Below are 72,089 nucleotides of genomic sequence, written 5' to 3' on the forward strand. Positions count from 1 at the left end.
CATTATCCTATGGAGGGGGCCACTTTTATATTTACCACTACCTTTTTTCCGCTAAGTGTGCAGTTCGAATCGCTCAGTGGAACCAGTGCCCTTATGTGGGAGCTCTCTACCCAGACCTACACAGCCGTGTATTTTTAGGCTGCAGGAGCATTTCTTGCGCAGTCTGTAGGTCAGTGGCTCACTCCACCATAACCTTTCCACAAATAAATTCCGATGCACCCCAATACTCTGATACACCCCGGCAAAATCCACCAGCTACATCCCAAGATCAGCGACTTCAGCAAACTCGCGTCCAGCCCAACCAGAAACAGAAAACAGTCAGTTATACATCGCTTTCACACCTGCAAATTTTGTGGCGGTGCTCAAAGCACGCATCGTTTGCCCTGTGTATAAATAAAAAATTTAAAATTTAATTATGCATTTAGCAGACGCTTTTATCCATAGCGACTTACAGTGCATTCAGGCTATCAATTTTTACCTATCATGTATTCCCAGGGAATCGAACCCCCAACCTTGCGCTTGATAGCGCAATAAAAATTACCTATCAACTCCTGTGAATATTTATCGCATGACTATCAAACTAGCTCACCATCCTGACAAAGAATTTACAAATTATCTTCTGTCTGGCCTCAGACACGGTTTTAACCCCGGCGTCATATGCGAGCTTTCCCAAAACATGGTCTGGCACAATCTCCAATCTGCCCACGCAGAGCCTGACATACACTCCTGAACAAAATCTTAAGACCATGGGATGCATCGCAAGTTTTACATATTTTGCACTAGTGGATCATAACCGGGTTGTAAGTGCTGCTTCAAAATGCCAAAAGAAAAAACAGGATCAAGAGACAAAAAATAGAGAGTAGGCAATTTATTGAAAACTGCATTTAAAGTCAAACAGGCTGTTCATCAGCTGATCAAAAGTTTAAGACCATAGCCCAAAAATAAACACACAACAGAACTAAAAGTGTCAAAAAAGGACTCAGTAGTGAGTAGCCCCACCGTTCTTGTTGATCACTTCAAACACTCTTTTCGGCATGCTTGATGCAACTGTTTCCAGGAGGCTGGTGGGAACGTTGCTCCATGTGGTGAAGATGGCTTCACGAAGGGCATCCACGGTCTGGAACTGACGTCCATTTTTGTAAACTTCCCTTGCCATCCATCCCCAAATGTTCTCAATGGGATTTAGATCAGGGGAACACACAGGATGGTCCAAAAGAGCAACGTTATTCTCCTGGAAGAAGTCCTTCGTCAGGCGGGCGTTGTGAATTGCAGCGTTGTCCTGTTGAAAGATCCAGTCATTACCACACAGACGGGGGCCCTCGGTCAAGAGGGATGCCCGCTGCAATAGATCCACATAGCCAGTCGCCGTTTGACGCCCCTGCACCTGAAGCTCCATTTTCCCATTGAAGGAAAAAGCACCCCAGATCATGATGGAGCCTCCTCCACTGTGCCGCGTAGAAAACATCTCAGGTGGGATCTCCTTGTCATGCCAATAACGTTGGAAGCCATCAGGACCATCCAGGTTAAATTTTTTCTCGTCAGAGAATAAAACTTTCTTCCACCCTTCAATGTCCCATGTTTGGTGCTCCCTTGCAAATTCCAAACGGGCAAGTTTGTGTCGTGGGAGGAGACGTGGCCTTTGAAGACGTTTTTTGTTCTTGAAGCCCTTCTCTAGCAGATGACGTCTTATGGTTATTGGGCTGCAGTCAGCATCAGTAAGGGCCTTAATTTGGGTCGAGGATCGACCTGTGTCTTCACGGACAACCCGTCAGATCCTTCACCTGCGGCTCAGTGCAGGTGAAATCTTTTTGGGTCTACCACTTGACTTTTTTGTCAAGTGGTAACTCTCAGGACTTTTTAAGAAATGTAAAATGACTGTCTTACTGCATCCAACCTCGGCTGCGATGGCGCATTGTGTGAGACCTTGCTTGTGCAGCTCAACAATCTTGCCACGTTCAAAGAGAGAAAGCCTTTTTGCCTTCAGGAGATCTTGACAGTATGACTGCTTGAAAAACAATGACATGAAAGCCGTATTTTTGTGCAGATTTGACCTTTTTATGGCTATGGTCTTAAACTTTTGATCAGCTGATGAACAGCCTGTTTGACTTTAACCCTCTGGAGTCTAAGGATATGTTGGGGGCCTGGAGAAGTTTTGTCATGCCCTGACATTTGTGCTTTTTCAGTTTCTTATCAATATCTGAATGGGTAAAGTCTAATCTCACTATAAACAGCACAAACTGGGCTATAATAATATGTAAAATGCATGTATGTACATGATTGTGTTTTTGAGAAAAAAAATATTATGCGTGGTTAGTGAAAAACTAAAAATGTTAAAACACTTGAAAAAGGCAAAAAAACACATACAGAACATTGGTTCCCGGTATTTTTGAGAACTGGAGCTTGTAGCCTAGAATTTTTCTTTCTAAATTATGTGAAAATCATCTTGTTTACTCACTTACAGAAAACAATATATTGATTTACATTTTCTAAGACACTTTTTGTTGGTAAAAGTCATATGCGAGTAGGCGTCAACTACCATGAATATCATTGTGATTTACACCTGAGAAGACAAAGGGCCGCATAATGAGCGGCATAATGAGCCTCTCAGTCATCTGTGCCACTGAGAGGAAGGAGTTACAAGAAAGAATGTGAGGACAAAATAAATCTATATAATTTTATGTTTGTAGTTTATTTAGAATATATTTAATTATCCCACAACATACTTTAATATCCACTTGGGGGAGCAGTTAAACAATTTATAAGGAACAATCAAAGCTGACTTTCAAACAAATTTTTTGGCATCAATACTCCAGTCACACAATCCTTCAGAAATCCTTTTAACAATCTTATTTTCTACAAAAAACATTTATTGTTGTTATTATTATCATTATTATTATTATTATTAATGTTGAAAAGAGCTGATAATATTTTTTATGTTTTTTAGGGGGAATAAATCGAAAGAACAGTATTGTTTTTACATTTGTTAGCCTACAGTTATTTATTTGTTGCATTTATATTATTTACATCAAGCTTTTGAATGGTATAGTATTGTATATTGTTATTGAAACTTCATAATGTTTCACTTGATTATACATTTAGTCAGGAATTATAGTTTGGAAAAAGTCTTTGGAAAAAGTCTAACTAGTAAAATGTTTACACGTTATGTGAAAACTAGTACAAGTATATAAATAAATAAAAAGAGACTTACTCATGTTTATGATCTCTGCTGAATAAAGTGCTTCGTTGTTTTTTTTCTGACGAAATCCATTTCTCAAATCCTCAATCACATCACATCTTTTTGGGGTGAATTTTCTTCTGCTTTTCTTCTGTTATGGGCGTATTCAAGCCGCGCGCTTCAGTTTGAATCTGAATAGCGCGTTCAGCGCGGGGGTGTGGTCACATTAGATATAATGAAGGGAGACATGAAAAACAGACATCGCGTTGTTTTCATATGGATTACTTTATCACAGAGTATCTGTTTTTGTTTAGTTTAAAAGTAGACATGTCAGGCTTTCCATAGATATCTCTCTCATGTCTCTTTGTTGAGTATTCACGGAGTTACAGTTCATTTGCGCACCTTGTTTGTTATCTTTATTTTATAAGTGCACAAAGTTTTGTTGTTATTATGTCTGTATCCAAAAAAAAGTAGACCCTTTACAGATTCGATTGATGTATTGCTCTTATCTGTACGATTAAAACTGAAAGTGTAATTTAAGTTCTTTTCGGGGTTATCAGGAGAAAATGACTCAAAACGCGTATCCGCGTTAATCGACTTCAAAGGGTTAAATGCAGTTTTCCACAAATTGCCTACTCTCAATTTTTTGTCTCTTGCTTCTGTTTCTTCTTTTGGCATTTTGAAGCAGCACTTACAACCCGGTTATGATCCACTAGTGCGAAATGTGTAAAATTTGCAAGCATCCCCTGTTCTTAAGATTTTGTTCAGGAGTGTAGTAGTTAACCTTATCAAAAAAGAAGTTGAGTCAGGCTTCATGATCGGGCCCTTCAATAACCCCCCCTCAAAACGGAGTGGCTACTAGAAAATGTTCAGGTAAGAAAAGCTTAATAGTGGATCTGTCATCACCACATAAATCCACAGTCCCAAGCATCAATAGTTTGATACCTCTTGACGAATTTTCGCTCAAATACCAAGAAATAGATCAGGCAGTCGAACTGATTAAAATCGCGGGCTGAGGAGCCTGGCTTGCAAAAATAGACATCACTTCTGCCTTCAAAGTGATGCATATCCATCCAGACTTTTGGCACCTGTTCGGGATCCGATGGCTTGAGAAATACTATTTCGCCGTCTGGTTAACTTTTCGATATGCTATCCGAAGCCGTTTGCTGGATCCTTTCCAACAATTATGCAATTCCACATATTATCCATCTCCAAGATGACTTTCTGGTCATTTCACCTCCTAAGTCAATCCCAGCCACCCATATTCTCAAAGTCCAAAAAGTTTTTTCCGAGCTCAGGATTCCCATCGCTCAGAAAAAAACCATGGGTCCCGCCACATCCATCGAGTTCCTCGTTATCAACCTAGACTCGGCTAAATTTCAGCTCTCCCTGCTAAAGGAGAAGATCGATAGAATAATCCTTGTCTCCTCCACCCTCCTCGACAGCCCAAGCTGTTCTAAACGTGAACTCCTTTCTCTGCTCGGGCACTTAAATTTCGCAATGCGCATTATTCCACATGGACGGCCTTTCATCACGCATCTCTTAACACTCGCATCTTCAGTTCACTCGGTCGTGGACCTCATCCCCTTATCCCATGCATGCCGCGATGAACTTAATTTATGGATCCTGTTCCTTAGACAATGGAACGGGGTTCTTTTTTTTTTTTTTTTTTTTACAACAATCTAGTTTTGTCTCCCATCAACTTACAGCTATTTACAGATGCAGCTTCCTCAATTGGTTTCGGAAGTTTCTACCAAGGTCGTTGGTTCGCGTCCACATGATCCCCCAGATGCAGGACTTGACCCAGTCCTCAGCTCTTTTCGAGCTCTACCCCCTCGTAGTAGCAGCCTTCCTGTGGGGGGATGAATGGGCATCTACAGTGGGAAAAATAAGTATTTAGTCACCCACCAATTGTGCAAGTTTCCCATTTAAAAAGATGAGAGAGGCCTGTAATTTTCATCATAGGTACACTTCAACTATGAGAGAAAAAATCCAGGAAATCACATTGTAGGATTTTTTTATGAATTTATTTGCAAATTAAGGTGGAAAATAAGTATTTGGTCAATAACGAAAGTTTATCTCAATACTTTGTTGGCGATGACAGAGGTCAAACATTTTCTATGAGTCTTCACAAGGTTTTCATACACTGTTGCTGGTATTTTGGCCCATTCCTCCATGCAGATCTCCTCTAGAGCAGTGATGTTTTTGGGCAACACAGACTTTCAACTCCCTCCAAAGATTTTCTATGGGGTTGAGATCTGGAGACTGGCTAGGCCACTCCAGGACCTTGAAATGCTTCTTACGAAGCCACTTCTTCGTTACCCAGGCGGTGTGTTTGGGATCATTGTCATGCTAAAAGACCCAGCCATGTTTCATCTTCATGGCCCTTGCTGATGGAAGGTTTCCACTCAAAATCTCATGATACTTGGCCCCATTCATTCTTTCCTTTACACGGATCAGTCGTCCAGGTCCCTTTGCAGAAAAACAGCCCCAAAGCATGATGTTTCCACCCTCATGCTTCACAGTAGGTATGGTGTTCTTTGGATGCAACTCAGCATTCTTTCTCCTCCAAATACGACAAGTTGAGTTTTTACCAAAAAGTTATATTTTGGTTTCATCTGACCATATGACATTGTCCCAATCCTCTTCTGGATCATCCAGATGCTCTCTATCAAACTTCAGACATGTACTGGCTTAAGCAGGGGGACACGTCTGGCACTGCAGGATTTGAGTCCCTGGCGGCATAGTGTTTTACTGATGGTAGCCTTTGTCACTTAGGTCCCAGCTCTCTGCGGGTCATTCACTAGGTCCCCCTGTGTGGTTCTGAGATTTTTGCTCACTGTTCTTGTGGTCATTTTGACCCCACAGGGTGAGATCTTGTGTGGAGCCCCAGATCGAGGGAGATTATCATTGGTCTTGTATGTCTTCCATTTCCTAATAATTCCTCCCACAAATGATTTCTTCACACCAAGCTGCTTACCTATTGTAGATTCAGTCTTCCCAGCCTGGTGCAGGTCTACAATTGTTTCTGGTGTCCTTTGACAGCTCTTTGGTCTCGGCCATAGTGGAATTTGGAGTGTGACTGTTTGAGGTTGTGGACATATACTGATAACAAGTCTTTTATCTTGTCTTTTATACTGATAACAAGTGGAGGACAGAACTTGTTACAGGTCTGTGAGAGCCCGAAATCTGGCTTATTTGTAAGTGACCAAATACTTATTTTCCAGCATAATTTGCACATAAATTCATTAAAAATCCTACAATGTGATTTTCTGGATTTGTTTTTTTACATTTGGTCTCTCATTGTTGAAGTGTACCTATGATGAAAATTACAGGCCTCTCTCATCTTTTTAAATGGGAGAACTTGCACAATTGGTGGCTGACTAAATACTTATTTTCCCCACTGTATATATATATATATATGTCACACCCAGGGGCTGGCTATGCTTTAACTAAGCCACACCCCTTCTCAACTTCCACCTCGAGGAGGTCCCCAAACCCGACCCAATGGCCAAACAACACGAGAACAAGTAAGTGATAAAACAATCTTTATTTAAATATTTAAAAATAGCTTGGGGAATAGGGAAAGGGCAATTAAAACTAAACTCTGACTCGGCCCTCCAGATGGGCTATGGCCGGGAAGAGGTCAGGGAGCAAGGGGGCCACGGGGATCCGGGGCGTAGGACTCGGGCCCCGGCCTGAGTCTTAGGTATCCGTAGCGCCCTCCTTCTTCCTCCTCTTCGCTGAATACAGCTCACGGTAAGTACTGGTTCACACAGTTCGTTCTCGAGGTGCTCACTCTCTTTCTCTTCCTCCACAGGCAACGGGCTCTTTCTCTTTCTCCACAGGCAACGGCTGGGACACACAGGCACAGTTAATTCAGCTTGGTTTTGCTCTCACCTCTTCGCTGATTACAGCTCACAGTAAGTACTGGTTCACACAGTTCGTTCCTTGGGTGCTCACTCGCTTTCTCTTTCTCCACAGGCAACGGCTGGGACACACAGGCACAGTTAGTTCAGCTTGGTTCTGCTCTCACCTCTTCGCTGATTACAGCTCACAGTAAGTACTGGTTCACACAGTTCGTTCCTTGGGTGCTCACTCGCTTTCTCTTTCTCCACAGGCAGCGGCGTAAGTACAGGTTTCCTCAGTCTCTCCTCGTGTTACCCACTCTCTCTCCTTTTCTCTCCACAGGTATCAACTTGGGCACAATAGCACAGTTAGTTTGCTTTGAATGGCTCTCACCTCTGGGCTGGACACAGCGTACTGTAAGTACAGGGTTCGCTCTATTCCTCCTCGTGTTATTCACTCTCTCTCTCCTTTTCTCTCCACAGGTATCAACTTGGGCACAATAGCACAGTTAGTTTGCTTTGAATGGCTCTCACCTCTGGGCTGGACACAGCGTACTGTAAGTACAGGGTTCGCTCTATTCCTCCTCGTGTTATTCACTCTCTCTCTCCTTTTCTCTCCACAGGTATCAACTTGGGCACAATAGCACAGTTAGTTTGCTTTGAATGGCTCTCACCTCTGGGCTGGACACAGCGTACTGTAAGTACAGGGTTCGCTCTATTCCTCCTCGTGTTATTCACCTCTCTCTCCTTTTCTCTCCACAGGTATCAACTTGGGCACAATAGCACAGTTAGTTTGCTTTAAATGGCTCTCACCTCTGGGCTGGACACAGCGTACTGTAAGTACAGGGTTCGCTCTATTCCTCCTCGTGTTATTCCCTCTCTCTCCTTTTCTCTCCACAGATATCAACTTGGGCACAATAGCACCGTTAGTTTGCTTTGAATGGCTCTCACCTCTGGGCTGAACACAGCGCACTGTAAGTACCGGTTTCCTCTGTTTCTCCTTGTGTTACTCACTCTCTTTCCTTTCCTCTCCACAGGTATCAACTTGGACACAAAACACAGTTACTCTGCTTTGGATGGCTTTCACCTCTGGGCTGGACACAGCGTACCGTGCTATCTCCGGAGATCTGAAGCACGCTCACAACATATACTGTACTGAACTAGGCTAGGACCAGCAATCTCCTTGTCCTCCCACGCCGAAGTGCGTGAAGGCGGGGGTTTATCTGACAGGACACACGGCAATACACAGCAGCCCACAGCAATATACAGCACCACGTCAAAATTATAGGTTTTCACAGCACGAAGACTCACCCACCACACTCAGTGTACGGAAAGGACACCCGTCTTCCTTCACTTCGCTTGGTTCGGATCTGGCGATGGAATATGCGGCCTAGCTAGTGATGTCGTCGTTGTGACTACTTCAATAAGTATTCCCTCGGCTCTCCCACCACACTATATTAGGGGTAGGGCCGGCCTCCTCCTCCTGGAGAGATCTACACAACGCCAGGTCAATATACAGGGCACTTTCGACTGGCTCTTAGTACTCACATCAATGCCACTTCCAATCCCCTTTTTCACGTCGTCTCAGTTCGCCGTATAATCTGTTCACTTCTCAACCTTTAAGGTTCGCGATGTCTTCACAATCATACAATTCCAGCCTGAGGGAGAGAGAGAGTTAGACAGCTACCAGCAGCGTACCAAGACGGGCACAACCCAGTGCTTCACACACACCAAAAAGAGCTTCCCAGACTGGGAAATAACTTGGCCTTAAGTACTGCCTTGTCCAGCGTATCCTCCAATCACCAACCGCTGTCCCTAACTAGGCACAGGTGCATCGAATTCCCTGATTTTCCTTCTTACGGCGCCACCGGAAGTTCCGGTGTCCTGTTTTTCCGGTCCGGGCGGAAACGCTTCCGGGCGGAACCAAACTTCCCGAATTTTGGTTCCGCCCCTAAAGATCGTCACCTTGTGACATCCTCCCCCGCCAATCCGTTCTAGTCCCTAGAACGTCCTCGGGCTGTCCACTCCCCATAGCGGGCAGGGGGTCGGCCTCGGTTCTCTCGCTGGGATCGTCTCACTGGTGAATCGGGCTCAGCTTGTTCAGGGGCTGCTTCTGGTTCTCTCGGGGCGATCGGGGGTGGTGCCACCACGGGTCTCCCTGGTACCACAGCCCAACCTTCAATCCAGGGGGCCGCTGGTACAGGTTCCGTGGGGACTTCTTCCACGGCTTCAGGGTAGTTAGGGCATGGGCGAATCATGTTCCGGTGCACCACACGGTCGGGGCCTGACTTCCCTTCTGGCCGGATGGTATAGACCGGCTGCCCCGGCCTCTGCTGCCGGCAGACTACATAAGGGGTGGCCTCCCAACGGTCACTCAGTTTCCCCTTCCCCTGCCGCCGATTATCTCTCACCAACACCCTCTCTCCTGGCAGTAGAGGGGCTTCTCTAGCAGTCCGATCATACAACCGCTTACTTTTCTCTCCTGCCGTCTGTATCCTTTTCGACACCTGCTCGTAGGCGAAATGCAAGCGCTGGTGATGGCGCCCCACCCACTCCGTTACACTTGCTTCCTCTTGGTCGGCTATCACTCCTAGGACCAGGTCAGCAGGCATTCGTATGTGTCTGCCAAACATCAGGTAAGTGGGAGCGTAACCCGTAGTACTATGTATACTGTTGTTATAGGCCTGTAGGAGGTTTGGCAAGGCACTCACCCAATCGTCCTGCCGTTGTTGGTCCAAGGTCCCCAGCAGCCCCAATAGGGTCTGATTGAATCTCTCACAGCCGCCGTTCCCCTGAGGATGATACGAAGTGGTGTGAGTTTTCGTGCAACCGTACAACTGGCATAGTTCTCTAATTACCCTGGACTCAAAGTTGGCTCCTTGATCGGAGTGCAGAAACTCCGGGCATCCGAACGTCTGGAAGACGGCCCGCCATAAAACTGTAGCGGTGGTGGTTGCAGTCTGGTCGAGGGTGGGGATAGCCCAAGCGTACTTTGTGAACAAATCCGTTATTACCAAGATGTTCTGGTAGCGATCTCGTGGTCGGCCCAGTGTCAAGAAGTCCATAGCCATGATATGAAGGGGGGCCTTCGCATGGATGGGTACCATTGGCGCTCGGACCTCCCGTCTGGACTTAAACAATATGCATCTCGGGCAAGCTTGAATTAGGGCGTGCACCGATGCCTCTAGCCCGGGCCAAAAGAAGAATCTCCTAAGCAGGGACACGGTCCTCTCCTGTCCCTGATGCCCCAACTGGTTGTGGTACGCCGAAACTAAAGCCGTTACCTCATCTGCGGGTACCACGATCTGGCGTACTTCTTCGCCCAACTTCGGGTCACTGACCCTTCTGCACAAAACGCCATCTCTCAGCTCCAGCCTGTCCCATTGCCCCAGCAGCCTCCTCCCAGTATCCGTCTGGGCTAACCTCTCCGCTGGCGTCAGCCGTCGGCCCTGTTCCAGCCATTCTCTTACCAGCCGCACATCTTGATCCCTGGCCTGTCTCTCCCTCCACCGACGGGGATCCCATCCCCAGTTCTCAGGCACGGCCTCTTGTCTGCTGCCTGGTGCCTCTACTGCTCCTACCATATAGCCCTCCTCCGGGCTGGCCCCTCCGGGGCTTTCCGCTTCGGGCAGCCTTGAGAGGACGTCCGCGTTCGTGTGTTCACGCCCTGGTCGGTACTGTAGTTGATAGTCAAAGTTGGCCAGTTGGGCCACCCACCGCTGCTCCACGGCTCCCAGCTTCGCCGTCTGTAAGTGTACTAATGGGTTATTGTCTGTAATGATCGTCACCTTGGCACCCCAGAGGTAGTCTTTAAATTTCTCACTTAGGGCCCACTTCAACGCCAGCAGCTCCAATTTGAAAGAACTATAGTTCGCATCGTTCCTCTCGGCTGGGTGGAGGCTCCGGCTGGCGTACGCGATGACCCTCTCAACTCCGTCCTGCCGTTGAGCCAACACCGCTCCCAGCCCGAGATTGCTGGCATCTGTATACAAAAGGAATGGTTTTGTGAAATCTGCGTATGCCAAGATAGGGGCCTGTAGCAGCTCCTGCTTCAATGTCTGGAACGCCGACTCACAATTTGCATCCCAGTCTACGTTGGGCGACCCCCGGCCCCGGTTACGACCTGTGCCAACCAGCAACTGATTAAGGGGTTTAGCAATTTTTGAAAAGTCCTTTATGAAACGCCTATAGTATCCCACAAATCCTAAAAAGGATCGCACTTGCCTCACTGTCCTCGGGGCCTTCCAGTCCTTCACGGCCGATACCTTTCCAGGATCGACGGACACTCCAGCCGCACTGACCACGTGGCCCAGAAAGTTGACTTCTCTCCGTAGTAAGTGACACTTATTGGGCTGTAGTTTCAATCCGTACTTCTCCATGGCCCGAAAGACTTCCTCGAGGTGCCTCAGGTGTGAATCAAAATCTGGGGAGTAGACAATCACATCATCCAGGTAAACTAATACTGACTCCATTAACTGACCTCCCAAGCACCGCTGCATCAGCCGCTGGAAGGTGGCCGGAGCGTTACAGAGCCCGAAAGGCATCCGGTCCCATTCAAATAGTCCAAACGGGGTTGTAAAGGCAGTCTTCTCCCGGTCTGCTTCGGCCACCTGCACCTGCCAGTAGCCACTGGCCAAATCTAGGGTAGAGTACCATGCCGACTGCGTGAGGCTGGCAAGCGAATCTTCGATCCGTGGCAAAGGGAAAGCGTCTTTCTTAGTCACGAGGTTCAGCTTACGGTAGTCCACGCAGAATCTCCAAGCCCCCGTCTTCTTTTGCACCAGCACTATGGGGGCCGCCCACGGGCTGCTGCTTTCCCTAACAACTCCTTGCTTCAGCATGCCTTGCAGGAGTGTACGTACCTCGGTATACAAAGTGGGCGGAATTGGGCGATACCTCTCCCGGCTGGGCCCTGCATCCCCGGTAGGTATATGATGTTGTACCACCTGGGTGCATCCGTAGTCTTCGTCGTGGGTGGCGAACACATGCTGCCATCTCCGAAGGAGGGCCTGTAACTTCTGTGTCTGTGCTTGCTCTAAATCCTCCCCTTGTAACGACTCACCCGCCAGGTGGCTCGGCACACTCCTCTCCATACCACCCCATGGGGTGTCTACTTGTGTCAGGGCCACCTCGATGACAGTGGGGCACACCTGACGAAAACTAATATCCCTCTCTTCCCTTACTTGGTGGGATGTAACCGTTGTCAGACGGGCTAATCGTTGGTGCCGATGTAGTTGCACCGCGTATGGATGTACATTCCGTATCCTCACGGGGACTCTCCCCCGCCGGACCGTCGATAATCCTCGTGCCACTTCCACTTGTGGACAATCCACATGGGGCTCCACCAGCACCCACTCTTCTGGGCCCGCTCTTCGGGGCGGTACTCGCGCCCACACAACAGCCTCACTTTTTGCGGGGACAGACAAAGCAAAACGACACATCACTCTTCCTACCTCTTCCTGTTCCCTGCGGACTTGGCTCATTTGCACCCTTCGACAGTCAGCTACCACACACTCCCACTTGGGCCTCTCTGCAGGTGGTATCTTCGATACGGGCCTAGCCCGAAATAGCTCTTCCCAGCAATCAGCGAGGACATTCATGCCCAACAGGGCTCGATGTGCACCCAGACAATGGTCTTGCACGATAATCACACCTTTCTGGGGGACCATCACTCCGTGAACCTCTAGGTCCGTCAATCGGTAGCCAATATATGGGATGTCGAGGCCGTTTGCGCCCTTCAGAGTAAGCCAGGGGGCCTCCGCCCCTGGTGCCCCTTGTTTCCCAAACACTTCTTCGGATAAACTCTCAGCAAACAACGTCACTTGGGAGCCTGTGTCTACCAGGCATTGAATCTCCTTGCCGCACACTCTCACCTTCGCCACGGGGCTACGCCCAATCATCTGGCTCCTAGAGCCATATCCTCTTCCAGGGTCTTCTCGAGGGGTCCCGGCCACACGACCCACAGTGGCCGGCCGACCTAAAAACCCCCTTCTGACGCCCTGCGGGGCCCACACTGACGGCTATAGTGACCTGGTTTGCCACAGCGGTTACAGATGGGTCGCCCTTGCTCGTCCCATTCGAAACGGGGCCGGTTAAAGTGGTTCGGGCGCCTGAACGGCTCTCGGCCTCCCTCTGAGTACACTCGGTCTCGGGGCGCCGGCCGTGGTTCCTCCCGCGCCCGTCCTTGGCGCAATTCTCCTACGAGGGCTTTAGACAGTTCAGACATCTGATCGCGGACATCTTTCAAAAGTTCAGCCTTCAGTGCTTGCTTCCAGTCAGGGCCTCCGGGTTGTGCTGGTGCTACTTCACTGACAACCGCACACACTGGGGAACCACTCACCTCAGTCTCATCACCTTCCAGGGCCAGTGCCTCTTTCTTCAGATCTTCGAACGTAAGACCCGGGTCCCTTCGAAACTGGATACGTAGGCTCTGTCTCACCGGACCCTCCTTCAACCCCAGAAGAAACTGGTCCCGCAATAGAGTCTCTCCATCTCCCAACCCGTGGTCCCGACGGGTCTGTAGTCGGGCGAATTGCTCTCGCAACCTCAGGGCGAAAGCTCTAATCGGTTGGCGGGGGCCCTGCTTACAATTGAAGAACTGGGAGCGAAGGACAGCTACGGGGGTGTGGTCACCATACTGTTCAGTGAGGAACTGGAACACGGTTTGGGCGTTGGCTCTAACGGCTTCGGGGGCGGCATGCACCTCTCGCCGCGCTTCTCCATCCAGGGAGTTTAACACAAATTGAAGCCGCTGGGCTGCACTAAGGCCCTGTAGGTCGGCCAAGTACTCTAGTTGAGCCTTCCATTCAGACAATCGTACCTCGGATTCTGTCCCCCCATATTTTTGAATCCAGGGGCTCCCCATAAAAACGGGCATGGCACGGGGTTGGGCTGAAAGCCCCGCGTTGTCGGTCATTGGACGACCTTGGTTACTCAACTCGAGGTGGAAACCCTGCCGACTACGCCAAATCTGTCACACCCAGGGGCTGGCTATGCTTTAACTAAGCCACACCCCTTCTCAACTTCCACCTCGAGGAGGTCCCCAAACCCGACCCAATGGCCAAACAACACGAGAACAAGTAAGTGATAAAACAATCTTTATTTAAATATTTAAAAATAGCTTGGGGAATAGGGAAAGGGCAATTAAAACTAAACTCTGACTCGGCCCTCCAGATGGGCTATGGCCGGGAAGAGGTCAGGGAGCAAGGGGGCCACGGGGATCCGGGGCGTAGGACTCGGGCCCCGGCCTGAGTCTTAGGTATCCGTAGCGCCCTCCTTCTTCCTCCTCTTCGCTGAATACAGCTCACGGTAAGTACTGGTTCACACAGTTCGTTCTCGAGGTGCTCACTCTCTTTCTCTTCCTCCACAGGCAACGGGCTCTTTCTCTTTCTCCACAGGCAACGGCTGGGACACACAGGCACAGTTAATTCAGCTTGGTTTTGCTCTCACCTCTTCGCTGATTACAGCTCACAGTAAGTACTGGTTCACACAGTTCGTTCCTTGGGTGCTCACTCGCTTTCTCTTTCTCCACAGGCAACGGCTGGGACACACAGGCACAGTTAGTTCAGCTTGGTTCTGCTCTCACCTCTTCGCTGATTACAGCTCACAGTAAGTACTGGTTCACACAGTTCGTTCCTTGGGTGCTCACTCGCTTTCTCTTTCTCCACAGGCAGCGGCGTAAGTACAGGTTTCCTCAGTCTCTCCTCGTGTTACCCACTCTCTCTCCTTTTCTCTCCACAGGTATCAACTTGGGCACAATAGCACAGTTAGTTTGCTTTGAATGGCTCTCACCTCTGGGCTGGACACAGCGTACTGTAAGTACAGGGTTCGCTCTATTCCTCCTCGTGTTATTCACTCTCTCTCTCCTTTTCTCTCCACAGGTATCAACTTGGGCACAATAGCACAGTTAGTTTGCTTTGAATGGCTCTCACCTCTGGGCTGGACACAGCGTACTGTAAGTACAGGGTTCGCTCTATTCCTCCTCGTGTTATTCACTCTCTCTCTCCTTTTCTCTCCACAGGTATCAACTTGGGCACAATAGCACAGTTAGTTTGCTTTGAATGGCTCTCACCTCTGGGCTGGACACAGCGTACTGTAAGTACAGGGTTCGCTCTATTCCTCCTCGTGTTATTCACCTCTCTCTCCTTTTCTCTCCACAGGTATCAACTTGGGCACAATAGCACAGTTAGTTTGCTTTAAATGGCTCTCACCTCTGGGCTGGACACAGCGTACTGTAAGTACAGGGTTCGCTCTATTCCTCCTCGTGTTATTCCCTCTCTCTCCTTTTCTCTCCACAGATATCAACTTGGGCACAATAGCACCGTTAGTTTGCTTTGAATGGCTCTCACCTCTGGGCTGAACACAGCGCACTGTAAGTACCGGTTTCCTCTGTTTCTCCTTGTGTTACTCACTCTCTTTCCTTTCCTCTCCACAGGTATCAACTTGGACACAAAACACAGTTACTCTGCTTTGGATGGCTTTCACCTCTGGGCTGGACACAGCGTACCGTGCTATCTCCGGAGATCTGAAGCACGCTCACAACATATACTGTACTGAACTAGGCTAGGACCAGCAATCTCCTTGTCCTCCCACGCCGAAGTGCGTGAAGGCGGGGGTTTATCTGACAGGACACACGGCAATACACAGCAGCCCACAGCAATATACAGCACCACGTCAAAATTATAGGTTTTCACAGCACGAAGACTCACCCACCACACTCAGTGTACGGAAAGGACACCCGTCTTCCTTCACTTCGCTTGGTTCGGATCTGGCGATGGAATATGCGGCCTAGCTAGTGATGTCGTCGTTGTGACTACTTCAATAAGTATTCCCTCGGCTCTCCCACCACACTATATTAGGGGTAGGGCCGGCCTCCTCCTCCTGGAGAGATCTACACAACGCCAGGTCAATATACAGGGCACTTTCGACTGGCTCTTAGTACTCACATCAATGCCACTTCCAATCCCCTTTTTCACGTCGTCTCAGTTCGCCGTATAATCTGTTCACTTCTCAACCTTTAAGGTTCGCGATGTCTTCACAATCATACAATTCCAGCCTGAGGGAGAGAGAGAGTTAGACAGCTACCAGCAGCGTACCAAGACGGGCACAACCCAGTGCTTCACACACACCAAAAAGAGCTTCCCAGACTGGGAAATAACTTGGCCTTAAGTACTGCCTTGTCCAGCGTATCCTCCAATCACCAACCGCTGTCCCTAACTAGGCACAGGTGCATCGAATTCCCTGATTTTCCTTCTTACGGCGCCACCGGAAGTTCCGGTGTCCTGTTTTTCCGGTCCGGGCGGAAACGCTTCCGGGCGGAACCAAACTTCCCGAATTTTGGTTCCGCCCCTAAAGATCGTCACCTTGTGACATATATATATATATATATATATATACATACATACATACACACAGTGCTCTCCATGGGTACTGGAGCAGTAAAGAAAAATTGCTTTCCCTGCTGTGGAGTCAAGGCATTTGCAAATATGATTAAAAGATGAATAAGGGACAAAATTACAGATTGTCCAAATAAAAAGCTAAATAAAAAAAGGACAGCACTTCATCCCACTATTTAATGTGAGCATAAGTATTGGAATAGTTGAATTTAAGGCAGATGTAAAAGATTAAAAGTTACCTTGCATGTAATCAGGGCAGTGAGTCTGCAAGCCATGGACATCACCAGACTCTTGGTCTTATGCTTTGAAATGCTTTTTCCCAGTCTTTAATTCAGCCAAGTCCAGCAGTTGCTTGTTTTGCGGAGTTTCTTTCTTTAGTCTCCTCTTCAGATGTTGAAATTTATGTTCAGTCGGATTTAAATCTGCAGATTGATTTGGGCAATCTATGACTTTACATTTCTTTGCCCTGATGAAGCCCTTGACTGAACTGACAGGGTGTTTTGGGTCATAGTCCTGATCCAGTATGAAGTGAATTCTAACGGGTTTGGTAGCATTGCTTGATTATTGGTAGCCAAGATGATTTTGTACCCTTCCAGATTCATTCTGAAACTGCCATCATACATGATTAAAATCATCATTAAAATTAAGAGGTCCTGTTCTAGAGACAGCCATGCATGCCCATGCCATGACACCACCTCCACCAAGCTTTACAGATGAGCTTGTATGCTTCGGATCATTTGCAGTTCCCTTTTTTCTCCACAATTTTGCCCTCCTATCACTTAGATAAAGGTTAATCTTTGTCTCACTGGTCCCTAAACTCAGTTCCAACTCTACTGGCTCACATTTGTGAAGAATCTCTACTGGCTCACAATTGCGAAGAATGCCTTTCTGTTTTTGGAGCTGATCAGAGATTTGCATCTTGCTGTAGCTTCTGTATTCTGTGTCATGTGCCGCGTTTCCATTGAAATTACCCAGAACATTTGTACCAGGAACTTTTTTTCCCCAGGAACTATGTTCCCCCTAGACCTGTTGCTTTCTGCGTTTCCACCACGGTGTAAAGTACCAGGAAGATTAGGCAAATAGACTGGTGCCATAGGTCTACGAGCGTTTCTCAATACAAAGTACGTGGATTTTGGACGTGCATCCTCGGTAGTTCAGACTTTGTGCATTCGACTTGGGGGTGTGATTTCGCCTTTTCGCCAATTTTCCACTCTGTATATTAACAATAAAACAAAATGGGATATCAAATACCACTGCCTCCTTTCGTTTTCATTTAAACATAATAACAGCTGCAGGAATGTACTTAGTTCAGAGATATGTGTATACAGTCATTTTAATGAAACAAAATATTATATAAATTTGCCTTTTTTATTTTCATTTTAACATATAGATAAATTGAATACAGACCAAAGATAACCTGTTAGATTTACCCAAAACTAATTATATTTTATGTTAACCACTAAAGAGACATCAGAGCCAGCGGCACACATCAGAAGGTCTAGCCGTGCTGAGGCTGCTCTCAGCGGATACATAAGCACTGAGCTCCCGCTGATCGCGTGGAGTTCACCGTCTCTGAGATCGGCGAAACACATTTTTAAATAGGCGCTGAAGGCATCAAGGGCTATTTGACCAAGAAGGAGAGTGATGGGGTGCTGCGCCAGATGACCTGGCCTCCTCAGTCACCGGACCTGAACCCAATCGAGATGGTTTAGGGGTGAGCTGGACCGCAGACAGAAGGCAAAAGGGCCAACAAGTGCTAAGCATCTCTTGGGGAACTCCTTCAAGACTGTTGGAAGACCATTTCAGGTGACTACCTCTTGAAGCTCATCAAGAGAATGCCAAGAGTGTGCAAAGCAGTACTCAAAGCAAAAGGTGGCTACTTTGAAGAACCTACAATATGACATATTTTCAGTTGTTTCACACTTTATTGTTATGTATATAATTCCATATATAATTCCACATGTGTTAATTCATAGTTTTGATGCCTTCAGTGTGAATCTACAATTTTCATAGTCATGAAAATACAGAAAACTCTTTGAATGAGGTGTGTCCAAACTTTTGTTATGAACTGTATACATATATATATATATATATATATATATATATATATATATATATATATATATATTACAATCTAAAGGTCTACAGTAGCTTGCTAAAAGTATGTATATTTATTCATATTTTGAAAATATTTATAATGCAGAGCAGCAAGAACCATGGGATTCCATGAGCTCCTCACCATCAGAGTCCTCAGTGGAAGTTAAGAAAAATAAGAGCAGAAAAAGGAAGAAGCCAAGCAAGAGAAGCCGAAAAAAGGGAGAGAGAAAATAATGTGCTATTTTGTTGTTTGAGAATATTATAAAAAAGTCAGTGTTTGATTAAGATGAAGTGTTTTGAAACCACTTGTTTGTAAAATTAAAGTAGAAAAAGTAAAGAATATCATGTTGTGTATATTTATTGCACAGGCAGCAAGATACACTTACACTTACCCTGTAACTACACGGAACAAGGGGGTAACAAGTACCACTTTAATTTACAGCCCGCAAATGTTGTATTTACCCTGTAACTACACAGAACAAGGGAGGAACAAGCTGGACTTAAACACAGAACAAGTATATATTTACACAGTAATTACCAAGAAAAATATTGCAGTAGTTTTATTTTGTTTGATAGCCAAATTAAAAAAGTTTTCTTCTATGAAAACATCTCAGTATACATCCACTGAAATACAAATGTTGTATCATGAATTTTTTATTGAGAACAGCTGGAAAGAGGTAAGCTTGTTTTAAGCTACATTGAATTGTGAATTATTAAATTACAGAAACAGAAACCCATTAAATAATTTCACCATGTCCAGTTTGAAACACCAGTTTTGTTCAGTAATCTCCATTATATCCCTTTAATAATAGAATATGTACCCACCCCATGGTTAAAAAAATACAGAGGCCTGCAATTGAATAAGCTATATATAAAATGATGAAAAGTATATTGTCTTTCTAAATCACTCTTAAACACGAGATTGTTGTTTAGGTCATACATATACCACGTAACATTAGAACAGGTACCCCTTAGTTTTAAAATACTTACAGTATAAATAATTTGTAACTTCACAGGTTGCTACCCCTTTATTCCCCAACTCGCATATTATTCCCCTTATACCTACCCGCAGGTACTGAATAGGTACAATATAATTACAAAAAAGTTAAGCTGTTTACTTACGCGGTTCGTTGCATATCTGTTTTTTTACCCCATTATTACAGAGTAATGCTATATTTAGTGTTAGTTAAATAAAGCGTATAGTAATGGAGAAAGTGCCACTCACAACAAACACAAAAGTGTATGGAGTGTGAGGAGTCACGTGTCGATTTGGGTTGATTTGGGCAGGGTCTGAGCCGTGACGGTAGGAGACGCTATCAGGCAATGCCTTCAGAACTTCACAGAGGCGCCACTAAACATTCCAGAGCTATTTAATTATTTTTATATAATTATTTTAATATTTAACAGGCTCACACCAAGTGCAAAACAGTGGTATTTGGAGAAGCTCTCAGGCATCCAAAATGTTGACCCATATGAGCTCCCTGCAGCGGCACAGAGAACTGGACCATTTACATCCATGCACACATATGGACATTGTGAATTATATTGTTTACAATGTAAGTCACCTTGCATTCACCTCAATCTAACCAGGACATTTACATCTTGCAATCACACATTTAACTACCCTAGCCAACCCAGAACTGGTTTTTCCACTTTGCAGCCCCCAACAAAAAAACTTGGTACAATATGTGTCCTTGGGCTAAAATCAAATTACAACTAAATACCTAAACATACACAGCTTTAGCCTATATCAAAACATGTTGGAAACGTTTGTGTACATTAAACATCTCGTTACAATCTAGTGTTTACTAAACAGTCACAGTTAATTACTTTGTAATTTTGTTCAAGAAGTGTCTGTTAAATGCAATGTAATTACAACACGCTAAAACGCATGTGAAGAAACTTACCTTGCCCTGTACAACGCTGTTTTCACCACCTGGAGGCTTGTAGCTGGCCAAGTCCTGCACCCAGCCACAGCAGAAAGCCTCGTAACTTTCCAAAGACTTGTGGCTTTTAAACTCCTGCATTGTGTAGTAATTTACACCAAAAACAAGATAATTCACAATGTCCATATGTGTGCATGGAGGTAAATGGTCCAGGTCTCTGTGCCATTTGGATGCCTGAAAGCTTCTCCAAAATACCACTGTTTTGCGCTTGGTATAACCTTAAAAACCGTATTCCATTGTTCCTATGTTTTCCATATGTATCATGTGAGGTACTGGATCAGTTTTTAATGCAGCAGTGACTTCCAGGCATAGTAAAACAGTGCAGAATTGTGAGAAGCTCCTTTACTACCGAGTTAACAACACGTTAACAATCATGTTTTGCCGCCGGCATCCTGCCAAAATGGCGGAGACTGTGATATCTCTCTACCATGACGACAACTCCTCACTCTCATTTGACAACTTAATCATATAATAACAATCTCAAAGATAACATGCTCTGTTTGTGGTTTCTGAATTTCATATAATAGAGAATACAATTTAAATGAATTAAGATTGTTTAAAGGAATGGAATAAAACAAAATCCTGCTTTTTAAGAACTTTTCAGTAAACCATTTCTTCTTTCCTCTCGTGGAGTCACCTGAGATCCAGTTTATTGGCACATTGGTAAGATTGTTTATCTGCTACATTACACTGTCACCTCAAGAAGAGATTCACTGAACTTTTGTGATAAGCTTTGATTTAATTTAATTTAATAAAAACATAATTCATTTAATTTGACTTTTCTTTTTACTAAATACTTAGTAAAGTTAGGATTCTGATTAAAACAAAAGATGACAGTCTCACTTTACATTTGTATTCATTTGCAGATTTATTTAGAATTGACCATTTATCCTTCCGTTGAATTTCTTAGGCTACAATTTAACTGTGTCTTTTGCATTAATTATGTCAGTGACAATAATAAACAGTAAATATCCAATGAGAAATTTGGTATGGATTATTTTTTTATTGCAATAACAAATTTGTTGATGTGTCTGTGTTTTAAATATTAGATATAGAATATAGAAATTAATATGTATTATTTGGAAGTATTTTGGAAAATACAAATTGTGTTTATGTATAAAGAAATCTTTGAATAATTTATATAAATGGAAATTTATGCATCTTTATTTATACCCAAACTCAGTCAACTGGATGTGTATATTAGTTCATTAATAATCAGCATTTCCATCGCAGGAACTTTACCCAGGAACTAGAGCCTTTGGGCTGGTACTCGGTGTGTTTCCACCACAGAAACCAGGAACTAAATAAAGTTCCCGGTAAAAAAAAAATGCCCCTCAGAAAGTCCCTGTTGGCGAGGTGGTACTTTTTCAAAGGTCCGGAACTTTCGGGGGCGGGCTTGGCTGTTAAACATCCTGATTGGTTGAGTTCACACTGCATGGTGATTTCAACCACCATTCATTCGGATCATTTTCAAAATATTACTGTTATTGTGACATTTTAAAAATATTTCAGGCGAGAATGTAGTTGTTTAAAACTCAAATCTGCGGTTTATTTATAAAGACAGCACCTTTTTAAAAATGTGTTTCTTTGATTTCGGAGACAGTCAGCTCCACGGCAACAGCGTTCTGATAATGTGCCACTGGCTTTGATGTCTCTTTAGTGGTTAAACATAAAATATCATTTGTTTTGGGTAATTCTTACAGGTAATCTCTGGTTTTTATTCAATTAATCTAAAATGTTCAAATTAAAATAAAGAGGCAATTGACATAATATTTAATTTCATTGTAATGTAGGCTATATAGGCCAACACATTTACCTGAACTACATTTCTGCGGTGATTAATGTTTAAATGAAAATGAAAGGAGGCAGTGCTGTTTGATATATTTTGTCTTATTGGAAATATACAATTCAATTCAAGTTTATTTGTATAGCGCTTTTTACAATACAAATCGTTACAAAGCAACTTTACAGAAAATTATGTTTCTACAATATTTAGTAGTACCTAGTAGTTTGTGCATGTTTGACAGGATTTTAGAAAAATAAAAATAATAATAATAATACAAGACGTAGTCAGCTAGATGATGAACTATCAATATTATTAATTAATAGTAATTATATGATGCAGTCACACATGTAGCAATAATTGTTAGTTCTGTTTGTTGATTCAAGGTTAGGATCATCTGGGGTCCTCTGAGGGTCAGCATCATCTCTTCTCAGGTGTTCTGGATCCAGACTGGAGCTTGTGTAAATCCTAGTTACCATATATATATATAAATCCCGTGGCAAAACATAGAAACAAAATAGAGACAGCAAAACATAGAAACAAAATAGAGACATCATTAGCATAGCTGCTGATCCAACAAAGTAAAATTAGTTTAACCCAAGCTAAAGAATAAAAATGCAGATGCAACTACACTCACAATTTAAGAGATACATTATTCGAATGCTTGGCGAAAGAGATGCGTTTTTAATCTAGATTTAAACAGAGAGAGTGTGTCTGAACCCCGAACATTATCAGGAAGGCTATTCCAAAGTTTGGGAGCCAAATGTGAAAAAGCTCTACCTCCTTTAGTGGACTTTGCTATCCTAGGAACTACCAAAAGTCCAGCGTTTTGTGACCTTAGGGTGCGTGATGGGTTGTAGCGTGGTAGAAGGCTAGTTAGGTACGCAGGAGCTAAACCATTTAGGGCCTTATAGGTAAGTAATGATAATTTGTAACTGATACGAAACTTAATAGGTAGCCAGTGCAGAGACTGTAAAATTGAGGTAATATGATCATATTTTCTTGACCTGGTAAGGACTCTAGCTGCTGCATTTTGGACTACCTGTAGCTTGTTTATTGACGAAGCAGGACAACCACCTAGAAGTGCATTACAATAGTCCAGTCTAGAGGTCATGAAAGCATGAACTAGCTTTTCTGCATCAGAAACAGATAACATGTTTCGTAGCTTGGCAATGTTTCTAAAATGGAAGAATGCAGTTTTTGTTACATTGGAAATATGATTTTCAAAAGACAAATTGCTGTCCAATATAACACCCAGATTTCTGACTGTAGAGGAAGTAACAGTACATCCGTCTAGTTGCAGATTGTAATCTACAAGATTCTGTGTGGTGTTTTTTGGACCAATAATTAATATCTCTGTCTTATCCGAATTTAATTGGAGAAAATTATTTGTCATCCAATCTTTTACATTTTTAACACACTCTGTTAGCTTAGATAATTGGGAAGTTTCATCTGGTCTCGTTGAGATATATAGCTGAGTATCATCAGCATAACAGTGGAAGCTAATTCCGTATTTTCTAATAATATTACCAAGGGGCAACATGTATATTGAAAATAGAAGGGGACCTAGGACGGATCCTTGTGGCACTCCATATTTTACTGATGATAAATGAGATGACACCCCATTTAAGTAAACAAAATGGTAGCGATCGGACAGGTAGGATCTAAACCATCTTAGAGCTTGCCCTTGAATACCTGTATAGTTTTGTAATCGATCTATGAGTATGTCATGATCTATGGTGTCGAACGCAGCACTAAGATCAAGTAAGACTAGATATGAGATGCAGCCTTGATCTGACGCAAGAAGCAGGTCATTTGTAATTTTAACAAGTGCAGTTTCTGTGCTATGGTGGGGCCTAAAACCTGACTGAAATTCTTCATACAGATCATTTTTATGCAGGAAGGTGCTCAATTGAGCAGACACAACTTTTTCTAAAATTTTAGACATAAATGGAAGATTTGAAATAGGCCTATAATTTGCCAGTACACTAGGATCTAGTTTTGGTTTCTTAATAAGAGGCTTGATAACCGCCAGCTTGAATGGTTTTGGGACGTGACCTAAAGATAACGACGAGTTAATGATATTGAGAAGCGGTTCTTCGGCTACAGGTAGCAGCTCTTTTAGTAATTTAGTGGGTACAGGATCTAATAAACATGTTGTTGGTTTAGATACAGTGATAAGTTTATTTAGCTCTTCCTGTCCTATATTTGTAAAGCACTGCAGTTTATCTTTGGGTGCGATGGATGAAACTGAAGTGTTAGACGCTGTAGAATCTACATTCGCTATTGTATTTCTAATGTTATCTATTTTATTTACAGTTTATTTACAGTGAAGGAAATTGCGGTAGCCAAGGCAAGCTGACTGATCAAGTCAAGTCACATTTTTTTTTTTGAACATTATATTTATTGAATTTTTAACAAAACAAACAAGTGATACATTGACATAAACTTAATATTTCACAACGTAATCCCCAAAGTAAATAGAAATACACAATAAAAAAATAAAAATAAAATAAAAAACATCCCACATAACAGAGTAACAAAGACAATGTTAATAAGGAGAGAAAAAAAAAAAAAAAAACACACACACCTCGGCACTTTACTTTACTTTCTTAATTTCCTTCATAATGTCTCAGAAACTCAGTTAATGGTTTCCATATTTCTTCAAAATTTCCTCCCTTTCCTCTAGCAATATAAGTGAGTCGTTCCAATACAATACATGATGCCATCTCCTGCACCCACATATGATTTGAGGGTACATCCATTTTCTTCCAGTACAGAGATATTAACCGTCTGGCCTGCAGGAGTCCAAAGTCGATCAGTTTTATTTGTCTGGAGCTAAAAACACAGTTCTCAGGATATATGCCCAGCACACATATTTTTGCCTCAACAGGTATGTTTACTCCAGCAATCTTTGACAGAGTCTGCATGACTGACTTCCAATACTGATGTAATTTTGGACAATCCCATACACAGTGAAAAAGAGTACCCTTTCCATCTAAACATTTACTACAGCTATCTGGGATATTAGGTGATCAACGGTTCAGTTTGACCGGAGTTATGTAGGTTCTCATCAACCATTTATATTGGAGGAGTTTCATCCTGGTACTAATTGACTGTTTTTGGGCTTTTAAACATGCAGCTTCCCAGTCTGCCACCTTTATCTCCTCTTGAATGTCAGATCTCCATGCATCCAGCTTATCAACGGTGGATTCCTCATCATGTGTTAGTAAAGTCGCATAAAATAAAGAAATATGACCTCTCCTTTCAAGATTTTGCAATATAATATTCTCTAGGTTTGACAGTGTTGGTTCAGATTCAATCTGTTTATATTTTGACATAATGAAATGTTTAATTTGTAAGTGTTTATAGAAATGTTTCTTTGGAATGTTATATGTTTGGCATAACTGCTCAAATGTAAGAAGGTTGCCATCCTTATAAAGGTCTGCCAGCTTCTGTACACCTTTAACTGCCCAGATTTTGAAACCCCCATCAGCTCTTCCTGCCTTAAAACCTGTGTTGCCCCAAATAGGCGAAAAAGGAGAGATGGGAGGGATACCTCCCATATACTGATGAGCCCTATACCAAATATCAATTGTGTTTTTTAAAAAGGGTTTTTTTGTCATTTTTCCCAATTTTTTGGGGCATGCAGAATATAAATACAGATTCAAGTTAAGTTTTGTTTCTAATTGTTCAATTTTTGTCCATGCGGGGGGTGTTTCAGTTGCAAAGTAGAATATGGCTGAGCGCAGCTGTGCAGACCAGTAATATAATTTAAAATTAGGGAGTTGTAACCCCCCTCTCTCATATGGCAGGTACAGCAGGCGAAGCCTTAGTCTAGATTTTTTATTAATCCAAATGAATCTATTAAGGACAGTGTTTAATTCATCAAAAAATTGTTTTGAGAGAGGCAAAGGGAGTGCCTGAAACAGATATAAAAATGTTGGTAATATGCTCATTTTGATCATGTTTATTCTGCCAATAATTGACACGGGCATTACTGCCCATTTATCTAAAGACTCCTTTACTTCACTAATCAAAGGATCATAATTCATTGGTACAATGGTTTTAATGTCTGGGGTGATTTTAACACCAAGATACACAAATCCCTCTTTTGCATTGATAAACGGGGTCTGTATGACTGGATTTAGCCTCTCGTCCCTATTCAAAAATAGAATAGAGGATTTTGAATCATTTATTTCATAGCCAGAAAATCGACCGAATAGCTCTATTTGTTGCATTAAATTTGGGACACTGATGGACAACCTTGTCAAAAAAAACTATCAGATCATCAGCATATAGGGCCAATCTATGCTCTTTATCTCCTAACTGGATGCCAAATATATCATTTTGTTTTCTTATCATAATTGCCAAGGGTTCCATAGCCAAAATAAATAACATTGGAGATAACGGGCATCCCTGACGAGTGGAACGTTCCAATGCGAAAGGTTTAGAGACTATGTTGTTTGTCAAGACACTGGCTTTAGGATCTGTATACAAAAGTTTAACCCATTTGAGAAAGTTAAATCCAAATCCATACCTCGGAAGAACGTTAAACAAATATGACCACTCTAGGCCTAACGGGCATCAAGTGATAATAAAGCCGTATCTTTAGCATCACATTTCTCATGAATTATATTCAAAACTCTTCTTATATTATGAAACCCTTGACGTTTTGGTACAAAGCCATTTTGATCGTTATGAACTAGATGTGAGATAAAGGGGTCTAATCTTTTTGCTAAAACTTTACAAAGTATTTTAGTGTCAACCCCCATCAGACTTATTGGTCTGAATGATGAGCATTCTGCAGGAGGTTTACCTGGTTTTAATATCAAAGTGATCATAGCCTGTCTTAGAGTGGGTGGGAGAACCTCATTTTTAAATGCTTCTTCATACATGTTAAAAAGTGGAACTATTAATTTTTCTTTGAAAGTTTTGTAAAATTCAATCGTAAATCCGTCTAACCCCGGAGCTTTACCACTGTTAATGCTTTGTATGGCCTGTGATATCTCTTCAATACTTAAATTCCTGTCCAACTCTTGTTGTGTGTCTTCTGTGAGTGTCTGGAACTGAAGTTGGTCCAGGAATAGGTCTTGTTCTTCCGAGGTATGGTAACAATCAGACCTATACAAATTTTCATAAAATTGTCTAAAACTATCGTTAATTTCAGATGGGTCTACCGTTACCTCACCCGAGGGTGTCTTTATGTTATTAATTGCTCTTTCACTCTGTGTTTTCTTTATTCTCCATGCCAAGAGCTTTCCAGCTTTCTCACCTTGGTCATAATAAGATTGCTTTAACCACATTAAACTTTTTGCTGCCGCATCAGAAGACAATTTATTATATTCAGTTCTCAATCGTAACAATTCACTTTGTTTTATTGGGTCATCACTAGCATTTGAGTCTAATTCCAAAGATTTAATTTGCTTATTCAAGATTTCCATTTGTTTTTGTTGTTGTTTATTCTTCGTACTCGTATAGCTAAGAATTTCACCTCGAATATATGCTTTAAATCCTTCCCATCTCATTGCGGCACAAGTTTGATCTGTATTTAACTCAAAGTAATTATCTATTTTCTCCCCTATAAATTTAACAAAGTTTGAATTCTGTAGCCATCTTGCTTGAAACCGCCAACGGAACTGTTTGTGGGTAAAGTTGTCCATGTAAACATTCAGTGAGATAGCTGCATGATCACTGATCACTATGCTATCATACTGACATCGTTTGATCCTTGATAAAAGTTCCCTTGAGACAAGAAAGTAATCTATACGTGAGCGGGATTTTTGTATACCTGAGTAACAGGAAAATTCTATTTTATCAGGATTTTGTTCCCTCCACACTTCCACCAAGTTCATATCCAATATATATTGATTTATTAAATGTCTAGTTTGGGCTTTATAGATATCTGAGCCTGTTGAACGATCTATACTTGGATTCAAGGTACAGTTAAAGTCTCCTCCAATTATATAGAGTCCTTGCAGAGTGGATACGGTAAGAAATAGATCTTCAAAAAACTTTGGTTTGTTTTCATTTGGGCCATACACACTCACTAAATTCAAAGTGATTGAGAGAATGTTACCCTGTACAATTACGTATCTACCCGCCGGGTCTTTTTTATTTGTAGCATTTGGAATGGTATGCTCCTATGAATCATAATAATTACGCCTCTTGCATAATTACTGTATGATGAGTGTATCACCTGGCCAGGCCATCTGTTTTTTACAAATTTTAATTCACAATCTGTAAGATGCGTTTCTTGAAGAAAAATTATTTTCGATTTGAGTTGCTTAATCCTGTTGATAACCTGCTTTAGTTTAATTCTTTTCCTGAGTCCTCTGACATTCCAACTTGATTTTTATATCAGACATTATGAGTATTCACTTGTTCCATACTTTGTTGGTTTTTTCAGACATATTAATATAACAATACATTGTGCCGAGTTAGTATGAAATACAGATAACTTTTGAATAAAAAAAAACAAATAACTAAATAAAAAATGAAAATTCTGAAAATGACACATAACACTTAAAATCCCCCCGCCCCCTCCCTTACTCAGATTAGTAAATGGGGGTTTGTGCTAATCCACTAATAAGGGGAGTAGCTAAACTATAAAACCCAACTTCAAAAAAGCAGCAGTGGTGTCCGTAAACCATGCATACACCAAACTAAGAAATAAACACAGCAAACCCATATGAACATGTTAACAGTCCCTCAATGAAATGATTCAACAGCAATGCTTTTTATCTGCTCATATTGTCTCCTTTTCAAGAATAAAAGTTTAACCAAAGTATGTAGTATTAATGTGTTTAGAAAAAGAGAGAAAAAGAATATACACACATATACACATATATATATACATATGCATACATATACATGTGTCTATAGTGGCGTTATGAAAGTATTATAGAAAATACCTTAAAGTGCAGTTATTAGGTGTCAGTGTGAACAGCTGATTTTTCTAGTTCGGGAACCGAATCGTTCACCATCATAGTCAGTCCTGTCCAGCGTGTCTGCGGAGAAAATCCCCAGCCTCCTTTGGGGATGAAAACAGCTGTAGCTTCCCATTGTGGAGGATCCTCATCTTACATGGATTATATTGGAACCCGCGGAAAATGCCTTTTTCAACGGACACTTTCCTGACGGTGTTGAACTCAGCTCGTAGTCGGACGGTCTCAGCTGAAAGATCCTGGGCGAAAAAAAGTTTGTTTCCTTCGTGTTCGATATTACGTTGTTTTGTGGAACGGAAAACAAACTCCCGGTCTTGGAAATTCAGGAATCGGATAAGGACTGCTCTGTACTGGCTTGGCTTTGGAGGTGCCAGGGTTCGGTGAACCCTCTCAATGACAAAGGATTTGTCGGTCTCAAGCCAGCGCGGCAGCGCCTCCCGAATGTACTCCAGTAACGGCCGCTGACCCTCGGTGCCTTCCCGGAGGCCAAACAAGCGAAGGTTCTTCCTGCGGCCCCGGTTCTCCAGGTCGTCAGTCTTTGCCTCTAGGTAGGATATTCGCTTCATGGCGTTGTTAAGGTCGACCGTGCTCTTTTCCAGGAGCTCCTCCGCCGACATGATTCTATTCTCAGCTTCCTCCAGTCGAGTAACATTAGTGGCTACATTTTGCTTCACCTCCGTCATGTTTTTCTCCAAAGCAGCGATGGACTTACTTATTTCACCCATACGATTATCTATGCTGTCCAACTTGGTTCCAAATCCACTGAACTCCGAGTGCAATGACCGAAGTTCAGCTAACACCGTGGTAAGATCACACATGCTATCCGTGCTAGCAGCCCCCACGTTGTCTTGATCTGCTGCCGAAATGTCAGTTTTAGCTGGTTTTTGGGAACCGCGTTTTCATGTGAAAATATCACAATCCTTGAGAGTAGCAGATTTTGACATCTTCCGATTCAGTTTACGCTTCAAAGGCTGGGTTTTTTAGAATTTTTGATGCAGGCTACATGGAGCATTCACTTTAAGCTGCCATCTTGGTTCACGGCTCTATAGCGCCCCCAAGTCAAGTCACATTTAATGATATTTAATTTTAAGTTACATAACTTTTTAAGTTATGCAAAAGCATAGAGTCAGGAGTTTTCTGAATTTAATTCTGTACCTTCAGAAGATGTTTGTTCTTAAGCTGCTCTGTGTAGATTTGTTTCTCCATACCAGTGCCAGCCTCACCATCAAAATAATGCTCCTTAAAAAGCTGGAAACAACAACAGAAGAAGTTATTATTATGGTTGGGTATAGATTGTTTTGTTTTTTTACAAATACTGGTGCCATATCGATACTTTTAAAACTGTAAAGTGGCAAAAACAGTGCCAAAACGGTGCCTGAACTGAAAAAAGGGGTTTTAAGACGGTTATTTATCTTTTGCTAGAGTGTGTCAGTAGGAAATATCAGTTTCCATTTCCAAACATTAATTTTGCCATTCATTTGAATAATAATCTAGTGAGATTTTTGAATGCACAAGCAATCTGACAACAGCCGGTGCTCCACACAGAGATCTGAACTCAACATCATCAAATCTGTCTGTGATTACAAGAAGAAACAGATGAAACTGAGACAAACTAAATCCGAGCACCAAAACCTGTGTTCTGATTCGGTTCGGTTCATATCGGTTACATACTACAGGTACAGGTTTCAGTACCCAACCCTAGTTAATATTAAAAGTTCTGGGGAAGGCAAAATTTACTTTAAAAGATAATTATATCGGTCAAAATTCAAGCGTAGCCCTAGAAAATCAGCAGAAAGATAAATGCCTTTTATATTATAAAATGAATTTGTTTTGGATTGGTGTATAAATACAAATGTGCAATCAAGGTAAGTGTCATCTTTTGTTTTTATTGGCCATTGATGCTTCTGCCTCAGTTCTTTAATTGGCCTCTTTGTTGCTGATAATCAATAACGGAGTTTAATGTGAATGCACCATGTGCACCATGTGAAGTGACCATGATCTCTGTGATAATGAGTGTTATTGTTCTGCTGATTGGATTAGAGTAGTTGAAAATCTGGGTACAAACTGTTTTCATCCTTTATATTCTAAAGACGGCCTCCTGAAGTCTGTATAAGGTTCAGAGATTCACTGCTTTAGTGAACACCATCTCAGTCAAGATCCTGATGAATATTTCACACAGTCTCCTGATCTTCTCTTCTGAGTTTCCTTCAGGTGTAACTGGATATTGCAGGTATTTTGTTTTCAAATTACTGTCTTTGGACAACTTTGATTAACTTTTTAACTGAATATGTTTCTATGTTTTTTTGCCAGTTAAAGAAACTGAAATGGTAATAATCAATTAACCATACTCATTTATACTGCAAAATCAAATTTATACAAAACTACTCGTATAAAGAACATTACTACTGAAATTACTAAGCTCAAACACAGACCACCTTTCTGTCCAGTCCTTATAGATGACAGATTTCTTGATTTTCAGTGCATTTGTTATTCATAGATAGCTAATATGAAGAAGAAAATGACGTTTATAAATCATTTTACAATAATTGAAATCTAGCAGCTTGATAGGTAACTTGTGTATATTCTAATCACATTTTAGCACTGATTATATACTGCTAGTTTTGAAGGGGTCATATGATGTTGCTAAAAACAACATTATTTTGTGTATTTGATGTAAAGTAATGTGTTTGTGGTTTAAGATAAAAAAAAACATTTTCCATTTACTGTACTTTATTATTGCAGTCTTCGCGCTGTTGCACCTTTGATAACTTGAGGCTTATTCTGCAGCATTTATATAAGATTTTTGACAGATTTTGTCACAGAGCTGTTAAAACTATTATACTCATCAAGTGAATGAATCACGTTTGTGCTGAATTCTTATTACAAAGCAAAAACAAACACACTTCTTCGATCCATGAATGTTTCTCTCAGTTAATGAGCGCAATGTCATCTCGGAGACCGAAGCACGTCGTAGCAAATCAACACATGCTGTTGTGAATAATTAAGTGAAGCATCTTCTCATAGGATAAGAACACGCAATCTCATCAATAATTTAATAGACCCTCTGAAGTCGATTAACGCTTATATTCGCGTTATGAGGGATTTTTCTCCTGATAATCCGGAAAATAACTTAAATTACACTTTCAGTTTTGATCGTACAGATAAGAGCAATACATCAATCGAATCTGTAAAGGGTCTACTTTTTTTGTATACAGACATAATAACAACAAAACTTTGTGCACGAAAACAAATATTCTGTGATAAAGTAATCCATATGAAAACAATGCGATGTCCGTTTTTCACGTCTCCCTTCATTATCTTCTAATGTGACCACGCCCCCGCGCTGAACGTGCTATTCAGATTATAATAGGCTTGTTTGAGATGCGCCTTGCCTCGCCTGAAATGTAGTCGAGAGTAGGCCGCTGCAGTAAGAGGAGGGGTCAAAAAAGACCTTTGAAGTCGGGCACTTCCTGAATCTCGCTGTTTTGTCGACTGCAAAGATCAGCAATGGAGGAGATCTCATTCACGTTTTTTATTGCAGACGAAGTGGTCGTAATCGATATACCACTGTTTTATCATCATGTGCAGATCATGTCCATAGTATTTTTCCATACTATGCAAGTCAAAGCTGTTTTGTAGCAAAAATTCTTCAGAATTTCAAGCCAGACCCTCACACTTCTCAGATGAAACCACACAAAGATGAGGCATAATGGCTAAACAGTCTATTTAGATATGTATGTGTACATGTATATTTTTAATGGAATGATTTATTAATTCACACAAACATACGATAGAATAAAGTGAAAATTACAACGGGGAAGAATTCTAATTAAGAAAAAAATTAAATAAACGTCCTAATTTTTAACTTCACTAGGTGTGTTTTGTTTTTGTTTAGTTCACATTTAAATATAAACAGAGGTGGGTAGTAACGAGTTACATTTACTTCGTTACATTTACTTGAGTAATTTTTTGGGGTAACGAATACTTTTCGGAGTATATTTAAAGATGGGTACTTTATACTCTTACTTGAGTAAATTTTTGGGGGAAAATCTGTACTTTTACTTCGTTACTTTGGGCGACGCTCCTCTCGTTACTTTATCTTAATGCAATAAATGTTAGGTGCTTCAGTTTATTCCAAACGTGCCGTCTACTTTTCTCTGGGCAATGAGCGATGCCCTTTCGCGAATGATTCATTCTTTTGAGTCAATTCTGTTCAAAGGCTTGATCAAACCAATTGGCAAACGAGTGAATTGGTTCATGAATCAGTTTGAATGAGTCGTTCAGTTCCCTGCCGCACGCGCTGAGCGTCTGAAGTGGTTCACTCGGAGTTGTAACGTTTAAGAACAGAAAGAGCGTTGAAAACGTGGCTGGAACTGCACTGAATTGAAATCTGCAAAGGCTATTATTTGCTAACGATGGAGATCCTTATTAGATGAACACCGCGTGTGCTGTCTACTGTTTAACACGTAATAACTTGGGCTGCATTCGATTACAGTACACGATACCACTGACATTAGTTTGTTGTATGTGTGTGGCTTATAACAGAGGGGAGTCAAGTTGAATGCAGCTTCCAAAAGACAAAAAATAGCCGATTAAGATTGTATTAATTTTAATATAATCACACCGGCGTGAGTACGTTCAGCAAGTCATATAATCAGCTGCTAAATTCAGATCTGTGATCGCTTGCTGGCGCTGAGCCAGAGATAGATGCGTTCATGCAGCGCTGCGCATTATAACCAATCACACATGATTCTTTTGAGCTTATTAAAGCATTGGCCAATCAGAGGTGTTCCGATGAGTCATCGCTAAAATTCCGGTTCTTCCTTCACTCGCTCACTGACTGAATACCTCTTTCTGGCGAATTCTCTCGTCAGAAACAACAAAGTGCAGATGTTTGTACGAATCTTTAATTAAGATATTGATTTCACAGTGTTAACAGTTTCAGTGATTTTAATGGGAGTTTCTGAGAGTGATTGAAATCTAGACTGTCAGTGAAAATGATCTTTAATAATGTAAATGTTATTTGCTCTCTTTCTGAACAATGAAAGATTAGTAGCAATATTTATATCACATTAACTTTCAATGTTAAATTCACATTTAATATAAAGTCAGTCATATTAAAAATATGTTATGGTATGACACCTATATCTTTTACTTAAGTAAACAGACAGGGTTTTATAATAAATTACATAAATTGGAGTAAAGGCTGATGAAATATATACATTTATACACGCACACATACATTAGTGATAGTGAAGTGACATTCAGCCAAGTATGGTGATCCATACTCGGAATTTGTGCTCTGCATTTAACCCATCCGAAATGCACACACACAGAGCAGTGAACACACACACACACACTGTGAGCACACACCCGGAGCAGTGGGCAGCCATTTATGCTGCGGCGCCCGGGGAGCAGTTGGGGGTTCGATGCCTTGCTCAAGGGCACCTAAGTCGTGGTATTGAAGATGGAGAGTATGTATGTAATGTAACTACATTACATACATTTTATCTATATATCTAAATAAAAAATAGGCTCAGTATATATGACCCAAAGTAACTAGTAACTAACTACTTGAGTAGATTTTTTATCCGATACTCTTTTACTCTTACTCAAGTAACTATTCAAGACTAGTACTTTTACTTTTACTTGAGTAAATATTTCTAGAAGTACTTTTACTTTTACTTGAGTACAGTTTTTGGGTACTCTACCCACCTCTGAATATAAATAAATAAAGTCGTGTCCTCTTTTGGAAGGCCAAACAAAGTAGCTTAGCTTTCACAACGAAACACACAGTGACTCCACAACATGGCGGTGGCAACAATGAGAATAAAAGTAATGCGTTCTTTCTGTGTGAACATCTGGGCTGCGCTATGCAAATCTTCCCATACAGTGACATAGACGTGGGGGCGTGTTTAAACGAGGCGTTTTAGGGGGGTGTGGACGAGCCTCAATTTTTATAAAGAATATCTCTTTGGGTTTGAGACTTTAGTCTTTACAACTTCAGGGATCTTATCGATTCACCAACAGCTTGTAACACTTCAAAGAGAAAGAAAACTTTAAATTGATTTTAAACATTTTAATCAAAGATTTTCATTTAGACAGCCAATCGGTGGTTTTAAACTCACTCTGATGTCACCTGCTGCTCAAAACAGTGCAAATGCAACCAGAAATACTAAAAGTGTAATGAATAGTTCTACAAACCAACTGTAAATGTTTTTGTGAAAGTAGAATCTTGAATATTAGCCTACAAATCAGAAAATACCAAATAGAAAACTTAATACAAATGTGTTCTTAGTGCTAGTTTTTGTTGTTTTTGTGTTTCAGGCCATCACCAATCTCTCTGACTGACTCCCTCACAAGTGTGCTGACTACTAAACTAGGGAGCTGATTGAGACACAACCAGAGATTTAGTTTTTTTATTATTATTATTGTCACCTCAACAGGACAAAGTGTCTAAACGCACAGAAAAACCCCTGCTGAAGCGGCTGAGATTCACGTGACACACGATTATAAAGATGGCGTTTATTAAAGAGGGGAGTGAAGAAGTGAAGATTAAAGAAACATTCAGAGTTAAAGAAGAAGATACTGAGGAACAAACAGGTTAGTTTTCTTTCTGAACTCACTCATTTGATCGTTATTTAAATGAAATAAATTATAGTCTTGAAGAATGTCATGAGCGTCCTTTTATGACATGGAGCGGTTCGCCTCGTGAACGGTAGACAAGGAGCTGTTCTCCTAGCTGTCCTATCATGGAGCATGTATTTTATCATTTTTGCTTGGGATATCAGGGATGCTTGGGATTTCATTTTATAGGAAAAAAAACAGCTAAACATTTGATATTCAGATTGTCAAATATATGTAAATAAATGTTGTTGAATGTTAAATTTTAATGTGCATAGTTGTTAGTAAATTTAGTGGCTATGTACGCCATGCAGTTCCCTTTCAAGGGAACTTCGAACTGCGTCCTCTGAGGGGACACTATGGGGAACACCTCGTCGTGACCCGTGTCTGAAGCATACTTTGAAAAACGCCAACGCGTTGGCCGGCGACAGCCTCTGACGTCACTACCAGCGCGACTATAAATACGCGCCCGTAGGACCCGTCACTATCTTCTTCGTCTTCAGTTGACTGTTTTGTTTGAAGCGTGCATCTGAGAAACGAAAAACCAAGACGGTAAGAGCGATCTATTACTGTTTTCATCATGGCTTCCACTAGCAAGGCGTTTAGACAGTGTGTGCATCCGTGTCAGCGTTATCTGACACCCGATGACACACACACTCTTTGCGTCTCTTGTTTGGGCGAAGAGCACGCGCGCGATGTCCTTGAGGGGGCGGTCTGCGTGCACTGCGAGCGTTTCTCTCTGAGAAAGCTCCACTCTCGTTTGTCTCTCTTTTCGAGGAAAGAGGGACAGCCATCTGGATCCCGCGGCTCAGGTCCCGCCGTTGCCGAGGCACGGAGGAGAATGAGCTCGTGGGGATCACAAATGGATCTCGCTGAGGAGTGTAGAGAGGGACCTTCCTTTTCACACTCTCCGGCGGCGAACGAGAGCGAACTTCGGAAGGCAGATGTGGTATCATTAACCCATTCTGACACTGAAGTTAGTGCTCTGCTGGGTTCTACCCAGGAAGAGCAGGAGATGTCTGAGAGTGGTGAAGAAGCTGAGGCTGAGCCTTCTCGATCCTCCTGTCCCGCGTATGAGGAGCTGTTAGAGGTTATGGATCGCGCCACGGCAAAATCAGATTTGCCATGGAAGCGTGCCAGCAAGGTGGCGCCACGAGGTCGCCTCGCTGAGCGGTACTTGTCTGACCATAGCCCTCCAGCCCAGGTGAGCCTTCCATTCTTGCCTGACTTACATGCAGAAGTCGAAAAGGAATGGAAGAGGCCGTTTTCCTCTCGCATCCACCGGTTTCAGCATACGAGCTATGCTAATATCGAGGGCTTGCATGAGAACGGCTATGAGAGGATGCCCCCTGTAGAAGAGACGCTGGCTTGCTATCTCTCTGTGGGGCAAACGTCCTCTCTTAAATCTCCCGCTTTGCCATCTAAGCCCCTCCAAGATACATCCCGCTTAAATGGCAGGTCATACGCGGCAGCTGGTCAGGCTGTGGCTTCACTGCACACGATGGCGGTGCTCCAGGCCTACCAGGCTGACCTGCTGAAGGACCTGGATACAGGTGAGGGCCTTTCACCTGACCAGGTAGCCGAGCTGCGCCGCACCACAGACCTCTCTCTCCGAGCTACCAAGCAGGCCGCCTCCGCCATGGGCAGGTCTATGGCGGCCATGGTAGTGACGGAGAGACATCTGTGGGTGAACCTGGCTGACATCGGGAAGGAAGAAAGGGGGTTTCTTCTCGATGCTCCGGTCTCGCCTTCTGAGCTTTTTGGTACCTCCGTCGAGATGGTGGTCGGGAAGTTCAGGGAGGCAAGGGCGCGCTCAGCGGCCTTTAAATCCTTCATTCCACGAAGGTCCAGGTCCGAGCCCGAGCAACTCAGGGGTCCTGGCCCATCTCGATCTGAGGGTCGTAGAGGGGCGCAGAAGGCTAGTGTTGCGGCTCGCGCTCCTCCCCCGCCTAAGGGCAGGGGCAAGAGGAACCGCGGGTCACGGAGCGGTAAGCAGGGTCTGAGGGACGTGATTCGGACGAGGCAGCGTCCTCGCCCGGGTCAGAGCGGTAGGATGACCTAGTAGCTCCGGATGTTTTTAACCTCTGTTTTTGTCCTCCCCTGCCTAATTCCCCTGTAGCCACCAGCTTTCCACCTGATCGAGGTTAGGTGGACGGTCTCTCACATAACAGTCTCCTTCTGGACCTATGATGTTTTGGTTGGTTCTATGTTCATAGCAACCGCCTTACTGACGGTCCGGACCAGAAGGGGGCGCCCCGCAGCGGGACTCCAGTACAGGAGGGTGGGTGAGTAGGTAACCCTTGCTCTACCTGTTTATGGACGTTATGTTGCTGGTGGTTATGTGTCTACTAACAATCTCTGTGAGTTTCCTTTACAGTAGCTAGGTGGCCAAAGAATTGGCACAGCACTGCAGGGAATTCCATAGATGTCCGGCCAGGTCACCCTGAGGGGCCGCCTGGCGCATCCGGGGAGGTGGTAGTTACGGCAAGAAGCTCTGTATTTACTGCCTCAGGTGATGCTCCCCTCGTCTAGAAAAGAGGGTTGGAGCTCACCGCTCCCGTGCGATCCAGCGCCTCTGCGATGCTTAGGAACCTCTCTGTACACACGCTTGCCTGTGTACTTTCTCAAAGCCACATAGTGGTCAGTGTGCACGTTAACGCTTTGCGCACTGTCTGAAATCCACGTAAAGTGGTAAGTGTGCACGCAAGACTCTGCGCACTTTCTGAAATCCACATAAAGAGGTAAGTGTGCACGCAAGACTCTGCGCACTTTCTAAAATCCTGTATGGTAAGGGTTACGCGCTCCGCTTCGTTCCCTTTCTTGGGATGATTCGCCCCCGGTGTTCCTTGGGCTTCATCCAACCAGTGTGTATTTGTTATGCACCTCAAGCATCGCTTCCCTCAACATGAGGGGCTGGGTGGTCTCCCACATATTGTGGTTATCAGGTGGTAGGCTTCATCAGGCCTCCCTGATGGTGAGCTCCCATATACGGTGGTCGCCAGGTAGTAGGCCTCACCAGGCCTCCCTGGAGATTTGGCTCCCACATACTGTGCGTCTCCACTAAATAGCATGTTGTGGCTTTTTCAGATAGTAGGCTTCACCAGGTCTCTCTGAAGACGAGCTCCCACATACTGTGGTTGCCAGGTAGTAGGCCTCACCAGGCCTCCCTGGAGATTTAGCTCCAACATACTATGCGTTTCCACGGAATAGCATATTGTGGCTTTTTCAGATAGTAGGCTTCACCAGGTCTCTCTGAAGACGAGCTCCCACATACTGTGGTTGCCAGGTAGTAGGCCTCACCAGGCCTCCCTGGAGATTTAGCTCCCACATACTATGCGTTTCTACGGAATAGCACATTGTGGTTTTCAGATAGTAGGCTTCATCAGGTCTCTCTGAAGACGAGCTCCCACATACTGTGGTTGCCAGGTAGTAGGCCTCACCAGGCCTCCCTGGAGATTTAGCTCCCACATATTGTGCGTTCCACTAAATAGCACATTGTGGTTTTCAGATAGTAGGCTTCATCAGGTCTCTCTGAAGACGAGCTCCCACATACTGTGGTTGCCAGGTAGTAGGCCTCACCAGGCCTCCCTGGAGATTTAGCTCCCACATACTGTGCGTTTCCTAAAAAACGAGCTCCCGCGATTTGTGGTTGTCAGGTAGTAGGCCTCACCAGGCCTCCCTGGAGTTGAGTTCCATATTGCTTCCAGTTTCCACTGAGGTGGTTATCTGGTAACAGATAGTAGGCCTCTCTAGGCCTCTCTGTAGGTGAACTCCCACATATTGTGGTTATCAGGTAGCAGGCTTCACAGGCCTCTCTGAATGTGAGCTCCCACATACTGTGGTTGTCAGGTAACCTTTCAGTACACATGCTTGCCTGTGTACTTTCTCAAATCCACATGGTGGTCAGTGTGCACGTTAACGCTTTGTGCACTGTCTGAATCCCACGTAAAGTGGTAAGTGTGCACGCAAGACTCTGCGCACTTTCTGAAATCCACGTAAAGTGGTAAGTGTGCACGCAAGACTCTGCGCACTTTCTAAAATCCTGTATGGTAAGGGTTACGCGCTCCGCTTCGTTCCCTTTCTTGGGATGATTCGCCCCGGTGTTCCTTGGGCTTTATCCAACCAGTGTGTATTTGTTATACACCTCAAGCATCGCTTCCCTTATCATGAGGGGCTGGGTGGACTACCCACATATTGTGGTTGTCAGGTGGTAGGCTTCATCAGGCCTCCCTGATGGTGAGCTCCCACATACTGTGGTTGCCAGGTAGTAGGCCTCACCAGGCCTCCCTGGAGATTTAGCTCCCACATACTGTGCGTTTCCTAAAAAGCGAGCTCCCGCGATTTGTGGTTGTCAGGTAGTAGGCCTCACCAGGCCTCCCTGGAGTCGAGTTCCATATTGCTTTCAGTTTCCACTGAGGTGGTTATCTGGTAACAGATAGTAGGCCTCTCTAGGCCTCTCTGTAGGTGAACTCCCACATTTTGTGGTTATCAGGTAGCAGGCTTCACAGGCCTCTCTGAATGTGAGCTCCCACATACTGTGGTTGTCAGGTAACCTTTCAGTACACACGCTTGCCTGTGTACTTTCTCAAATCCACATGGTGGTCAGTGTGCACGTTAACGCTTTGCGCACTGTCTGAAATCCACGTAAAGTGGTAAGTGTGCACGCAAGACTCTGCGCACTTTCTGAAATCCACGTAAAGTGGTAAGTGTGCACGCAAGACTCTGCGCACTTTCTAAAATCCTGTATGGTAAGGGTTACGCGCTCCGCTTCGTTCCCTTTCTCGGGATGATTCGCCCCGGTGTTCCTTGGGCTTCATCCAACCGGTGTGTACTTATTGTACACCCCAAGCCCCCTCAACTTGGGGGGGCTGTGTGGGCAATTCTCGGGTAGTTCAGCAGCGCTCCCCTTTTCTGAAAGTGTCACCTATGAGCATGCTGCTCGGAGCTCGGAGTCTTCCTCTCTTGGGAGACTGATTCCCGGTTCTTCAGAGCGCTCCAGTACCACATACTGTTTGAGACGCTCTGTGAGAGCAGGCATCCTGCTGAGGCAGGGGCTGAGGCCTCCAATTGCTCTGCTCCCGGGCCATTCTTCTACGAGCTGCTCTGACAGAGTCCCACGAGAACCCCTCCTTAGAACAGTATTTTAAATCCATGTTATGGTAAGTGTGCACGGGAGTCTTTGCGCACTTTCTAAAATCCACATTGTGGTAAGTTCGCACGCTAGTCTCTGCGTTCTTTCTAAAATCCCTAGATGGTAAGGGCTTCGCGCTGCTGCTTCGTGCCCTTTCTTGAGTTGGTTTAAGCCCCATTCATCTTGGGCACCACTCCACCTAGGTATCCTCGGATACCTATCTAGAACAGGGTGCCGCTACTAGAGTGCTGTGGGGACAGCCCTTTCGGCAGGTTTTTGCGAAAGCTAGCAGTAGCCCCTGTGTGACAGGCAAAGACTTGGTAGAGGAAAGTGCCAGGCTCTTAGCCGTATCCCTTTAAAGGAATCTCTGTGATTCCAAGCCTTTAGCTCTACCCCGGGCCAGGGCCCTACAGGATAAGTTGGGTATGTAGCTTAGGCCTTTGGCCGTAAGGGATAATGTCATAAGGCAGCCGTCAGACCGTCCCAGGGGCGACTCCCGGTGAAGAGGAAAGCGGTAGAGTTGGTACTTAGTGTTTGCCATGATTCTGGTCTGCACTCCCCTCAGCATGGCGGCGTGGGTATACTGTTCCCCATAGTGTCCCCTCAGAGGACGCAGTTCGAAGTTCCCTTGAAAGGGAACGTCTCAGGTTGCGAATGTAACCATGGTTCCCTGAGAGGGAACGAGACACTGCGTCCTCTAGCTCCCTGCCATGCTTCGGACGCAAGCTTCACGAGGAAGATAGTGACGGGTCCTACGGGCGCGTATTTATAGTCGCGCTGGTAGTGACGTCAGAGGCTGTCGCCGGCCAACGCGTTGGCGTTTTTCAAAGTATGCTTCAGACACGGGTCACGACGAGGTGTTCCCCATAGTGTCCCCTCAGAGGACGCAGTGTCTCGTTCCCTCTCAGGGAACCATGGTTACATTCGTAACCTGAGACGATTTTATTTACATCATGTGAATTAATAAATTTTTCCTGAAAGAAATAAGTGACATAAAACTAAGTGCCTTTTAAACAGGGAGTATATATACAATGCACAATTGGTGAAAGAAACAATTAATTATTGGATCAATATTGCTGCTTGCCCACTTTAAAACCATCCAGAACTTTAAACCATAAGCAGGTTTACATTGAACTAATCACTTTAATCCTAGATTTACATTAGATTTAAGATGAACTTAAATCCTGTTGCACCATAACTTAAACCTCAGATTTAAATCTGGAATCTGAATCTTTAAATTTACTTTAGGTTTAAATAAAATGAAATGCACATGCAATTAAAGGGGTGGTTAATTGTGATTTAACTTTGATAACTATAATAATTATAATAATAATTATAATAATAATAATAATAATAATAATAATGCTTTTTATTTAAGGCGCCTTTCAAACCACTCAAGGTCACCGTACAAAAAGTAATAACAGTAACAATATTAAAACAGAAAATAACAGCAAATAACAATGTCAATAAAAAACAGCAATAATAATAAATAAATAAAGAATAAAAATACTGGACTTGAGTGCACAAAGTAATCATAGAAGATAAGCAGTTCTGAATAAATGAGTTTTAAGTTTGACTTTAAATTGAGCTAAAGAGTCTGAATTACGGATGTTGACTGGGAGAGAATTCCAAAGACGAGGAGAAACACGACTAAAGGGCCCTATGGCCCATGGTGGTTAGGCGAGCTGAGGGTGTATGTAGGAGACCCAGTGAAGAGGAACGGAGAGTTCGAGAAGGGGTGTAGGGATGTAAGAGGTCTGAAAGGTAAGGTGGAGCAAGGTTATGAAGAGATTTGTATGTGAGGAGGAGAATTTTAAATTAAATCTGAAAGTTGATAGGAAGCCAATGTAGGGTAAGTGTACCCATTAAGCCCACCAAAATCTAAGTTTAGGTTTTTTTCATAGATATTGACATAGTTTATAAGAAAAATAATTTGTTAAAATGAAAGATTAATCTCTCATTTGAAATTGTATTAATTAGTCAATGTACATTTTAGAATATAAAATTAAGATAATTTAGGAATAAAGTCAGAAGTCTAGCATGGGCTTAATTGGTACTTTGGCACCATTTAAGCCCGCATGTGTTCCAAATAAGCCCACATCATGAATGATTTAAAAGTTTATTGATTTTAAAGAAGTAAAACAACAATATAATTTTTTCAGTGACTGTATTTAAAATATTCCTTTTTTACTAATGGTTGCCATAGTACTCATCACCTGTACCAATAACATTCAACATGGAAAACATTGGCTACAGAACATTTCATGAACAAAGAATGCAATCATTTGCAATTACTGTTTTGCGACTGAGCTTATTTCATTGATTTAAGTTTCTTTTTGTAGAGGTTCTCTACTTCATTGTGGTTTTTCAGGTAAAAAGGGCCAGCACCCTCCAGGATTTTTGAACAGGTGCTGTAGTTTTTCCTTTTTGCCATTTTCTCACTGAAAACAAATGATACACATTAGCAGACATCTATTAGGCCTATATAATGGTGCTACACAGTGTTTAATTTTTATCAAAATATAGTTGTAAATTAAGGTACTATGGAAGATAAAAGCAGACAAAGAAATGTTATCATTTAGCCTAACACTTTCATACAGAAAAGTGATCAAAGTTTGTAATTTGAGGAATTCCTCATTGAAACACATAAGGTGGGCTTAAATGGTACCACTGTCAGTAATGGTGAAAAAAGACATTGTTTTCCTTTAAAAATCTAAGATTTGTTTAAAAAGACATGTATGGAGCTTAAATATAATGTGGACTAAGCATAAGAGTTATTTTTATTGAGCTTAATTTAATTTAAAGTTTTTTACATTTAAGGTTAGCTTGTGTTCGCTATAGTTTGCATGCGTTTTGTGGCACTGTACCATTTAAACCCATCTTTAAAAAAAGTTAATTTATGAAAATAATCTTCTCTACAAAACAATTTATGATGTATTTATTGGTAAATTAATGTATAATTAATCACAAGACATTTAATGTTTGTAGTTCACATGCTTAATTCTTTGGCAGTCTATCTTTCTGTAAGGATAATGATTTGACCTAGAGATTAGCTTTGAATGCAAGCTAAGAAAACTCATCTTTCCATTTAAAGGAAAATTATATAAAATGATAAAGTACTATTTGTTCATACACAAAAAAACAATACATTTATCTCTTATTTGACACAATATCAATGTACTTAACAAAGAAATGGCTGAAAATTGAAGAAATGTCTTGATTTCTGAAGAGTGCCAAAACACCAAAGTTTTGGGGTGACTTTGTGTGAGGTAACCTGAGACAACTTGCACATGGGTGGGGCTAACTCAACATTGACAAATGTGATTGGTATGCAATAAAAAATGTCAGAGAAGTAACAAATCACTGGATTGGTTAAAATAATGAGCGGCAAAAAATATGATTTTGTCTTTTTTTTTTATTTGACTTCAGAGTTGATGGTGGGCTTAAAGGGTACATGGGCTTAATGGGTACACTTACCCTAGCTGTTGAAGTGATGGGGTGATGTGTTCAATTGGTGAAGTCCGGGTTATGATACGGGCTGCAGAATTCTGAATCAGCTGGAGTTTATGAAGAGATTTGTGTGGTAGACCAGATAATAGAGAGTTACAATAATCGATGCGGGAGGTAACAAGCGAATGAACAAGAATAGAGGAACTATGTGGAGTGAGAAATGGACGGAGGCGAGCAATATTGCGGAGATGAAAATAACAAGACCTGGTTATATTATTCATATGAGCATCAAATGATAGGGTACTGTCAATGATGATCCCCAAGTTCCTAGCTTGGCGGGAGGGAGAAATGGAAGAACCATCAATGGATAATGAAAACTGCATGACTTAGAGAGAGTAGAATTAGTACTAATGAGGAGTACTTCAGTCTTACTGGCATTAAGTTTGAGGAAATTGGCAGAAAACCAAACATTTATTTCATGAAGGCAGTTGGTAAGACAGGCGGGAGGGAGAAATGTGGGCTTTGTAGAAATGTAAAGCTGAGTATCATCGGCGTAACAGTGAAATTTAATACCGAATTTTGAAAAGATATTGGCGAGTGGGAGAAGGTAAATTAGGAACAATAGGGGGCCCAGGACAGAGCCTTGGGGGACACCACAGCTAACAGGAGAAGGTTGGGAATGAAATTTATTTAGTTGTACAAACTGTCTGCGGTTTGAAAGGTATGAAGTGAACCAGGCATAAGGAATACCAGTGATACCAATGCCAGATAGTCGATGCAAGAGAATACTGTGTGAAATTGTGTCAAAAGCTGCACTCAAGTCAAGTAGAACAAGAATAGATAACAACCCGCCATCAGCAGCCATTAACAGGTCATTTGTACTCTCACTAGTGCAGTTTCAGTGCTATGCTTAGGACGAAACCCTGACTGAAAACACTCATACAAGTTATTATTACTAAGATGAGCACGAACCTGTGCTGCCACTGCTTTTTCAAGAATTTTTGAAATAAATGGAAGATTTGAGATAGGACGGTAATTATCTAAATTATTTGGGTCTGCACCAAGTTTCTAAAGAATAGGGGTTATGGCAGCTATTTTAAAAGATGATGGAATAATGCCAGAGCTAAGAGAAGTGTGAATAATACGAGTTATAAGAGAAGATAAAGAGGGAAAACAGGCCTTTACCAAATGAGTTGGTATAGGATCAAGTAGACATGTGGAAGAATTAGATTTATAAATTAACTGAGAAATTTCTTCTTCAGATGGCAAGTTGAAAGAAGAAAGGAAGAGGAGGGGCAAATTAATTGAGACACTGTGTGACGAACTACAGTAAGGGGTAGCCAAAGAGGCCAATTGTTGATGGATGGTAGTTATTTTGTCATTGAAGAAAGACATAAATTTATCACATTGAGCAGTGCAGTACAGGTGTGCAGGAAGTGTGTCAGGAGGTTTCAGAATACGATTAACAGTTGAATACAGTGCTTTAGTATTACCATCTCCAGACTCAATTAAATGTGAATAGAGAACATTTTTGGCAGCATAAAGAGCATCTTTTTAAAGATGAACATGTTCACTATACAGCTCTCTATGTATCATAAGACCAGATCGTTTGTAAAGGCGTTCCAAACGCCGGCCTCTGGTTTTGAGCTGGCGAAGTTCAGGAGTGAACCAGGGCGCAGAATGGGTGAATGATACAGTCCGAGTTTTAAGAGGTGCAAGAGTATCAAGGAGCTGCTGTAGTTCAAAGTTGTAAAAGGAGACCAAATTGTTAGGAGAAGTGAGCTGGTCACTGAGTGGAAAATCAGCAATTGCGGCAGTCAGAACAGAAGGGTCGATCTTTTTTATATTCCGAAATGACATCAAATGTTGTTGTTTGGATTTAGAGAGTGTAACATCAGCATTTAAGGAAAGCAATTTATGGTCAGATATGGGTATTACATCTGCAGTACAGTCCCGAGGTGTGACACCTGAACAGCAGATGAGGTCCAGAGTGTGGCCTTTAGAGTGAGTTGGAAAGTTCACATATTGTTGGAGACCAAAACTGTCTAAGCAAGAATTGAAATCCCTTGTGAGTGGCTTACTGGCAGTATCCGTATGAATGTTAAAATCACCCAGGAGAATAAGATTGGGTGATAAGGTACACAAATGGGTTAAAAATGCACAAAATTCACTTATAAAAGTATTGCAGTATTTCGGAGTCCGGCAAATAACAGCTAAAACGGTGTGGGTGTTGGACCGCTGATGAGTAGTGCAGCCGATTCAAAAGAAACATAGTTTTGTACAGACAGCGGGGACGTTTTATAAATCGAATAAACACTTTAGTTAGTGTGTAATGTTTCTGTTTCAGAATAAACAATGTGTAAACTTACAATGCTGAAAGTTTTAAGTGTTAGTTCACCCAAAAATGAAAATCTGTGAGATAGAGTATTTGCATAGCTTTTGACCTTTCCCTTTAGGTTCTGCCTTCTAGCATGACATCATTGGTCTGTCATGTATATGTCACGGAGTGACTTTGTAAGGGCGGAACTAAAAGAATGGAGATTGGTTCCGCCCGGACCATAATCCTCAAACACCGGTCACTTCCGGGAACTCCGGGGAAGGAAATTAGGGTTTCATTGATCGCAGGTGGCTAGATGAACGGGGCGATCGCGGATTGGGCAGTGTGGAGAGAGGGAGGAGTATAAAGAGGGCCTCAGAAACTGCAGAGAGGAGTTGTTTTATTCCAGCCGATACGGCGAGTGAGTTGGAGTGTTTGGGCAAGGGCAGCGGAAAGAAGGCGGAGACAAGGGTTTGGCAGAAACAGAAACCGGGCTGAGTATATTGGGATGTCTATCTAACTGTGAAATGCTCTATGGACATGTGTAACGAATTCTGAGTAGTTGAGAACAGGAAGACTCACCGGAAATATCGCTGAAGGAGGCCCTTTGTGGACAGGTCACGTGGCAGTAGGAGAAGTATCCAGGAGCTGGAAAGAAGAGGGAAAAGAGACCTCGTGTTAGTAACGGTGTGAGTACTCCAAACCATCGTACAGCAGCTTAATTATCTGGAGTGAACTATCTGTTAGCCTTTTTGTAAGTTTTTGGCATAGTAAGTGAGCGGCCCCACCGTGGAGGAGGATTGTGGGTGAGCCGGGACCAGGAGTGAGAGAAGACGTTGGGGTGTCGTGGCGGCGACGTTCAAATCTGAATATTCTTTGCATCAGTGTTCTCACGATTTCCAGGACGAGTCTTTGGTCAGACGGGGGGGTTTGACCCTAAATTCACCAAGAGTGTGTGGAGTGCAGTGGGTGAGCCTCTGTCCTTTGCTGTGAGTGTATACACTTGAAAATTGCAGTGCTGTGCTGTATTTGTGTCGTCAAAAACCACCTTTCAGGCCCGACGAAATCCTGTGGAGGAAGTGAGTACTGAGGCGGGCGAAGAAAACAACATCTCTAATTAGATGCCGTCGATGACATCCTGACCCTTCTACCCCGCGTAACGGAGGTGGGAAACAAATTCAAGTAAGAACAGTGTGGATATAGTGGGAAGTATTAATGGTGAGGAGTTGGCTGCTGGAGCAGGAAATCAGCTGTGCGTGTATTATTACCTGCTGTGGAGTTCTTCAAAGGTTCGCCCCTGTCTAGAAGACTCACCCTGTTGGTTGGCAGAAAGGAGAGGGAAGCGTTCGACCTACCCAGTGTAGCACTCCCTGGGTGTAACAACTTACCTGTGTGTGACATCAGCGGAGGCCGTGTTCGGCCCAACGCAGCAGCAGCTTTCGACCTGCATCCCTATCAGCAGTTGGTAAACCTCAGAAAAGGAACGCCTGACGTCTATTTCCCCAAAAGGTGTGAGTAACATCCCTTTCTGCTTCCCTGTATATTCACCGTAAGCTATTGCCCAAAGCTAAAGCCAGCATATTGTGTTGTACACTCGCCTGTATGCCCCAGTGAAGCCCTAGTTACATTTGATGTACTTACCTTATGCCTAAAGCTAAAGCCAGCATATTGTGTTGTACATTCGCCTGAATGCCCAGAGTGAAGTCCCAGTTACCTTTGATGTACTTACCTTATGCCCAAAGCTAAAGCCAGCATATTGTGTTGTACACTCGCCTGAATGCCCAGAGTGAAGTCCCGGTTACCTTTGCTGTACTTACCTTATGCCCAAAGCTAAAGCCAGCATATTGTGTTGTACACTCGCCTGAATGCCCAGAGTGAAGTCCCAGTTACCTTTGATGTACTTACCTTATGCCCAAAGCTAAAGCCAGCATATTGTGTTGTACACTCGCCTGAATGCCCAGAGTGAAGTCCCTGTTACCTTTGATGTACTTCCCTTATGCCCAAAGCTAAAGCCAGTATGTCCAAGTGAAGCCTCAGTTGTCTTTCCTACAGACTTACCTGTGCCCCGAGCGAAGAGCCAGAGGACTGGACATGGACGGTGGACAGAGGGGCCAGTCATACTGACTTGTATGTTCTTGTGCAGATCTAGCAGGTCCCTTTGAAGTGTCTACCTGCACGTCGACCCGTTACTCAGGATACAAAAACTGTGAACACCTCCCGTACACTTACCAGTACGGTCTCAGTCGGGTCCCAACAGCCATTGTGCAGCTCCACCAGCATCTGGACGACTGGGAGTCCAACCCGCTGGGCCGCCTCGGAGTTCGCCACGGGAAGCAGCAGGTATACACCGTGCATTCGAACTCTAAATACTTACCAATTGTATCTGATACGTCCAGGAAAAGGAGAGGGCCCTGGGCAGCTGTCCTGCAAGCTAGACCAAAGGGGCACTCGTGAATAAGCCGATTGTCGTCACATAGCCAGAAGGAAAGAGGAGTGAAGGACTTACCGAGATCTCCCGTGGCGGAGTCTAAGAGATTTGAGATTGATACTCCCCCAATTGGAGAGTTGGATTTTAGCTTCCCTCCCCCTCCCTTCCCTATACCTTTTTTTTTAGTAATTTAATAAAGCTGTTTTAATATTTACTTACCGGCTCTCGTGTGTCTGGTCATTGGGGTGTTCTTGGGACCTCCTCGAGGTGGAAACTAGGGAGGGGCGTGACTCACGACACCTGTGGTCCGCTCCGACCTGTGACATATACAAACATTTGTCAAACTGCATCTCAAAAATCTTACATTTTTCTATTTTTTTCATCTTAGACTTGATGGTGCTGAAAGAGGAGAGTCAAAAACTAAAAGAAATGGAGGAGAAAAATCAACATGATTTTATAACTTTAAAAAAATCTTTTAGTGGCTCACAGACTGAAATAACTTCAAGAAAAAAGGATCAAAAGACGGGAAGGAGTAGTTCTTGCACCTGCCAACTGTGTGGAAAGTGTTACAGTAAAACAGATTTTAAAATACACATGAGAGTTCACACTGGAGAGAAGCCTTATGCCTGCCAACAGTGCGGAAAGTGTTTCAATAAAAAAGAAACTCTTAGAAACCACATTAGAGTTCACACTGGAGAAAAGCCTTATGCCTGCCAACACTGTGGAAAGGGTTTCAGTCAAACATCAGCTCTTTTAAAACATATCAGAAGATATAAAGGCACTCTGGAGAGAAGCCTTTTACCTGCCAACAATGTTTAAAATGTTTCAACCGGAAAGCAAGCCTTAACAGGCACATGAGAGTTCACACTGGAGAGAAGCCGTTTATATGTGGTCACTGAGGAAAGAGTTTCAGACATTAAGAAGCCCTTAAGTACCACATGAGTTTTCACATATGAAAGAACAGTTTTCCTTTTTCAGAAAGCCGCAAAACCACACCAAATGCTGTGGAGGCATGTGAGAAGTGAGGATTGGCGGAGAACATTGTGCCACACTAACAACTTATAAAACTATAATTGTAATTGTTGTCTTTGAGAAATGTTCTTTTGTATTTGAGGTATTACATTCTCCAGTTAGCACAAATCAACAGAATGTGGACACATGCGTGGTGTATTTTACCTAATCTAGTATTCTGATTTATTATAGGCTTTTTATTATATAAATAAACACCAGAGACTTACGCAATCTTTCTGTCTACTTAATGCAAACAGCTAAAACAAACAAATATTATAAAAGTGAAATTCCTAGTAATTCCACTAATTCCATAATTGCAATGGTCTATTTTTCTATTGAAATAACAGCAAAGTGTTTTTATTCTGCGATCACAATCGTAAACAATATACCGTATTTTTCGGACTATAAGTCGCACCTAAGTATAAGTCGCATCAGTCCAAAAATATCTAATGACGAGGAAAAAAACATATATAAGTCGCACTGGACTATGCTGCATTTATTTAGAACCAAGAACTGAGCAGCATAGAGCAACCTCTCTTATGTGTAGATGGTAATGTTTTCTTTTGGATAATTTCTCTTGGTTCATGTCAAATTAATTTTGATAAATAAGTCGTACCTGACTATAAGTCGCAGGACCAGCCAAACTATGAAAAAAGTGTTACTTATAGTCCGGAAAATATGGTAGTTGATATCTCGACAGAACACTGCCCGGCTGAATGGCGCTTTCATTTTTACCGCTAAACTCCAGATTTTTTTGTTTTTCAGATCTGCAATTCAGTTCAGACACACTCTCGATTAAAAACACATCTCTTTCGCCAAGCATTCAAATAATGCATCTCATAATTTGTGACTGCAGTTTTATCTCATCAAATACACATTCTTATTCTTTAGCTTGGATTAAACTAATTAATTTTACTTTGTTGGAACAGCAGCTCTGCTAATGATGTCTCTATTTGTTTCTCTGTTTTGCCACGGGATTTATATATGATTTACCGTATTTTTCGGACTATAAGTCGCACCTGAGTATAAGTCGCATCAGTCCAAAAATATGTCATAATGAGGAAAAAAACATATATAAGTCGCATTTATTTAGAACCAAGAACCTAGAGAAAACATTACTGTCTACAGCCGCAAGAGGGCGCTCTATGTTTTCAGTGGTAGACTACAGGAGAACTGAGCAGCATAGAGCACCCTCTGGCGGCTGTAGACGGTAATGTTTTCTCTGGGTTCATTTCTCTCGGTTCATGTCAAATTAATTTTGATAAATGAGTCATACCTGACTATAAGTCGCAGGACCAGCCAAACTATGAAAAAAAGTGTGACTTATAGTCTGGAAAATACGGTACCCAAGCTCCAGTCTGGATCCAGAACACCTGAGAAGTGATGATGCCCACCCCTCAGAGAACCTCAGATGATGTTAAAGTTGCTTTGAAATGATTTGTATCGTAAAAAGCGCTATACAAATAAACTTGAATTGAATTGAATTGCAATTAGGAGCAAGCATGTGCACATGGTTGCCAGATTGCTTACAATAAGCAAATCACAGCTGGCAGAAAACGTATGAGTTTAACAGCGAAGCTCTGATTTGGGGATTGTAGCTCTTAATATCTGGCAACCGCAATGAAAGCTTGTGTAGTAGAGGTGTGTAGAGCAGTCTGCAATAACATTTTGTCTCCTTTTTTTTTTTTTTTTTTTTTAAAGGTTTTTGGTAAAGTTTTTATCTTTTTTTAAAAGATAAAATAAATTTTAACATTTTATTCTCTGCAAACTCGTATAGTCTTATTTGTCATTTATTGACCTTACTGTCATCTCATCTTAGTCATGAGAAAAAAGCTTGTCAACGAACATTTTTCGACATAGTAATCATTCATGAAATAAACACTAGCTAGTATGCCTCTTGAGATCAGGGGAGTGAGGTTTTCCCACACAGCTCTTACCAGCGTTGAGGATGCCCTCGTCGGGGGGCTGGCTAACAGGTTAAAAGTCACCCCCTTAAACCTCATTCAAGTCTGGGTCACGGCACCAATGCATCCCATCAGGTTCTACTACTCTCACTTGTTTCTAAGGGGGATTCAAAATGGTGTTTTCAGCATTGGAGGCTGGCAAAATATCAAGGATGCAGAGGTGGACAGGAACAAAGTAAATTTACTTGAGTACTGTACTTAACATTTTCAATGGCGAGTTTAAAATATTCTAATAGTCCCCCCAGAGTGAGTTTTTTTTAAGACGACAGTTAATTTAGAACGTTCCCCTTGCTGTGTCCATGGAGCCGTGTCAGGCATGTCACATGACACACCGCGTTTACAATAACACTGAATGACAGATGGATTGCTTTTATTTAGTTTTTCCTTTTATTTACAATACTCACAAACTTGCATACCATGTCATGAACAATCTCATATTACAATTCATAAATATGGGTGTGGCGGGGGAGGTGTGGTTTAGCGAAGTCTGCAACGGGAGAGCGAGTGAGGAGATGAGCGGCGGTAAGTGGTTCAGGTGAGAAACAAGTAAAGCTGGATCTCGTTGCAGTGATTGGCGTGGGGAACCATCATTTAAGGAGCGCGACAGCTGGCGAAGCATGAGAGAGACGGGTACTCGTGAGAGAGCAAGAAGCTGGAAAGTGGCTCACCAAGGACGACAGTAGTGACTCCAGAGCGAGACCCGCCCGCCCACATGCCGCTCACCAAGATGGGTCCCGCCGACGATCCGGAGGCTTTTCTGGACCTGTTTGAGCGGACGGCAGAGGCATGTGGGTGGCCGATGGACAGCTGGCCCGTCCGGGTGATCCCTCTGCTGTCGGGGTAGGCCCAGAAGGCGGCCCAAAAACTACCTGTCCCGAACCTCCTGGTCTACGTCGAACTCAGACGAGTCATCCTCCAGAGGGTCGGCCTCAGCCCAGAACAACATCGCCAGCATTTCCGGTCGCTGGAGCTGGCCGAGGCGGGCCGACCCTTGGTGTTGGCGCAGCAGCTCCGGGACTCGTGCCGCAAATGGCTGCTGGCCGGGGACGGCGACGCCGAGTCCATCATCAACGCGGTGGTGCTGGAGCAGTTCGTCTCCCTCCTCCCAAAGAGGACCGCCCAGTGGGTCCAGTGCCACCGCCCTGCGTCGCTGGATCTGGGCGAGCCCCTCCCTGCTGTCTCTCTCTCTCTTCCCCTGTCTCCCCTTCCCCCCCCGCTCCGAAATCTCTCCCTCTCCCTAGGGCCCGTTGGGTGGGACCACCGAGGGCTGCACCCCGCTGGAGGGTGGCGATGGAGCCTGCGGCCGGGGCACGAGGTCCCGCACGAGGGATGGCTGCACCCCCGCGACGGGGGAGTGAAGACCCTCCGGCTGCTTCCCCACGTCAATTCCCTGAGCCACTTCCCGCCACTGGGGCCGCGGGGAGACCCGGGCCAGCCTGCTAGCGTTGCGGGGATCCGGGCCACTTTGTGGACAGGTGCCCGATGATGGAGGTGGGGACTCTGGTCCGGATCCCGGACGACCCGCAGGCTGCCCCCGATCAAGCCGGGCTGTACCAAATACCTGTGAGTATTAAGGGGGGTACCTATCAGGCTCTGGTGGATTCAGGTTGTAACCAGACCTCCATCCATCAAAGCCTGATACAATCCGGGGCATTGTATCAGGCTTTACCACAAAGTAAGATATAACCCAGCTGTTAGTACCACGGAGCCGTCGGGAAATGCTTTTCCAGACGGCGCATTGTAATCCTATGGCAGGGCACTTAGGAGTAGCAGCAACACTAAATCGTCTAATGACCCGATTCTTTTGGCCGGGCATTCACGAGAACGTGCGCAGGTGGCGCGCGTCTTGTCGGGAATGTCAGTTGGTAAACCCACCGGCCGTTCCAAAAGCGCCTTTGCGCCCTATTCCTCTAGTGCAGGTCCCCTTCGAGCAAATTGGTATGGACCTGATCGGGCCGTTAGAGCGATCCGCAAGGGGACATCGTTTCGCATTGGTTTTAGTGGATTACGCGACACGGTATCCTGAAGCAGTGGCGCTCCGCAACATCTCGGCAAAGAGTGTGGCGGACGCCTTGTTTCGTTTAATCTCCCGCGTGGGAATCCCAAAGGAGATTCTCACGGACCAGGGCACCGCGTTTATGTCACGTACGTTAAGCAAATTGTATGGATTGTTGGGCATTAAAGCGGTGCGTACCAGCGTCTATCACCCACAAACGGACGGTTTAATCGCACATTAAAAACCATGATCCGGAAGTTCGTACAAGAAGACGCGAAAAATTGGGACCGTTGGCTAGAACCCCTTTTATTTGCTGTGCGCGAGGTCCCCCAAGCCTCCACGGGGTTTTCCCCCTTCGAGCTTCTCTATGGACGTCAGCCCCGGGGGGTGCTAGACGTCCTGAGAGAGACTTGGGAGGACGGACACTCGGATAGCAAAAGTGAAATTCAATATGTCCTTGACCTGCGTGCAAAACTCCATACACTGGGGCGGCTCTCTATGGAGAATTTGCTCCGGGCCCAGGGCAGACAAGGCCAGCTATATAACCGGGGAGCTAAAGTGCTCGTATTACTGCCAACCTCTAGCTCCAAATTGTTAGTCAAGTGGCAAGGACCCTTTGAGGTCACATGGCGGATAGGAGATCTCAATTATGAGGTAGTACGGATGGATAGAGGTGACTCACGGCAATTCTACCACCTCAACCTCCTTAAAAAATGGAGCGGGGGGGGGGTCAGTGTTGCTAGCAACGGTAGTGAGTGGGGAGGAGGATCTCGGGCCAGAAGCGATTATTAAAGGAAAACCCCTCGCACTGGCCCTAGGAGGGGACCACCTCTCGCCCTCGCAGCTCACTGACATCACGCAGTTGCAGGTAGAATTTGCGGACGTGTTTTCGCCCCTACCCGGTCGTACGGACCTGATTCATCACCACATTGAGACAGAGCCGGGTGTCGTAATTCGCAGCCGGCTGTATAGATTGCCTGAACACAAAAAAAAGGTAGTTCAGAATGAATTAGAGGCCATGCTGGGGATGGGGGTAATCGAGGAGTCACACAGCGATTGGGCGAGCCCGATAGGGCTGGTGCGTCCCCAAATTGATAAGACGGCAGCAATTGCAACTTGTCCCAGGCCCAAGACCAAAAAGGAGGTGAGGCAGTTCTTGGGACTGGCGGGATATTACAGGAGGTTTATTACTCATTATTTGGACCTCACCAGCCCGTTGACTGACCTCACTAAAAAGGAGGTACCGGATACGGTCCAATGGACGGAGCAGTGCCAACGGGCCTTTACCCGAGTTAAGGCGGTCCTGTGTGGCGGGCCGCTCCTGCACTCTCCTAATTTTGCTCTCCCCTTTCTTTTGCAGACCGACGCGTCGGACAGGGGGCTGGGCGCAATCCTGTCCCAGGAGGTGGGGGGGGGGACGCCCGGTGCTGTACATTAGTCGAAAGCTCTCAAAGAGGGAGACTAACTACAGCACCATAGAGAAGGAGTGTTTGGCCATCAGGTGGGCGGTTCTCACCCTTCGTTACTACCTCCTGGGATGGGAGTTCACCCTCTGCTCGGACCACGCGCCCCTCCAGTGGCTCCACCGCATGAAGGATACCAACGCGCGAATCACCCGTTGGTATCTAGCTTTACAGCCGCTTAAGTTCAAGGTGATTCACAGGCCGGGGGCGCAGATGGCTGTGGCCGACTTCCTCTCTAGGAAGGGGGGGGGGGGGGGGCTGCAGGCCGGATGGCTCCCCGCGGCAGGTGCGCGCACTTCACAATCTCGCTCTGGAGTCACTACTGTCGTCCTTGGTGAGCCACTTTCCAGCTTCTTGCTCTCTCACGAGTTTCCGTCTCTCTCGTCCTTCGCCAGCTGTCGCGCTCCTTAAATGATGGTTCCCCACGCCAATCACTGCAACGAGATCCAGCTGTTACTTGTTTCTCACCTGAACCACTTACCGCCAGCCGGATGGCTCCCCGGCCTGAGTCGGGCGGTGGGGGTATTTGGCAGGGGAGGCGTGGTTTAGCAAAGTCTGCAATGGGAGAGCGAGTGAGGAGACGAGCGGCGGTAAGTGGTTCAGGTGACAAACAAGTAACAGCTGGATCTCGTTGCAGTGATTGGCGTGGGGAACCATCATTTAAGGAGCGCGACAGCTGGCGAAGGACGAGAGAGACGGAGACTCGTGAGAGAGCAAGAAGCTGGAAAGTGGCTCACCAAGGGCGACAGTAGTGACTCCAGAGCGAGATTGTGAAGTGCGCGCACCTGCCGCGTTTGTTTTATGTTTTCGAAATTCTGTTAAATAAAATATCTCACGAGCCCCGTACGCCAACCCTGGTCTCCTTCCTCTACCTCAATCGAACTTTCATTACAATGGGTAAGTGAGTGTCTTGACATTTTAAAAACTGTTCTAAATGATCTTGATCATGATCTGTAATGTGAGATGGGGGCCACCATGTTTGTTATCGCTGCAATGCAAAGAGTTCTGTTTGCGGATTTACAGCACGTGTATTCATCAATCTCTCCCGAAATACAAGTAATAAGTGGCGGGTGAACCGGGTGATGAATAGACTGAATTTTACAGTTACTTCCTCGATATGTATATGATATGAATAAAGCACATCTGTGAATTAAATTTGAATGGATTGTTATTGTTGCTTCCATAGACATATGCATGTATTTTTCAAACTCTAAATGTATTTTTACTAGAATTTATGTGTATTTAAAAGTCTGAAACCTAAAATGTATTCACTGTTGTGTCGGTACACATGGCAGTAATGGGCATTTTTGGTTGACTATCTTCTGTAGCTTGTAACCTGTAATTTCGTATGATGAGAGATACCCCAGTAAGGAATACCACTATAGACATAAATGGATTCTGCATGAACTTTAGGGACAATGCCAAACAGGAGAGACATCACATCAATTATTATCTGGACAGTCTGTTTAGGACAAGAACAATATTCATTCTGAATAGGACAAAAGTGTCTTTATAAAGTATCAAATGGATTTCTTATTGAACTAATAAGAAATGGTGGTTCTTCAGCTGAACAGTCCAGTCTGGTACAGGCTGTAACTGATAATTTAAGCGCCTTCCTGGACGAGAAATTTGTTCATTTAGAGTCAATGTTAGACACAATTACAACCTGATTAGAGGATAACACGAAGCGTATCATGGAGGCAGAAAGCTGTGTCCCCCAGACCGAGGACAAAGTGTTGGAACTACACAACAATGTATTGACGTTGGAAAAAACTACAGTCCCTCTCGGAGAGAGCAGAAGATGCTAAAAATCGCAGTCGGTGGGACAATATTCATAACATTGGTCTGAAGGAGTGCGCGGAGGGTCGCCAACCTGTTAAGTTTTTTGAAACCTGGCTGCCCAAGCTGCTGGAGATTGAAACAAAACATGGCGCTATTAAAATCGACCGGGCGCATAGAACACAGGGCCCGCTCAAACCCAGCCTTGCATGCCCTGTGCTGATTAAGCTGCACAACTACCTGGACAAGAGTAAAATCCTGGCTGCTGCAAAGAAGAAAGAGCATCTCGCATATGAGGGAAGTGACATTCTTATCACGCGAGACCTGTCATTTAGAGTCAGAGAGGCTAGACGGGCATACAACGACGTCTGTGGTCTGACGTCTGAGGTGTCCATTTTGTGATGCGCTACCCTGCTAACCTGTTTCAACCATAATGGATCTGACCACTCCTTCCATTCTGCACAAGATGCACAGGCGTACCTGAATGGATTGGACTAAAATATTGTGTTGACATGATTGGCTGGGATGGTGCATTTAAAAACTTTCTTATCATGTATTGCTCAGCAGCAGTACGATGTTGAGTGATGATATGCAGCTGTTTATTCCTATTCCAGTAAAATATCTAAAAATATTTGTTTTATTATTAGTATTTTAGTAGTATATAAATATGTTTCATTTTTTGAAGGTGTTCTGTTTAGGGCACATACCGTGATTTCAGCCACTTGATTGTTGTTATGTAATATTACGTGTGATGGGAGTGGGGGAGGGGCTAGATAGAGTTGAACTTTGTCTTTCGGTGTAATGTGGCTGCTTATTTTCACGTTCTCCACACTTTTTTTTCAAGCTTGGTTGGGGGGAGGGTTGTGCCTTATTATGCAAGGTTTGCAATCTTTTTTGATATCGGGGCAGGGATGTTTTGCTTTAGTTGGGTGTGTTGTTTTGTTCATTATTATGACCATTCTTTTGTTCTGTTTTAACACCCCAGAGCACTTTTATAGGGGAGAACGGGGTAATTTGAGAAATCGGGTAATGTGAGACACCCCCTGTATCAAGGCAACGGAACACATTTGTGGTCATGTGACCATTGTTTTCAAGTCTCTCCCATTTCCCCTTGGCCAAGAAGGAGAGGACCTCATGGAGCTGTGGTAAGCATGTTTTTTTTTCACAAAAATATATTTTTGGCATGTAAAAGTAAATTTTCTTGCTGTCAACTTAATCAACTGTTGTGCCAAAGCAAATTAATTCAGGTAGAAAAACTTATATAATACATGTTCCTGAACTACCAACATATAAAACCACGAGATGATGCTAGCTGAATATTAGCCTGAATTGCTAAGAGAGATAATTTTTTTCCTAAAATGTAGCGGTGGGGTAAAGTGAGACAATTGCTGTGGGGTAAAGTGAGACATGAGACATATGTTAAGTTTATTATTAAACAAATTTTTATGTAATATTATATTACATATGTTTTATTTTTAATGTCATAAACATTGTAGAAAAGCCATCATGACAAGGCAATACACTAGGAAGACAACCTGGGGCAAAACACCCCTAGAGGAGATGGAGAGTGCAGCCGCTGAGGTAAAGGAAGGAACGAAGTCTATAAGAGCAGCTGCAAAGGATAGAAATATTGAAAAGTCAAGCCTCCTAAGATTCATAAAGAAAAAAGAGAAAGGGGAAGTAAAATCAGTAGCCTGGGGTGAAGTAGCTGAGGCAAAGAGAATATTCACAGATGAGATGGAGGAACAGCTTGCCAAACACTTGAAACAACTAGCTGAACAGTTCCATGGCCTTCCACCAGTTAAGTGCCGCCAACTGGCATTTGAATACGCAGAGAAAAACAATATCCCTGTCCCTCCCAATTGGACAAAGACACAATGTGCAGGTAGACTAGGGTGTGCAAGAGATCACATGATTCTGTAGGTTAACTAAGGCCAATTGATCTTGCCACAAAGCTAAATCTTATAGTTAATAATGAATTGTCTATTCTAGGTGAAGATTGGTTTGGTAGCTTCCTAGCACGTCGCCATCTCTGTCTGAATTCCAGGGGCAACATCCCTGGGAAGGGCTACAGCCTTCAATACAAGTACAGTCGGGAGTTCTTTGACAATGTGGCTGAAGTGATGGACAGGTGACAGATTTAATTCTTTAGTTTGCAAATGTTTTATGGAGGCTTTACTAGTAAGATTTGGCTTTGATTCTGATAAGGTTATTCCCTTGCCTCTCATCTTTAACAGGCATACATTCCCTCCAAACATGATTTACAATTTGGATGAAACAGGCGTCTTTACAGTACAGAAGCCACAGCAGGTAGCCTACGCTACACATAATACACTAGAGAACACCAGACTGATACTGAGTGGCTTGTCATAATGACCAGCTAGCTATTGACATAATGCTGAAACTAATGCTATTAGTAATGTTGTGAACCTGTGAACTGGAAAAAAATTAATGGACTGAAAAGAAATACAACGTACGTTTAGACCACAAGTAGCCTACTTAGTACATCCCATTGATTATAAACATACTATTTGATTCAGTTTGTGACAGAGAAAGGTAAAAAGCAAGTTCGATCTGTCACATCGGCTGAGAGAGGAGAACTAGTGACTGTGGTATGTGCAGTGAATGCTGCTGGGAATGCCACACTTCCCATGTTTATCTTCCACAGAGTTAAGTTTAAGGACTGCTTCATGATAGGAGCACCTCCAGGAGCCAAAGGTGCCTCCACCAGAATGGGATGGATGAATGAAGACACCTGGGCTCAGTTCCTTGATCACACTGGCTACCAGTAGCTGCTCGCATCAAATTCAAGGTACTGATGCTAGCCTACAAGACGACCACTGGCACGGCACCAACGTACCTAAACTCATTGGTTAAATCTTATGTGCCCTCCAGAAGTTTGCGCTCTGCAAGTGATCGACGCCTTGTGGTACCATCCCAAAGAAGTTCAAAATCACTCTCAAGGACCTTTTCCTGGACTGTGCCCAGCTGGTGGAATGACCTCCCAATCTCAATTCGTACAGCTGAGTCTTTTTCAAGAAACAGCTAAAGACTCATCTTTTTCGCCTGCACTTAACCAACTAACACTAGCCTAGCACTTTTCCTTTTCTTTAAAAAAAAAAAAAAAAAAAACCTATGCGTTCTATACTAGACAAACTGAGTCTTGTCATGGCACTTGTATACTGTTGTTGTTCTCTTGTTGACCTGACTGCTTCTATTGTTCTCATTTGTAAGTCGCTTTGGATAAAAGCGTCTGCTAAATGATTAAATGTAAATGTAAATGTAAATGATACAGGACACTAACTGCACCCATGACTATCCCATGCTGTTAATCGTGGATAATCCTAAGACTCACATCTCACTCAAGGCACTAGAAATAGCCAAGAGCAACGGTATTGTTCTGCTCACCCTCCCACCCCACACATCCCATCGCATGCAGCCTCTCGACGTGACCATGTATGGCCCATTCAAAACCCAATATAGTGGTGCTCTTGATGGGTGGATGAGATCCAACCCTGGCAAAACAGTCTCGATCTACCAGATTGCAGGACTTGTGAATGAGGCCTCATGTCAGCAGTGACACCACGCAACAATGGATTTAGGTCCACTGGGATTTTCCCATATAACCGGGACATTTTCCCTGATAAAGCATTTTGCACCATCTATAGTGTCAGACCGGCCAAACCCTGAGCTGCAGCCAGTCACTGCAGATGATCCGGATGTTCCATCCCCTGCAGATGATTTGGATGGTCCACCCCATGCAGATGATCCACCTGCAGATGAACCACCCGCTGCAGATAATTCACTAACTGATGCTAGTCCATCCACTGTGCATGGTCCACATGGATGTGCCTCGCCAGCTGACTCAGATGTGCCACGTGTTCCTAGACAACCTGGATATGTGTCTCCTCATGAAATTCTACCACTTCCCAAATGTCCCCCCAGAACACAAACCAAATGAAAGCGTGTGAGGACAACCATCCTAGGTTTATAAAGAAAGACAAAAGAAACTGGCAGGGAAAAAGCAAAATAGTAAAGAAAAGGGAAAACCGAAAAAGAAAGCAACCAAAATAAAAATCATAGTTAACAGCTCTGAGGAGAGTGATGTCTCTGTCCCAATTGATAATGTGCCTGATGAAGAGAGCTTTGAGGATGAGAGAAGTGATCCAGGAAACACAGACCTGTCCGTTGGGTGACTTTGTCATAGTTAACTTTGCAACCAAACTCAGGAGCGTCTGTTACATTGGTATCATTGAGAAAGTTGAGGATGACGAAGTACTTGCACAATTTCTTAGAAGAATCAAGAGACTATAAAGGAATATGCTTTGCTATAAAGGAAAATGATGTGGCACATGTTCCTAAAAGTGATGTGGTTAAGAAGCTGTCTCAACCTAAAAGGCCTGGAGGAACCACACGGAGAGCAACTCTTCATTTTTCCCTGTAACCTTCACGGCTGGAATGTAGAGTAGGCTAAGCATAGTTATAAAGTATGACAGTAGGCTGATGTTCTAATCCAGGTGGGACTAGTCCTGTGTTCTATGTCCCAGGCTGTTCTAGCTGGGTCTGATTGTCCTTTGCTCTGACCCCCAGATACTAGCTGGCTCTAAGGGTCCTGTGTTCTGACCCCCAGACTGTGTTCAAATCTAACTGGTTCTATCTGTCATTTGAATGTTTAAATAAAACATTTTGAATTATATTAGCCAATGTTCTTTTTGTCTTTGTTCATAGTGTGCTTAATTGACCAATCTCCATGATTTTGTTACTAGTCCGAAATTAGTTCTGGAATGTGTGGTTGTCAAGCTAGCTGTTAGGATTCTACAAACAATGTGTTTTTCAGAGTGGAAAAAGTAAGTGAATCAGATTACCCCCAGCTGGTTCACTTTACCCCCTTGATTTTTCTGGTCTGTCTCAGTTTACCCCTAAGCTTGGGTAAAGTGAGACACAAAACCACTTAAAAAACAATCATATTAATGTTGGGCATGGTTGTAGCCAAGAGAATTATATTAAAGGATTGGAAAGCCACTGCTCCCCCATGTTTTCAGAAATGGCTTGCGGAGATGGTCTCTGTTTTAAACCTTGAAAGTCTTTTAATTAATAAGTTTTTTTAAGTCTTTTTAATTTAATAAGTCTTTTAATTTTTCCAAGATCTGGGGTCCCTTCCTCCAACATTTACATAATAGTAGAACTTAAAGATTATTATACTATTATTATACAATTATCTGTCATGGTTATGATTTTTGTGGTGATTTTTGTCCCTGTCCCTGCATGATTTATATTCATTTTATGTATGTTATTTAGGTATTTGTGAAATTCTTCTAAACTCGTCTGGCTTGTTGTTTTTTTTTTTTTGGGGGGGGGGGGGTCATGATGTTTGCTTGTTTGTTGTTATGGCTACCCCCCCCCCCCCCAAAAAAAAACAATCATATTTTCACTGCCCTACGTCTTGAATTCCATTGCTTGGAAATATCCTGAAGTAATTGAAAATATGTACATTTTACTGATATATCATTTTAGCTCGCTTAGAGGGGAGCAAATGTAAAAAGTTTCTCACTTTACCCCACTCTCCCCTACCTGTTGTTTGGTTTTAAGACTATTTCCATCTAATGTTAAATTATTTCTATGAGTGATCTTAATTTAATTAGCCTCAATGTGAAAGGCACTAACCATGTTGTAAAAAGGCAAAACTTCTCTCTTTTTTTTCAGGAGAAATGTCAGGTTGCGTTGCTTCAAGAAACACATCTCTCTGACATAGAGCACATGAAGCTGCATAGAAACTGGGTTGGCCAGGTTTTTTTCTCCTTTTATATTATATATTATAATATATATAATATATATTATAATATAATATATAATAGTAGGGGAGTTGCAATTCTTCTTCATAAAAATCTTTACTTTAAAATTTGAAAAAATAGATTACAGATAATGAAGGTCACTATGTACTTCTCTTGGGTTTTTTATATGGGAAACATGTGCTGGTTGGCTGCATTTATGCCTCCACAGCATATGAACAAATTATTTGCTGACATTTTCCACTCTTGGGAGGGGATTTTAACTGCGTACTAGACCCATCCATAGACCAGTCTCCTCCAATAGGTACCAAACCCAGGAAAAGCCTTAGACTTAGGAATTTTTAAAGGATCTGGAATTGTTTGATTGTTTGATGACACTGGAGGTGTCTTCATATGAGGGGGAAAGATTATACTTTTTTCTCTCAACCTCACCAAACGTTTTCGCTTATAGATCTATTCTTGTCATCACAAGGGATATTAAACAGAATAATGGATTGCTCCATTGGAATTAGGACTTTATCTGACCAGTCTCCCATACAATAATTGTTCAACCCCCATATTGAGATCCGTACAATAGACAGTGGCGACTGAATCCCTCATTACTCAGCTGTTCTAAATTTATGTAATATCTTAAACAGCAGTGGGAATACTTTATTGACATCAATAAATCTCCTGAAATTAGTCCATATATTTTACGGGAGGCAGCAATAGCCTACCTGAGAGGTTCAATTATATCTTATACCTCAGTTAAAAAGAAAGAAGCAATGAAAAATATAACAGAGCTTGAGAAAAAAATTCAGACTTCGGAGATATATTTCTAAGTGTCACCCTTCAGAGGCATATCCCAGCAGCCCATTCTGCTTTACATTTATATTTAATCATTTAGCAGACGCTTTTATCTATATCAATAGAAGCAAAGTGCTAGTATTAGTTGGTTAAGTGCTGGCGAAAAAGATGAGTCTTTAGATGTTTCTTGAAAATTAGTAAAGACTCAGCTGTTCGAATTGAGATTGAGAGGACACTCCACCAGCTCGGCACAGTCCAGGAAAAGGTCTGTGAGAGTGATTTTGAACTTCTTTGGAATGGCACCACAAGGCATCGTTCACTTGCAGAGCGCAAACTTCTGGAGGGCACATAAGATTGAACGAGTGGGTTTAGGTATGTTGGTGTTGTGCCAATGGTCGTAAAGTGCATTTGCAGCTTTTGACCGCTGAATGCCATTTATACCAGTTTATTTATTTACCAGTCCCATTTATAGCTGATACAAGATGGTTAAAAAAACTGTAATGTTATTACCTTAAAGCGGGAAAGGCTTTTATTTTATTTTATTATTATTTTTTGTTAATACTAGCCCATCATGCATCTAATCATCCACTTGGCATTAAGAGCTGTTCAGATTAAAACTGGCAACTCTACAGTCAGTCAGTGTCATGGATGGAGGACAGAGCAAGTGTAAATATATTTTCTAGTCTAGATTTCCATCTCGTTATGCCGCTGATTTAGTTTTTTATATATACATATATATGTCTTGTCTGTTGCACCCAGACCCTGGGGATCAGTTCTTCAGTATCCCAGACTGGCATCCAGCATAGAGGATCCACCACTGCTGTCAGTAAGAGCAGCTGGTATCCCAAAACCAGCAAGCTCAACCCCTCCTGTTCAGGAACTAATTCACCTGTTTGAAGTGCTTCCCTTGATGGGGATCGCTTTTTTGTGTTTGGGCTGCATGCACCACTACTGACACTCCAGAGGCGATGACATCCACTGCAGTTTCTCCAGAAGTGGCGGCACTTGCTGCAGAACCTTCCAGGTGTCAGTAGTATCCACTCATAAATCCTCATCTTGTCCTGTCATTGCTATGAAGGCCGCCTGCCAATCCTCGTTCTGTCCTATCTAAGCTATGGAGACCGTTTATGAACTCTCGTGATCCAAAAACTGATGCAAAAGGTTCTTGACTCAAGAACGAGTCAATCTTTTGTTTGTTATCTGGCTCGGCTCGGTGTTCATCTTCAGAGGGAGTGTCAGCCATGTTAAAAAAAGTTAACAGCTTAAGTCATTTCTGGATTCAATGTTTCAAAAAATTCTAACTGACCCTCTGATGTCACATGGACTACTTTGATGATGTTTTTCTTACCTTTCTGGTCTTGGACAGTATACCATACATACATTTTCAATGGAGGGACAGAAAGCTCTTGGACTAAATCTAAAATAACTGTGTACCGAAGATGAATGAGGTCTTACAGGTTTGGAACGACATGATGGTGAGTCATTAATGACACCATTTTCATTTTTTGGTGATATAATCCTATTAAGTTTCTTGTTTTCTTATTCTTGTTCCAGTTTATAGTTTTAGTCTGTTTCTTGCTTTGCCCTGTTAACTGTGTTTTGATTCTGCTCTGGATTATGGATTATCCCTCTAGTTTAGCCCACTGGATATTGTTCGCTGATCGGAGACCCATGCTTGCCTTTGGATTATTCTTGTTTCTTGTCCATACCATACCTGTTTGCTCCAGTTTCGGCCCTGTCTGTGTTTAGACCACTGTCAAGAAATAAAAGCTTGCATATGGATCCACATGTCTCACATCTCTGTCACCCCATTACACTAGCGTGTCACTAGGATAGATAGACATGAGTTTGAATGAGTTTAAAAGTACATTGTGTAATATTTAGGAGGATCTCTTGACAGAAATGCAATTCAATATACATAACTGTTTTTTCAGAGGTGTATAAAGACCTTACACAATGAAATGTTATGTTTTTATTTACTTAGAATAAGCAATTTATGTAAGGAATCATGGACCATGGCATAAGCGGGATAATCAATGGCTAGCTGTGCATTAATGATTTAAATGCACAACGTGGAGGCGAAGAACCACCCGATGCGCAGCGGGGGGTGTTTGCCTCTGCGAAATGCATTCATATCGTTTAATGCACAGCTAGCCATTGATTATCCCGCTTATGCTATGGTCATTTGCAAGCATTTACATATTAAGACATTAATATTTGCACTGCAATATTTGACCGGAACAATACAAATTTTTGTCAGTGACAACTTGTTAGATGATACTATGGTTAACAATGTTTATAGGCAGCATGATTACTGTCACGATATCCACACAAGAACGGGAGACAGGAAAGATCCAAATGCAGTAAGTCTTTATTGGGGTAATCCAAATCATAATCCAGTCTAGACAGGGGTCAAAACCAAAGTAGCAAATCAAACATAAACAAACACACAACAAACGGGCAAGAACAGGGCTTAGAAGTGGAGTGATAACTACAAGGACTCCATGACACATACTAAAACAGATAGGGTATATATACACAGGGAAATGACAATGCTAATGGGGAACTGGCTGAGTGCAATGATTAATGACCAGGGACAGCTGAGTGCAATGAGGAGACAGAGATCGTGGGGAATGTGGTTCAGGAAGTGACAGACACCGTGGGGAAGGAGGACATCTAGTGGTTACCCAGGGAACACAAACCAGAAACTGTGACAGATTACACTGACCTAGAACTACCTGTTAACTACCCCCGACCGCCGCAAATATTAAAAATATTTACCAACTGTATTGAAGGCTTCTACAAACTATTTCAGTCATTAAACATACAACTGCATATTTTTTTCCATTATAAAACACTACACAAAAACTTTAAAACTTTAAGACATCATATAAGAGATTTATTTGAGCACTAGAAAAATAAAGATTTAACTTTGTAGGCCAATTACATAACATCCTGATATTGCTAGAAATGCAATTAAATGAAAATGCAATAGAAATGAAAATATTTACAATGAATTACAATGACAACACGTCCTGATGGCCAGTTATTGATATGTTAATCATATAAATGTGCCATAAAGTCAATAAATCACACTCTATTCATGTATTCATTCACTTTGATAGCTGTGATTACACAGTAATAGCGTGCTGATTTGCACTCAAACAGATGGTAATCATGCAGATACAGGCACATTCAAAATAAAACTTTTTTTAGCAAGATTATTAGATAATTATATATAAAATCATTCACATATATATAAAAAATGTTGAAAAATAAAACAAATAAAGAAAAGGGCGATCGCTAAGTTTCCGCCTCAATCAGATGAACCGTGCATTAGAGCGTGTCACGAGAGAGCGCCAGAATTCAAATAAACTATTTTCCGTTTTTCTTTCACTTTTTTTGTGGATTGTCTCATTCTGTTTGTGACACTGTATGCTAAAAAAAAAACATGCAGTTTTTTTACTACCAAGATGCAGTTTCTGACCGTGAGTTATTCCATAACGGACACAAACAGTTCTGACGCTGAAGAACTGAAACGTAAACAAAGGAATTATGATCCATATTACAACGTTATTGCTTTGTTGGACTAAACGTGCTCCAAGAGATTTCGTTCAGTGGACCCTTACCTTTCTAACTATACCGGGATTTACAGCTGTCGATGTGTTTATGACTGTGTTATGCTGTTTCAGACAATGACGTCTTAGTCCTGTATCGGCCATGGTAGCTTCTCTAAAGGGAGGAGTCAGTGGGGGACTGAGCCATTGGTTGCAATTCGCAACCTCATTACTAGATGCCGCTATAATTTACACAATCTAATGGGCTTCAGATTGTTTACATTTGAATTTTGATTTTAGTTTTATGAAAACCATAATTCCACTCTTGGCGTACACATTTCCGAGGACCTGACCGGGACCAATCACATTCAAGCTCAAGTTAAAAAAGCCAGATAGTGACTGTACCATCTGAGACTTCTGAGAAAATTCAGGATACCCCTGGAATCCTGAAAACTTTCTATACTGAGACTATAGAAAGTATATTGGGACCTAGACTACTAAACATGGACATTAAACACACTGCACTTTAGAGACTCTGGTAGTGTAGGGTTACCCAATAACTTTGGAAACTGCACTTTTTTGTGATAAGCAAGCTATGCAACTCATTCTCACTGCACATTGTTTACATCTCTACACATCATCTGTGTAGTAATTTAATATATTGTGTACATTTCATTATTTGTATTTAATGATCCTTTTTTTTTTTGCAAAGTAATAAAAAGAGCATTCCAGACCTACATTTCACTGCTTATTGTATGCCATATAACTTTTATGTGACAAATAAAATCTTGAATCTTGAATAAGTCGGATCAGTCTGAAAAGATATAGTAACCCGAGCCAGAACAGTCTGAAGAGCCGGACTGAGTTAGGTGGTTCTAGCTTGTGAGGGAGGGGGGGGGGGGGTGTGGGGTTCAGAACTTAGCGATTCCGGGGCAAAGCCCACAAAGGGTCATAGCGCAGCATTGGAAGAACAAAAACGGCAGAAATTAAACATACATTTAAAAAACTGAAAGGTTCAGGGGCCCGTTTCAGTAAGGAGGTTCAACCAACTCTGAGTTTAGACTTGAACTCTGAGTTGAATTACCCTGAGATGGGAAACTCGAGTTTTCGGTTACAGAACATCTGAAATGAGTTAGTTTAATCAACTCTGAATTGACTGATCTGAGTTAAGCTCGTGCACCACAACTATAAAAAGCCATTATCAATGGAGCGCTGATATTACGATTCACCATGGCAACAGCTCCCGCCAAAAAGCCGTCTGCATACTTCAGACTCAATACAAATATAATTCTTCTCAGTGTTATAATATCACAGGTTAAAACTGGCAAAACGTTAGATTAATGAATTAATAGCTAATCATTTTATGGTATCTCATGGGCAAAAAAAAAAAAAAAAAATATATATATATATATATATATATAATATTTTAAGTGCATTTTTCTTATTTTACAAATGATCTGCCAATAGAGTAAGAAAAATACAGCACAGGCTATTTACACTAAGTGGAATTAACATACTTTCTTAGCGATATATCCTATTTACAGTAGGCTAAGTGCAAGTAGCTCTAGATGCTATTTACAGAAAAAATGTACAGTGAAAATCGTGATATATTCTATTTACTATATAAAAGTAGCAGTTCTTTGCAACAGACTAAGTGTAAATAATAATTAGATGCTAGTTATACTTTATACTGGCAGATACACACTAGGCCCATTTGCACCTCAGTATTGTTATACATTAACAGGATGCAATAATAACAGATTGTAAATTATTATATTTATTACAACTATAAATAGTTATATCATTATTAAACACTCGTTGGGCACTTTACTTCCACTTTTAGAACATTTTGTTCATTTTTATTGAAAATAAATTATAATGTGACGTGATGGGAAAAGTGAGAAGAACGAGCTTGACAAAAGCCAGACTCTAACCCAATCAATCACGTTACAAGCTAGTTTTCCGTGCCCAAAACATTACTGCCTACACCATTGAAGCCGTTATTCACGTGTCGTATTTAACCTTGTGTCGATGGAGGGCGGAGCTACAGTAGATTTGCACTCAGTAATAGACACTCAGAATAATCTTGTTTTCCATTTGCATTAAGATTATTTTTATTACCACACTGGCATATAATTTTACTTAAGTAAAATGCACTTAATTTAGATCAAACCCCCCCCCCCAATACTTAGTATCTTATATCATTTTCTTACATAGAAAATCCATCTTTATTTTATTTATTTTTTTTTAAATATTTGTACTTTGTGGGGGGGGGGGGGGGCACTTAGTAAGAAGAGCATTTTTCCAGCGTGCATCAATGAAGTGTTTAAAAAGGGGGAGGAGACCGAAAGAAACTCTGGGTTTACCAAAGAAAACCTGCTCCTGACCATGTTAGGTTCATAGTGTAAGTTACCATGGTAACTGACTCTGAGTATAAATTACCTTTCTTTCAGATTCGGGCTTGACTTACCCTGCTTTCACGGGTTTGACAAACCTCCCATTCTGAAACAGAAAACCTAGAGTTTGCCTCATTTCAGGGTAAACATACTCAGTTTTCACTTAACCTCCTTTCTGAAATGGGCCCCAGGAGTACAGAAGTTCAAAATCAAACAAGTTCAGATGAGAATGACCAAAAACACATTTCCGATTCAATACAAGCACACAAGCAAAATCCAACATGTCGAACGGAAGCAACGTTAGCCAACCTGGATTCGAACCCACGATCTGAAAGGTTTGGTGCCAGTGGCTTAGCAGAGTGTGCCACTTAACCCCCTTTCACACTGCATGTTTGACCTAGAAAACTGCTGGAACATTGCCGGGTCGCCTTCTGTGTGAATGCAAACACATCCCAGGATTGATTCCAGGATTGATTCAGGGACCTAGTAACATTGCTGGGTCAGTCCCAGAACGAGCGCTGTGTGAACAAAAGCCAGAACTAATGCCGTAAAGGGATGTACTAGTGATGACTCTTTTACCGGCTGTTTTGAAGGCAGATCAGCATTCGTGACAAAACAAATATGTGCAAACTGTAAAGAAGCAGAGATCAGTTAGTTCCTCACTTTCCATGCTGAAGCTGAGATCGTTCGCTAGCTTAAGTGAAAGTACACTTGCCTAGCGTTTTCGACTCGTACATTACACATCACATCCTGATATCATGTGTCTTTATGGGACCTTTACAGGTTGTGTGTGAATGCATGCACATATTCTGGGTAATCACTGGCAGTATGAAGGTGCAAAATCACCTTCAATTGCCGGGACACTTTACCCGTGTATTTTCAGGAATTGCAGTGTGAAAGGGGCTTTGGTTTGTGCATATTAAATGGGCTGCTGAGGAGACATTATGGTGTGAGAATGAGCTCACAATAAAAAGCTCTTTAGCATTCTAAGCAGCATAACATTCAAAAGTTAAGTTAATTGTAATGCAGCTTATGGTTAACTTAATTGATAATGAGCCACATTAGAATGAATGGTAACCAATTAGCATGCTAATTTGACTAATTTAAACAAGGTATATTACCATGTTTTACCATATTTGATTAAGATGTCCCATTAATATTTAAGACTGAATGGTATGTAATGAATTTTTACAATTATATTAAAGATAAAAGACTTTGTATTTATTCAGAAACACAAAGAATGCAATGAAGTTTGATCACTTTTTGACTATCTTCCAAAGCATAAGAAACAAAAATACAAAAACCGATCACTTTTAAATGACACTTGTATATTTTTTTTGTCTACAGAAAACAAACATAGTACCCATTTAGAGGAATTTGCATTTAAAAGTTATCTTAAAGGTAAAGAAAGTCACAAAATGCTTTACATTTGAATAAGGAAACAAGTACATTAGTAATTAGCGGAGTTTTTTTCTGGTAACTACAATCTTTAAATCATTCTTCTATGATCGCCATCAATTCGTAGCAGTAAATGAAGAGGTATCATATCGATCACAAGTGCACTATGGAGTACCTCAAGGCTCAGTACTAGGGCCGCTACTCTTCACGCTTTATATGTTACACTTGGGAGATATCATCAGGAAATATGGTGTTAGCTTTCACTGTTATGCTGATGATACTCAGCTCTATATTTCTTCGCGGCCCGGTGAAACACACCAATTTGAAAAATGAATGGAATGCATAGTCGATATAAAAAACTGGATGACAAGTAATTTCTTACTGCTAAATTCTGAAAAAACTGAGGTGGTAATTACAGGACCTAAAAACTCTGCTTGTAATAACCTAGAACACTTTCTAAGACTTGATGGTTGCTCTGTCAATTCTTCGTCATCAGTTAGGAACCTATGAACAAATGAAAGGAAGAACTTCAAGACTTAAATAGGGTGAACTAAATTTACCTAAGAAGTGAAGTGAAAGTGACATATGGCCAAGTATGGTGACCCATACTCAGAATTCATGCTCTGCTTTTTAACCCATCCAAAATGCACACACACACACACACACCGTGAACACACACCCATTGCAGTGGGCAGCCATTTATGCTGCTGCGCCCGGGGAGTAGTTGGCGGTTCGGTTCGGTGCCTCAAGTCGTGGTATTGAGGGAGGAGAGAGCACTGTACAAAGGGAGATCTTTAAAATGTCAAAAC

At 42.7% G+C, this 72,089-nt stretch overlaps 2 long non-coding RNA genes across 2 annotated transcripts; one reads left to right on the plus strand and one right to left on the minus strand.

Moving 5' to 3' along the window:
• The first annotated feature begins 31,224 nt into the window (after positions 1 to 31,224).
• Positions 31,225 to 49,904, plus strand: LOC132106181 (uncharacterized). The gene is made up of 3 exons (XR_009424051.1): positions 31,225 to 31,421; positions 35,519 to 35,794; positions 49,530 to 49,904. It is a non-coding gene; the product is annotated as an uncharacterized LOC132106181 (long non-coding RNA).
• A 316-nt stretch (positions 49,905 to 50,220) lies between these two features.
• On the minus strand, positions 50,221 to 50,809 carry LOC132106199 (uncharacterized). Its single transcript, XR_009424070.1, has 2 exons — positions 50,634 to 50,809; positions 50,221 to 50,567 (listed from the first exon to the last, which is right to left on the minus strand). It is a non-coding gene; the product is annotated as an uncharacterized LOC132106199 (long non-coding RNA).
• Between the last annotated feature and the right edge of the window lie 21,280 nt (positions 50,810 to 72,089).

The sequence above is a fragment of the Carassius carassius genome, chromosome 26 (genome assembly GCF_963082965.1).
Source record: "Carassius carassius chromosome 26, fCarCar2.1, whole genome shotgun sequence".
NCBI lineage: Eukaryota > Metazoa > Chordata > Actinopteri > Cypriniformes > Cyprinidae > Carassius > Carassius carassius.